At 40.4% G+C, this 70,984-nt stretch overlaps 5 protein-coding genes and 3 long non-coding RNA genes across 8 annotated transcripts; 2 read left to right on the top strand and 6 right to left on the bottom strand.

Moving 5' to 3' along the window:
- Window positions 1-9,415: 9,415 nt before the first annotated feature.
- LOC119889130 lies at window positions 9,416-10,115 on the bottom strand. Its single transcript, XR_005442012.1, has 2 exons — window positions 9,680-10,115; window positions 9,416-9,573 (listed from the first exon to the last, which is right to left on the bottom strand). It is a non-coding gene; the product is annotated as an uncharacterized LOC119889130 (long non-coding RNA).
- A 12,168-nt stretch (window positions 10,116-22,283) lies between these two features.
- LOC119888220 lies at window positions 22,284-24,577 on the top strand. Its single transcript, XR_005441870.1, has 2 exons — window positions 22,284-22,657; window positions 23,920-24,577. It is a non-coding gene; the product is annotated as an uncharacterized LOC119888220 (long non-coding RNA).
- Window positions 24,578-25,769: 1,192 nt separating this feature from the next.
- Window positions 25,770-27,844, bottom strand: foxi3b (forkhead box I3b). The gene is made up of 2 exons (XM_038699966.1): window positions 27,170-27,844; window positions 25,770-26,974 (listed from the first exon to the last, which is right to left on the bottom strand). Exons 1-2 carry the CDS (start codon window positions 27,768-27,770, stop codon window positions 26,412-26,414), a joined length of 1,164 nt encoding a protein of 387 aa, XP_038555894.1. The 5' UTR covers window positions 27,771-27,844; the 3' UTR covers window positions 25,770-26,411.
- A 796-nt stretch (window positions 27,845-28,640) lies between these two features.
- Window positions 28,641-32,457, top strand: LOC119889104. The gene is made up of 4 exons (XR_005442002.1): window positions 28,641-28,728; window positions 29,984-30,095; window positions 31,299-31,433; window positions 32,287-32,457. It is a non-coding gene; the product is annotated as an uncharacterized LOC119889104 (long non-coding RNA).
- Window positions 30,911-36,861, bottom strand: lcp2b (lymphocyte cytosolic protein 2b). The gene is made up of 14 exons (XM_038699965.1): window positions 36,624-36,861; window positions 36,256-36,318; window positions 34,493-34,539; window positions 34,149-34,211; window positions 34,025-34,053; window positions 33,898-33,938; window positions 33,528-33,720; window positions 33,279-33,377; window positions 33,076-33,156; window positions 32,891-32,966; window positions 32,734-32,812; window positions 32,313-32,396; window positions 32,038-32,184; window positions 30,911-31,845 (listed from the first exon to the last, which is right to left on the bottom strand). Exons 1-14 carry the CDS (start codon window positions 36,699-36,701, stop codon window positions 31,720-31,722), a joined length of 1,206 nt encoding a protein of 401 aa, XP_038555893.1. The 5' UTR covers window positions 36,702-36,861; the 3' UTR covers window positions 30,911-31,719.
- Window positions 36,862-39,511: 2,650 nt separating this feature from the next.
- Window positions 39,512-41,151, bottom strand: LOC119889167 (protein Wnt-8-like). The gene is made up of 6 exons (XM_038700055.1): window positions 41,090-41,151; window positions 40,960-40,993; window positions 40,725-40,854; window positions 40,486-40,611; window positions 40,156-40,298; window positions 39,512-40,069 (listed from the first exon to the last, which is right to left on the bottom strand). Exons 1-6 carry the CDS (start codon window positions 41,149-41,151, stop codon window positions 39,512-39,514), a joined length of 1,053 nt encoding a protein of 350 aa, XP_038555983.1.
- A 340-nt stretch (window positions 41,152-41,491) lies between these two features.
- On the bottom strand, window positions 41,492-43,707 carry LOC119889086 (protein Wnt-8a-like). Its single transcript, XM_038699947.1, has 6 exons — window positions 43,640-43,707; window positions 43,496-43,529; window positions 43,209-43,347; window positions 42,822-42,947; window positions 42,573-42,715; window positions 41,492-42,346 (listed from the first exon to the last, which is right to left on the bottom strand). Exons 1-6 carry the CDS (start codon window positions 43,705-43,707, stop codon window positions 41,780-41,782), a joined length of 1,077 nt encoding a protein of 358 aa, XP_038555875.1. The 3' UTR covers window positions 41,492-41,779.
- Window positions 43,708-47,695: 3,988 nt separating this feature from the next.
- Window positions 47,696-49,806, bottom strand: tmsb2 (thymosin beta 2). The gene is made up of 3 exons (XM_038698645.1): window positions 49,649-49,806; window positions 48,518-48,622; window positions 47,696-48,284 (listed from the first exon to the last, which is right to left on the bottom strand). The coding sequence occupies exons 2-3, from the start codon at window positions 48,615-48,617 to the stop codon at window positions 48,247-48,249; spliced, it is 138 nt and encodes a 45-aa protein (XP_038554573.1). The 5' UTR covers window positions 48,618-48,622; window positions 49,649-49,806; the 3' UTR covers window positions 47,696-48,246.
- Between the last annotated feature and the right edge of the window lie 21,178 nt (window positions 49,807-70,984).

Here is a 70,984-nt window from a genome sequence, read left to right as displayed (position 1 = left end):
GCATACCCTGAAGAGAGACCTCGTCTATTAAGATGACCAAAAAACAAAAAAACAATGTCCTGCTCGGGACAACTTTTTAAGCGGTCAGAGCCACCATACAATCACAGGATTAATTAAATGAGCAGCTGCTTCATCCCTTTCCCATGAGGACTTTGTGATGTGGAACTCAGCCCAGAGGGGGTGAAAAATAGAATAATCCAGTGAAAAATAAGCTGCTTACTCCCTCGATGTTAACATCTTATATTCTTGTCTTTGTGGCTAGCTGCCACTTGAAATGGTTGGGAGGTTATTTAAGCTTTAAACCCTTGTATCCCCCAAATTGGAAAACATCGTGGCTGGCATACTGTCTGCAACACAACAACTACAGTTTTTTTTTGTTGTTGTTAGTTTCTGCTGGTTTTATAGCCAATGATGTGAGATAATTATCTTCAGAAAAGGGTTATTGGCACTGTGAGTCTGGGATCCACCTGAGTAGTAAATGTCACTGACTGTTTGATCAGAAATATAGCTGGTAGGGCAGAAAATTTGCATGATTTTAAAGGTTGTTAATCTTAGTCCCCAGATAATAACACAGAATTACCCATCTGCTTCCAATCCTATCTTTATCAAACTAGCATTGATCCCTTTATCCTCAGGGATGAACTCGTACATTCTGTAATTCTGCAAATTTTGTGATGATAAAATAATGATATGGATTTCACACCGTATTACACAAATTCACACTGCATTTATTTGTGCATGCTCAGGGGAAGAAAAACAGTGCGAGCCAGAATCTCCTGGCTCATGCCTGCTCTGCCTTCAGGTCCACTCGAGCTACTATTAGAGCTGTCAGCATCAGAGAAGACTGAAAGCTCAACACTACAAATATTATACTTTGTACTCCAGTACATATTATTTGATAACTTTGTTATTAGTTACTTTCCAGATTCAAATTAAGAATACAAAAGAATTTAATAAATAAATAATCAACACATATCATCAAGACTTTAACGATCCCCAGGGGGAATTCACGAGCTATCCTGCAGTATATAAAATAATATATAATACATTATAATTAGATCCACATTTACCAGCAGCAATATTAAAGTGATGCACACTTCAAAGCATCAAAAATCTTAATGGAATAATAAATCTAAAATGAGCTATTCTGAAAAATGTGAACTTTTACTTTTGTACTTTTAGAAGCGGAATTTTGAATGCATAACTTTTACTTGTAACAGTACTTGTAACAATTTCTGCACTGTGGTTTTGCTACTTTTAACTTAGTAAAAGATCTTAATATCAAATCAGAAATTCAATGTTTACCTTCTCTTAGCATAGCTGTGGGACTTCAGTATTCCCCTAAACCATCAGCCAACCACTTCTGAGGCACTTCAGCGTAACAGAACCAAAACATCGAGGCAGGGTTTCAGCGTTTGCAGGCAAATGCTTTTAAATGCACGTGTAAACATTAAACTACATGGCACCAGTGAGACTAGTTAACTGCAGTTAGATGTAGCGTGGAGAATAAAGTAGAAGCTGAGGTAGTGTGAGGAGACATTCCAGAAGAATGGAGCGTCAAGGTGCTTCAGTAAGCCATATTGAATCTAGGTCATCGCCAACACCTCAGTTTCCTTTCATTGTCTCAACCCTGTCTCTATTTTTTCTTCCTGTTTCCACTCAACTTTCTCGTGGTCTGATAACAAGCTTCTTCTTCCTTATTTTTCCAGCATTGCTTTGTAATTGAATGGAACAAGTCTCAAGACTTGGGGTGGCTTGGGGTGGCTGTGGCTCAGGGGTGGGTAGAGCAGGTTGGCTGTTAATCAGAAGGTCGGCGGTTCAATCCCCGGCTTCCCAGGCTGCGAGTCACAGTATCCTTGGTCAAGATACTGAACCCTGAATTGCCTCTGGCGGCTGTTTCGCCTGTGTGTGAATGTTGGTTTCTGTTTGAGCACTTAGGCTCAGTGTGTGAATGCAGATGTAGTATAAAAGCACTTTGAAGGGTCAAAAAGACTAGAAAGGCACTATACAAATACGGAGCATTTACATACTGTAACTCTCCTTAAGTGTTAAAGGCATATTTTGACTATTGACTTTTTGGGAAATATCTTTGTGCGCTATTTTCTTTAAATGTTAGAAGAGTTAAATGAGACAATTGACACCACTTTTACTTCTGTACAATAAATTTGAAGCTCCCACTATTAGCCTTTTAGCTGTTTAATGGCATAGATTTTGTGTGTAAAAACAACACTTCAATTTAAGGGGTTGTATGTGCAATAAACAACTCCGTAAAACAACAATCCATTCATTCAGATAGAAGCCTGGTCTTGTTAGTCCAAAATAGCTGCCCGGAGGCGTTGCCAAGATGGCGGCCGAGTGGCATGACTTGCCTATAAAGACTTTGTTATGACCTACCCATCCACCCCAGCCAACTTTTCTGTTATTTAAACTAGGCTGACCTTTAGTGTTGAACAATGACGTTAAAGGGCTTTCCCCAGTGCATTGAACTATTATGTTAAAGGCTGCCATGTGTGTTGGTACCAGACCACCAGACCGCGAAAGACGTGACAAAGCGTAGGTATTTGACGCCCTGGGAACGATAACGGGCTGTATAGTGTGTTAATTTATAAGCTTTAGAGGTGCTGGTAGGCTGGTAGGATGCTGTCTTTGGACAGAGCCAGGCTAGCTATTTCTCCATTTCCAGTGCTAGATAACCTGTTGCTTGCAGTAGCTTTATTCTTTCTATGCAGACATTAGTGGAATCCATCTTCTGATCTCAATCTTGGCAAATCTTGTATTTCCCTAAATGTTGTGTGCTTTAAAGGCAAACAAACACAACATTAGAGCTGCAGCTCCATGCTTGCTCGAAAACCCTTTTTTAACATTCCTTTGATTTGATTTGATTTATTAGGATCCCCATTAGTTGATGAAGAAGCATCAGCTACTCTTCCTGGGGTCCACACAAAACACAAGAATAAAACCACGCTACACAGTCAATGCACAAAACAACAGATTACAAGGAAAACACAGTCAACAGACAGAACAAATACATACATTCTCACTCCATCACTCACTGTCTCTTGCTCATTTTCTCAGTCGTTGCAATCTTTCCATCGATAAGTCTTTTGACCTATCAAGTGCCCTGCTCTAAGTGCTCCACTCTGTTTTTATCGAGTAACTGAAGTGTGAATCCATCAACCAGCCCGGTGGATCCTGTGGAGTGGTCATCTAATCAGCCGTAACTGTGGCAACAACTGGGGAAAAGGACAGGTCAAGGGTGTAAGTACACGGTGGCGTTTATTTGTGATTGTATACCCTGTGTTTCTTTGGTCAAATAGGTTAATAACATTATGACTAATTTTCTCTCCATTCATTTCCCTTTCTTCTGACCTACATCTCTGTATTCATAGCATTAGTAGTAACCTCTTTAGTACTAATCTCTCACATATGTAATTTCTTGGCTGCATGCTGTTTATCATGGCACTTCTTACCTTTATCAAATCAGTCTACTGACCCATAGTCCCTCCTTGCAGAATTACCCGCTCTCCCTGGGGCAAGTCCTGTCCCTTTTGCCTTTCCACTTGAAATTCAGATGAGTGGAGTGTCAGGAGTGGTTATTGTCTAGATCTGGGTGGCATCTCATTTAATTCCACAGGAGGAAGAAGAAGAGGTGAACAGGGAATATGTTCCCCTGTTACCTTCATCCTGTCAGCTCTGATGGCCCGATGGTACTGAGGAGAAGGAAATAATGCCGATCAGGGAACTGGTATTCTGTGTTGTGTATGTGTGGAAAGTCTACTTTTGCAATTTCAATGTGTTTTCAAAATTCTTGTTTAAAATTGATTTTATTTCAACCATATGCTTGATGAATTGTAACAAATTGGTTTCATTTGTAATAATCACACTATGAAGAGTTGACCGTTTCTTTGTTTTATTGTGAATTTGGTGATAGAAAATTCAGATCAGTGAGCTTATTGCTTTCTTGCCAAGGGTTAATTGTCTCTGAATATTAATCTACCACCTGCAGCCATAATACATATATAATACAAGCATAATTTTGTGCTGCATAGATAGTATATTTCGATTAATAGGGACATTTTTTATTATTGGTTTAGAAAAATGTTATTTCGGTGGGCCAGTTGTTTAAGGAGAATCATTTGCTGTTTAATAATGAAAAACTCCTTCAACTTTATAAATTTCCAGTCATTTCCAGTAATAATTGCTCAACAATTTGCAATCGTCTTTAATGCTCTCCCTTCTAGATTTAATGTGCTTTTCAAAGGTACTTACATATCTAACTTGAGCCTGCAGAAAATTTCATAGAAAAAACTTGTTCTGGGCCTCCCTGAAAGCAATAAGAAATCCGCACTTTGTTTCAAAAGGACTTTCTAGCAGTACCAACTGCTTATGCATTTTGGGCTCTTTCATACATGTTGGTGAATAACGTCAGAGAAATTTCCTTTAAGGTTTTGAATCATTTCTACCCTGTAAAATTCTTTCTGGTGAAGTTGTAAAAAGATATTGACATTATGTGCTCATTCTCTGATCTTCATGAAGAAACTATAGCCCATTTATATATGTGTATGTCTATATTATGGCATTGTACTTACACCAAGAAACTGTGGAAAGATGTAGGTCTATGTAGATTTGTAATTGATAATATTTACTGTGATTTTGGACAGTATAAAAATGTTATCTTTGGTTTTACGAATGTTGAATGTAGTCCTAAAACCTTCTGCAAATTTTTTTTACACATTTGTTTTACTAATGCCAAACCACTATTCACTGTGCTAAAGAAAGAAAATAAATTATATATTGGAACTATAAACTCATCCCAAAACAAGAAAGCTCTAAAAAATGGTAAAACTATGTAATTACACAATACATTTGTACATTTACTTATATATACACATATTTTTTCTTTTAATTTTTTACAAATGTATTTCTTTTTGTGTATTATTTGTCTTTTCCTTGCTATGCCAAGTTCCACATTTTGTACCCATACAGTTTGTCTGTATGTATTGACGTAATAAAGTTTAAAAATGAATTTTAAAAAAGGTAACAAAATCCACAAACATGCCTGATGGTTCTCTTCTTTCAGTTTGTAAGGTAAAGCTCAGTTCTGAGACCTCTCTCTGTGATCACTTAATTTGAGTTTCAATATAGCCACTCACCCAGTACAGCTGTTGTCACTGATAATAGGTTGATGTCGCATCATAAACAGTACCTCAAACGACAGTTAATAATAATTTCTGGGTTGGTGCATTTGACACTCAATCAACATTTATATAACAGAGACAGAAAATGTCTTTCAGAACACCTGCGTGATGTTATTGGCTTTAAACACAATACAGGCGATGAAAGAGAGTTGGAAGCAACTCAAAGTTGGTTTCTCAGAACTGCTGGCAAGTACAAGTTCACCAGCAATGTTGGTGAAAGGTTGATTACATGTTTCAGTAGGTTTTTATTATTGAAAATTGAGTGTGGATGTTAGGCCAAAACTGAAAAAAAGTGTATTTAAGATTATCCACATGGTATTCATCTGCTTGGGTAATGTGTGTGTGCACTGCAAAAACTGAGCTCTCAAAAACAAGGAAAAAAAGCATTAAAATGGGAGAAATATTACTTAAAATAAGCAAAATTATCTTAACATTTCACTTGCTACTTAAGGCCACAAAAACTATAAAAATATCTTGTCAGACAAAAAATAAGAATATTTTGCCTTCAATTAAGATAATTAATCTTACTAAAATTGTAGTTTTTGCAGTGTGTGTGTGTGTGCGTATGTGTGTGTGTGTGTGAGAAGGGACAATGTCTTAAAAGATCTAGCATTAGCCTGCTACGCAGAACGGATGTGAGCTGTTAAAGGAAAGATTTTTTTCTGCAGCAATTGCAGGACCAACTCATCTGCATGGTCCAGTAGAGACTCCACCCACACACGCTTACACATTATTCCCACATGCATGCACACCATACTGGTCCTTCTTTTGCCACAGGGACAAAGACACAATTACTATGCCCCAGTTGATTTACTCAGGAAAAGCCCAAGGGTAAGATGAAGGTTTAGAAGGCCAAGGCTGTGCGTCTGGCCTGGACAAACATTAGAATTGCACAGCAAAAAAAATGATTAGGCAGTTGTTTCTTGGATGTGTAATGACTGTTGAGGGATTTTCAGCTAAATTTGCCAATTACTGAGTAATGGGCATTAAAACTCACATAGTTGTTGTCATGGCAATCTTCCTTTATGGGGCCACAATCACTATTTCATGGTGATGAATGGATGCAGATGTAAAGACATGAGCAAATAAATTTTCCCTTGCTGGTTCTATTGCATTAATGTGCTGAATATATGGATTCCATGTCATACTGGTGATGCATTATCCCAGCTATGTGAATTCTTTCATTACAGGAATTAACCTAGACAGCCTTATTTTCTCCTTGACAGCGATTCATATATGTTGTTTGGTTGAGTTTACAAAGACGTGTGTCTGTGCTCAACAAATTAAACCAGGGTCATATTTGTACAATCACTTTCGTTTATATTTTCAATTTCCAATTTATTTTCGTTGCAAGATGTTTCCATTAGTAAGTGTTTTATTTAAGTAGTTTCATACAACGTGTGTGTGTGTTAGACTTATGTCACACTGTACAAAGTTTTGGGAAAAAATTTATATAGAGTATAAATGTAGAAAATATAATAAGCAAGGCAATAGGGAGGGTTAGTACAGATTTTCTTAGATTTGACTAATCCCAAATAAATAAACAACATGGGTGAATATGTGCAGCCACTTTCTATAATGCATATATTTTGATTAATGTATTTGAGTAAGGCTTAGTAAATACCACTTTTGGATGTCAATGTGTTAGTATATTGGATTGCAGTCTACTTAGGTGTGCACTAGAGTCCTTAGTGGACTTATATCTTGGGAAAATATATTCTGATTTAATGATTGTTGAAGAAAGTGTAGAAAGTAAATTCATTTATTCCTGCTCTGTGAGCTTGTGCTCCCTGGTGTTTTCTGAGTGCGGTCACACTTCAGTGGCATTTTCCAATACAAATTATCTTCTTTGTCTTTCTGTTGCCCCCATTCCCTCTTTATTTTTCAGATGCGCCTACTCCGACACTTGAGAATAATTCGCTTTTCCACCTAACTTCCATAATTTTTTTCCTCCAAACCTCCAGAGCCTAAAACATCCCACCTACGTTCTTTGCATGTTTTCGTGTGGAAATGGATCAGTATGAAAGTCTGAGGGAGATGATACAATGACATATTGTTGTAAATATCAATATATCCTGGTTAGTCATATCACATGCATTACTGAATAATTACTATGTGTCATTAAACTTATTACCCTTACGTGTCTATACAAATAGAGGAGGAAGAAGCAGAGAGCTGTCACTCATCATCATTAACCTTAAAGGGGCCAATATGTAGTTTTCAGCGGCCACTAGCAGTGTGGTTTTAAGATTGCGGCGTGTGCTCGTACGCATGCTCACTTGAACTCATGTGTGAGCATAATCTGAAACACAACCGCTTTCATACAGAAATCTCACAGTCAACTCGGAAACACAGTGGCTTTTCTCCAGACATGTTCAAGCTCTGTTACTTCAACATTGCCAGCTCAGAGGCAGATCAACACCGGCTCAGTACCTTTCATACAGCGAGCTGGCATATTAGCACAGTAACGTTACTCCAGAAAAAAAAGGCAGTGTGAAAGCGGCTTTGACAGACACGGAGACAGCGTCACACAACATGCAGGAAACTCAGGTAAACTCCCATGGCAACGTTATGGTAATATTTTTATCAGCTTGAGGTTGAACTAATCCATGCTCGTTACATAATAACTTACACTGACCCATTTAGCCAACATGATACATCAGCATTAGCTCGCCTGTTTGTTCAGTAACTAACGTTACTATTTGTGTATCTTTTACTGGCGGCGCAGCAATGTCAAAACAGCTAAATGTATTGGATCATAATGATGGTTAGTGAGCAAGACTGAATATTATAAATTACATTGTTTCCACACTTTATAACAATTAGACCGAAGTAAGTAACTTGAGTGAATGGATCTTCCTCTGTGTTGTTTTGCCATTTTGTTGCATTATTGTGTTATGTGGGTCATGTTAGTTACAGCGACTGAAAGGTTTGTATAGACAAATCGTTCCACTAAATTTTCTTGCAGGCTAAATCAACACTTTGATATAATACCGGTGGTAACCAGGATAGTAATATGGGTCGCGTTAGCTGGTGAAGTAATGTGGAAAGTGATACGACTTTGGACTGGATAACGTTACCAACTGCTCGGCATTAGCCGGTGAGCTACTGTGACTTTCTCTGTGGCTCCAGCCTTTCTGATGTTGATGTTGTTTTCACCTGACATCATCTGAATCTCATTTGGTTTGATGGGCTTCAGCACATAAACCTTTATTGTTGTTTTGTATCCTCACGTGGAGTTTATGTTGGGGTCTGTGTTGTGAGCTGGTTGTTTTGTGGTGTTAGTGGAATGCATGTCGTTAACTGTGGTGTTGTGACTGTGGCTCAGGAGGTAGAGCGGGTTGGGAAGTCTCCTGGCAGTCTTGGCCTATTAGCAGCATGACTAAGGGATGGTTCAGGGATAGCCAGCCCTGACTATAAACTTCATTAAAGAGGAAAGTCTTAAGCCTATAATCTTAAATGTGGATATGGGAAAGAAACTCAATAGCTGAAGGCTGTAGTTCCCATTCTACTTTCGGAGACTCTGGGAACCACTATAAACCGTCCATTCTGGGAGTGCATTATTCTAAAGGGTTAAGGGACTTATTCTGGTAGCCTGTTAATAAGGAATTGTAATAATCCAGCCTAGAAGTAACAAACGTGTGGACTAGTTTTTCTGTATGATTTTTAGACAAGGATGTGCCTGATCTAGTTTGTTTTATTTGGGAGTTAAAGAACATCCTGATAGATAAGATAACCCCAGAGATTCTTTATGGTGGTGCTGGAAGCCAGGGCAATGCCATGTAGAGTAAGTATGTCTTGATGATCTAGAATCTAGATTATGTGTTTTGGAGGTGGTTGGGGCCAAATACAATGACATTTTGTCTGAGTTTAATATATTGTTCCAACAACAATGAAAGTTTATGTGTCCCAATAAGGTGAATAGAATTGGTCTAAGCACAGAACCTGGTGGAACTCCACGAGCAACTTTGGCACACATGGAGGATACAATGTTAACATGTACAAACCAAGACGAATCTGATAAATATAACTTAAACCAGCCTAGTGTGGCTCCTTTAATGCTAATTCAGTGTTTCAGTTTCTGTAGTAGGATGTGATGGTCGGTGGTGTCAAATGCAGCACTAAAATCTAACAAGACAAGTACAAAGACAAGCCCTTTGTCTGATGCTGTGTTAGGCTGGGCTGTCTAAGACTCAGGAGAAGACATGGAGGCAAAGTAAGAAACAGGTACAGGGGTTTTATTGAACAACAGGTAGGAATGGTGCTCTGAAATCCACTGTGAGGCTGGGGAAGAGTGCAGGCAGACATGCGAGAGGCTGGTCCAAAACAACTCGGCTAGGCAGGCAGGCTGGGCTTCCGGGACTGAAGCGGTTATCTGGAGCAGGAGCAAAAACACGCAAAGTCAGACAAAGATCAAAACAAGAGATCCAAGAGGCTGACTAGACAAAAAAACCTCTAAGGCTGGCTGTTGGAAGTGTTACCACTTGGATGAACAGATGATCTGCCAGAGACTAGTTGGAAAGCTGGGGCTTAAGACAGGAGAGGTGATTGCAGAATCTGCTTCAGGTGAGTAGGAAGCCACAGGTGTCCTGATGAGGAAAGAGAGAACCAGGAGCACCACGCCCACACAGCACACAGCTCAGACAGATGACAAAACAAAAACACAAGGGAGAAAGCAGTTTGTAAATCAGTTGAATTGTTGAATGTCAATCAGTTGTTAAAATGTTACTAATAGGCCTACTATAATGTATATCTAACTGTATCAGCAGGCAGACCTTAGTACATATATATAGTAATCTATAAATATATTAGTATTATGCTAACATTAAATGTTTTATTTATTGTTATAATATAGCACTTGTACACAAATTTGTACTAGTTACTCCTCCAGGTGGATAGATACTCTGCTGTGGACAGATTTAGCCAGAGCCATGATGCCATTCTTGAGGGCGCTCCCCTTGTTCCATTTTGCTAAAATTATTGTGTCATATAAGTTGTGTGTACCCCGCCTTGCGCCCAATGTCAGCTGGGACTGGCTGGATAAGCGGTTGACGATGGATGGATGGATGGATAAATTGTGTGTGTGTGTGTGTGTGTGTGTGTGTGTGTGTGTGTCTCGGTCGGGTTGGGGGTCGGGGACAAAGCTGGTACGTACATCTCAGTGTCAAATAAAGGTGTTAGAAATGTAGAAGACCAGCAGAAGAAGCAGTAGTAGAAGTAGCCTGCAGAAGCTACTGTGTTCCTGCACCACTGTCCTTAGTTCAAGCAGACACCAATCATAAATTAATCAGATGGGTGTTTCTGTCTTGCTCTCTCTCTCTCTAAAAACAAATAAAACAAAAATTATTTTGAGACATGCTGGTTAACTAGCTAGGCAGGACCTGCCTGCTAACTTCAGACAGGTAACACTGGGCTGTATAAATGACAGTTATTTTAAAACAGCAGTGATATTTTCATGCAACAGCAGACTACATAAAGCGTGTGCGTTTTCTTGCTGGCTTCTGTAGCCACTGTCTTGAAGGCCTGTTCATGCCACTGATACACAACATATTCAATTCAGTTTTTGTAATACATATGGTTGATGTAGCCAGAGTCTCCCTCTTGTGGTCATGAAAAATGCCCTCTTATTTACTGGAATGCATTTTTTCATTGAGAAGTATAGAAAATTAGATCAATAATTTGCATTTGAGCATGGTAATAGCTGTATTCAATTTCCCTAAGTTATTTAAATGCACTAGCAATAGCCATGCCATGACTATGGTTAATCCTGAAGAATAGCAAACAAAACGTGTCTTAGTAAGGTGCAGCTTCAGTGCTTCTTAGCAAAGATTCATCAAGTCTCTGAACTCTACTGAAGGAATCGCACACCATTCTTCCAAAAGATATTCCCTCATTTGATGTTTTGATGATGGTGGTGGAGAGTGCTGTCTCACACATACGTCCAAAATCTCAGTAAGGGCTCAAAAAGTGGCAGTGGCAGCTAGCAGTGGAACTTCTGGATAACAATAACCCATAAAATTACAATTTGGTTTATTTGCCGTGTGTCAACACTCCACATATTTTTGTTTTGTTTGTTTTTCTTGTCCAGTTACTCAACATTTACACAACATTTACATCAGTTTTATCTACATCAAACCACTCAGTGAGCCCTCATGCCCTATGTCAACACTCCACATATTTTCTTGTTTTTTTGTCCTTTGTCAATCACATTTCATCAACCCATATGTGAATATTTACCATTGCCATAGCAACAAGTGACAATTGACGTTAGTACATATTAGCTAGCTTAGGTTAATCGTCCGAACAACAATAAACCATAAAATTACAATTCGGCATATTTGCCCAGTGTCAACACTGCATATTTTCTTGTTTTATTTGGCCGGTGACTCAAGGCCATTGCATAATGATTTACATCAGTTTTGTCCTCATCAAACCATTCAGTGACCCTCGTGCCCTGTGTCAACACTACAGATGTTTTCTTGTTTTTTTTGTCCTTTGCCATTCACATGTATGAAAACTTTTGTACGTACCTTCTTCCCTTCAGATTTAATATCATGAGATTTGGTGGGACTGTCTGTTTCTCAAGAAATGTATGTCAAAGTCCTGTCCTGACAAAGAAACAAAAAACAAATGTGTCACAGTGTTAAGTCATTAAGACTTAATGATATGTAATTCCGTCTCCGCAATCCTTTTTACATCCTATATCTTGATGCTGCTCCCAACAACAAAGATACAACTGCATTCTCCTCCTACTTGGATGGTGTCCACAAACATAGATGTGCCCCAAGGTTGTAATTACATCAAAGTCTTGCGAACAAGTCATTATTCTTTGTTCTATATCGTATATCGTGCAATGCCCTCTTAGTCGGCCTCATAATTGGCTAATCCTCTGGGCCGCACCCCAGCATCATGCATGTTGACTGTTTGAGTACACTCTGCTCGCAAAACTATGTAAATTCTAGGGTTAATAGTCGACTAAACTGTTAGTCAATGAGAAGAGTCGACCAAGTTTTCATTGGTCAGTTATTCGCAGAAACCGCAAATTCGCAAAAACCCCAACAACCTTAAACTCCATTCAGGAGCTTTACCTTGTCGTTAGGGCCCGGACGAAAGAATCATGGGATTGTTGCAACACGGACCTTTTTCTCTTGTAACACCGAAGTCACTTACTGGCACGCACAGATGTATTATCTACGATAATTATACATGTCGCTGCTGCAAACTGTGGGATTTGCAATTAGCTAGTAAGCTGTCCTATTGGCTGACTCTGAATTATTACTGTTAACGATGTAGCACAGTGTTAACAGAGTTACTTATAACATTCTTTCTCAATCCATTTTCTGATGCCCCCAAAATATGTAACTAATAACATAATTGTGCAACGACTAATAGCTTGAACTAACGATTACTAGTAGAGTAGGAAAACCTTAAGTTGGGGGCAGCCCAAGTAAATTTGAATATTAAGATACTACACTGCATAAATAGAAGTGTGAGACTATGGAGCTGGCATTCGTCTTTAAAATGTCATCCCCAACCTCCAACAAAAGGCAACAAATTTCAATCACTTAATGGTGTGGAACACTCACCTCATTTATATTTAGAAACTTCCAAAGCTTTGTTGGCTTCAATTTGAGCCAGTTGACAGTTGCAGTAACTCAGTATTTGAATTTACAGCTTTTGTTTCCACTCCGCTGAAAGCAAACAGGCCCCAAGTTTGGGCTGCTCATTATGAACTTGTGATAACCCAAGGTTTAGGTTGACAGGAAACAAAAGGTATCAGAAACCATCCTGGGGGCTAGTCGTGGCCTAAGTAACTTAACCTTTCTGTCTTTCAGCCAATGGAGAATCTTTTCCAGGATCACTGCACTGATGCTGACCTAGAAGATGGAGTAGTGGTGTCAGTGATCCCGTGCCCCCTGTCAGAACAGAACCTTGCTGTCCTTCAGCGAGAAGGGAGTTCGTTTCTATTTATTTTGTATTTAACTGCTAGCTAACAATCAACCAGGTGCAGCTTGGCCAGGTTTCAGACTTGGTCATAAACAGAAAGTGCAATAATAAAACATGACAAACACTTGCAGTTCATTTGTATTTTGATTTATTTTTTGTGTTTCATACAGTGTAAGGCAAATACAAAGGAATATTTGAGACATCTGAGTGCAACCATTACCAGATACTTTTAGCCCATTTTTCAACATCAAGTTATAATTCACAGGTTCCTGAATGGTGAATGTGTTCATATAGTAGATTAAAGTTAAAAGTCAAAACAAAGGGGTGTTTGGTTGCAGTACGTGCCTATGACATTACAAATGAAACTGTAATTACACTCTTTTTCAAAGTGTGTGACAATGGAAAGGCCCCTTTGTGCTTTGACTTTACTCGTAAATTGTTAAGCTAATAACTAGAAATTGTGTGGTTTAGTATCCGTTCCACACACTTGTGGTCAAAGTGGACAGTCATCTTAAAAGTTTCTCTCACTGAAAGAAGTACCTGTCTGTGTGACTGTCTAGTCAACCATTGCATCCTCGTCCTCAGCAGTTTAATGTGAGGAAATTCAAAATGAGACAATGTCTAAATAGCTGAATACAACTGGACAAAACCAGACAAAGACGTGACATTACTTTGAAGCACCTATTTTGGGTCTGCAAAATCACAAGATCCTGCTCACAATTAGTATTAAAAACTGGAAAAGTTCATTTGTAATTTGTAAAAGCTATTTGCATGCATCCTTCAGTATTAAGAGATTGAATTACTTGTTGGTTTTAGTGTTTCATTATTAGAAACTTGGTCAATTTAAGTGGTTGAAAGAGTAGTAACAGTAGTGCTGTAGTAACAGTAATAGTAGTAATAGCAGCAGCAGAAGAACTAATACTGTAATGGCAGCAGTAGTAGTTGTAACATTAACAGGCTACCCGAAGTAGTAGGAATTGATAGGTTAAACCGTTCAAAAGCATATGAGTGCAAAATGTAGGTGGAAGAACACAGAATAAGAGTGAACCAAGCACAGTAATAAACAACAAAGTAAGCGATAGTGAGTGCTTTGGTAAAGCACACTTACACCCCCTGCCCAACTGCAATTTGTGCTTATGGAGTAAACAACACTTGCCCTCAAGTTATCTAGGGTTTGTGCCTCTGTTGCATGCTTCTGTATACCGCTTTCGCTCATCACTGGGGCCAAGTGTGACACATTGAGTTCACCTAAAATAAACACACCAAGCAAAAGAGAAAAAAACATTTGTCCAAAATACTATGAGCAGGAAGAAGATTTTTATGTTATTTAAAATGATTTCAGTGGTATTAAGACCTCAAGACTTTTATATTTGGAGCCATATAGCAGCTAACATGTCTCTGGTTCAGGAGATCATGTGGGCTTACCTTATCATCATCACCTGCCACAAAGAGGCTACGGCAAAGCACCCTGTTCCTTTCCACGAAACCTATTAGGGTGTAAAGTTGTAGTCCCTCATGAAGTTGTCTTAGCATGACAGTTTGTCTTGCAGCCAAGTGCAGCAGAATTGCTCTTCATATGGATACAACAGAAAAACAGATGTCATGTCCCACATTTATTTGTCAAGTAAATTCTAAAACTTTTATGCAATCATTTTTTAATTATTATTGTCAATTACTGTTATTTTTAGGGAGTAGAAGGAGGGTAAAGGATGCAGGACATAGATGAGACATAAATGATTCAAGAGAAGAAATTAAATTCCTACTTGGCATTACAGTCATTTTTCTAATCCATTTATATAACATAATGTTTGATGTCGATGAAGTACAAAATATTTTTTTAATACCAAAACTTTCAGGTCTGGAAAGCCTTTTCAAATGTCATTGACTTTCAAGTTGGTTCATGACTGTAGAATGGCTTGGGGTCCAAATCAAGTCAAGTCAAATGTTTGGCCTGAAGGTAGGAAACAATCATGAGGTCACAACAATTACAACAAATTTTCCTTTGGCAAATGTGAATGTGTTCATCAAATATACCAATCAAACACACTCCTTGATATCATGTGCACAAAGCTGACATTTTGGTCTGATAGTGGCAATACAAGAGATGTCATGAGATCAAGGTCCACAAGGTTCAGAATGAGAATCAATGTGTTCATCAAATGTCATGGCAATAGATTTATTATGTTTCTCTGGATCTAAGTATTGGACAGACAGACTGAAGGATTGACACAGTTGACCCAGCCTGGCCACTGGGGAAAAATAAATGTGAGCTGACACTTTCTCTATAAGTTATTTTAAACAGTATATAAAAATCATATTTTAAATCTTGTTATTTTGTCATTGTTGTCCTCATTAATAGGCCCTGTGTAGGAAATTAAGAAGAAAATTAAAGACTAAGTTCCACCACAATAAAATGACATCTTAAATGGAATATAAAACCACATAGGCTGTCAATGAATTACAGCAGCCTTGAGCCTTTTTCCTCTACTATTTTCCCACTTTTTATTTCTGTTTTAGTTATTGTTTCGATATTTTATTATTATTATTGTTTCATTGTGGAATTTCACATTAATGTGACGTGTCTGAGTCCCTAGAAAAGTATAATACAAATAAAATGGTATTATTACAGGAGGGTAAATCCCTAGAGTGAAACAAGAGTTTGGCTTCTTGGTGGTGTTAGAGTGAAGGTCATGAGTTCACCAGGCAATGAGATGCTTCCTCTCTGTATCATTAATGTGCACAGTAACTTTGAAAAGATTCAAATAAATGGTACTCAAGTGATCACTTTGACAGCCAGGATCTGCAGTGCTGAATGCAGAGAATCCACAATCAAAGAACATAATTTCGAGGATATAATAATTTGCTGTGCAAGATACCATCCTGAACAATGGTGAAAACTCCAGGTCATGATTCCAGTCACAGACAACTTTGGCGCTAGGCCACCTTGCGCAAGGCTTACAGTAAACATTTCCCCAGCAACTGTGGAAGGATAGCGAATAAATGAATGAGCAAAAACAGACCATAAATCTTTATTAGTTACAGTTTAACTACAGTACAAGTGTGTATGCAGAGTCGTGCAACTGAAAATACATGTATATGTCAGAAAAGCACCATAACAGGCCATTATTAAGGTTAATTTTAGTATTTCGGCATTTTCCTTTTGCCACCCCCTCCCTCAAAGAGCCAAGTGTCTATGTCAAGCAATCATCTATTAGGTAAATTATGGAATACATTTTTTAGGCAACCTTCCCGCACCATCTTCAAAGAAAATATACACTTTAACCACTCAAAGTTCAAGATTCAAGATGATTTATTTATCATTATACCACAAGGATGTACAATAAAATGAAAGATTGTAATCCCTTCATGCTACACACATAGAACATAACACTGCATGCATGTCTTAGCTAAACTGAACATCCCCTATCCAAGTTACTCTCTTAGTCCCCAGTATTAGTTCCACTGTTGGATATTCCTTCTGGCATACAGGGCACTTTCCCTTTGTTGACTAAAACAAAAAGACACAAAATTCATTACAAAATATTGAACAGTCTGAATGAGCACATGTCAGCTGATTTTACCCCAGATGTGAGAAATTCTTACATTCAGCTTTTGGCATGAGTGAAACGTCCTGGGCATCGCAGGGAAGAGGTGCTAGATCAAATTCTTTGTTTTACACTAGCTGCTCCAGTGATTGTTTTCATCCTTGGATATGCACTTATAAACAAGCTGGATACCTAAAATGTAAGTCAGTATTATGAATTTTCTTTAATTTTGAGTCAGAGAAAGAAAGATAGATCACCTCTTTGAATGAGTCATGTCTTCAAGCATGTACAGAATTATTTTCCCCAGACCTGACTGCATGTGTTGTAGGTCCTGAACCCCTAACCCTAACTCATTATCACTACAGGAGGCAGAGAAACAGCTAAACATCTGGCACAAAACTGAATAGAGTGTAAACAACTGCAGGATTTAGTGAGAGTCGCTAAAATATGGAGAAAGCTATGAGTGCTTGAGCAGAACTAGTGTAAGTTCAAATGTATCATAAAAAAATTGCCAATGTAATGACGGATCTAAAAAGAAAATTTACCTGGATTGATCAAAAATATGGTACCGGCAACACACAACAAAGATGCTCTATAACTCTGCACACAAACAATGGCAATCGGAAATCCAGGAATTGCACCATAGCAAGGAAGAAATAATGGACTAAAATGAAAAAATCTATCTCTCAGTACAAATGTATGTGGATGTAATATGGATCGTATATCTTCATTGCCCATAGTAAAACATTAATATACTCACTACAATAGCCTATATACCATGCTTGCATTTGTTTGATATTCCAGCTTCTGATGTGTTTATAGACCCACTAAGTGGCACCACATTAAGAGTCCAGTATTCCAGTGAATCGATTATCTGTCCAGCCACGTGTGAAACCCTCATTTCACCAGGCCATGGCAGGCAATTAATTTTCCATTAATTCTTACTTTGACCCCATAGATCTGCAAAGTAATGAAAAAGCAGATAGACTTGTGAAAAAGATTGGTGGCTTTTGGATCTTTATAACTGTGACAGGAGTACCGCACAGTAGCCAATTCTTTTGATACAGTTCAATATTGAGTTAATAATGCGTTCAACATACATAACACCCAGATGCACCACTTTATATGTAAGCTACACCGATCTGCTGCGACAACTTTAAATGCAATGTATGTAACCTCGAACAGTTCTTTCAATGACCACTAAACGGACTCCTTGATTTTAAGATACCTGTTTCAACATGTCGCACCAAGTGAGGTTGCTACACGCTCGTAGGTCGTCGAACTAGTATGAATTTGTGTCACTCAAATTACAGTTCTTAGCTGAAGGGTAGTAGTAGCCTACCTACGTGCAAAGGCTCTGTAGCTAAAGGACACTACAAACACTGACATTCACTTGCCAAAATGTACTATAGGCTACATTCTTAGAAACATTTTGTTGGTAAAGATGCTCCTCAAGAACTCTCTGTTAGTCAAACAGACATATCAAGATGTCTTAAAGAAATCCCTCTCTGGAAATATTTTTTCCTAAGAGATCCTTTGGAGGATGAAAGATACTGGAAATAAAACCAGCAAAAAAAAAACTTTAGTTTCCTGCAACCATAAATGTTAAAGTTGGGCGTAATTCAATAATTTAAGAACTATGTTAGTTATTGAAGGGTTTGCTGAAGATTTATGGCTCTGTGAGTTTTTAACACTAATTATACAGCATGTTTACTTAACTTAAACTTTATTGCCCCCAAGGGGCAGCATAATGTAAAACCTGGAGTACATTCAGCCATTATCATCACCCACACTTAAAACAAGATCACTATCATAAACCTACTAATATTATATGGAACACTATTGCTCAGTTGACTGATCCTGAGCATTTAACAGTTTCATGGCACAAGAACTTCTTAGAAAATAATGTTGATCTGAAGTTATGGTATCAAACATGGTTAATGATAAAAAAAAGCTGTTATTTTGCCAAACTGCTTGCAGATGTTAAACATTTTAACTTCAGCAGGGGTAGTGGCAGCACACGTAGCCAAAAAACATTATGACTTATCTCTCATACTTATGTCAAACAAGATTCGGATCTGGCTCTTGTTTGTGCAGCCGCACATATTAAGCTAACTTACTGAGTTACTGAGTAAAGCATCAAAGACATGTTTGCTTAAATTATTTCCATACAAAAATCCCCAACAGTACCTATCTTACCAGTGGAGTCAGGAACCTTGTTTTTGTCATCGAAGTCAGAACACTGTGTCATAACACACAGTTTATGAGGGTTTGGAAAACGTGCTTGTCTGATGTTTTCAAGCATGCAGGACCAACAGATTTCGCCAGGACATTTCCTGTTATTCATACAGTAGGTGTGACATGTAATCCCTCAGAGGTAACCTTCAGGCACCCACACTAACAGTAAACGACTTTAGACTGAGGACTTAACGATTATAATTGATGCCGTCTGTGGTGAGATGCATCGTCTCTGATGCCTATTTACAAGCACATTTAAATTTGTCAGTAAACATGCAAAACTATAGCAACTGAAGTACCACTATATATGTGGTAGGAGTTTTGAGTCGACCAAAACTATGCTATTCACATTAACCCCAGGTAATGTGAAAAAAAGTAGAGCCTTATAACAACATTTATGTGACAAGAAGCCTCCAGGTGAGAAGACTCTGTAGAGAGTGAATGGATTTTGCTGCGGTAACTGATTCCCTGCTTGATTACAACATAATGTAAAGTCTGTAGTTTAAGAGAGAACTATACAGCCTACACAGTATGGTGAGGTGCTTCAATTTCTCAGTGTGGCAAATGCTGCAGCCCCAGTTTGTGCCAATAAATCTTCAAGCATGCGTGTGCACAGCAATTACTTGAACTTACAACTGCCAAATTTTATAAATCTGTTTAAGTTTTTGTAAATTGTTGGATAACCACATATTGACTGAAAAGGCATGGTTGTCGTAAATATCAATATGCCCTGGTTAGTCGTATAACATGCATTACTGAATAATTTGTATGGAGTCTGACTGCTTGGACAAATAGAGGAGGAGGAAGCAACGAGCTGTCACTCAGCCCTTTTAATAAGCACCACAATCATCATCGTTAACCTTAAAATTAAAACAAACAACTGACAAAAGACTATCGGTGGGTGAACCAGTGGGTGTTCTTCAATAATTCAAAAGTTATGTTAGTTATTGAAGGGTTTGCTTAAGATTCATGACTCTGTGAGTTTTTAACACTAATTATACAGCATGTTTACTTAACTTCAACTTTATTGTCCCCAAGGGGCAGCATAACATAAAACCTGGAGCCATTATCATCACCCACGCTTAAAATAAGATCACTATCATCACCCACTAAAATTATGGAACACTATTCCTCACCTGAGCATTTAGGAGTTTCATGGCAAAATCATTTCTTCATAATAATAATAATAATTATTATTATTATTATATGTCATAATAATGATCTGCAGCTACAGTATCAACTTTTAATGCAAAGTGTTTCAGCTTGTACTGTACTTTCAGCGGCTTCTAAGATACCCTGTCCCTACATGTTACATCCAGTGAGGCTGCTACACATTCGTAGGTAGTAGAACTAGTATGAATTTGTGTTGTCACTTAAGGTCAAATTATAGTTATTTGCTGAAGGGTTTTAGTACCTACATGCAAAGGCTCTGTAGCTGAAGGACCCTGCAAACACTGACATTGACTTCCTCAAAATGCACTATATATTCTTAGAAACCAGGAAGGCCATTCTAATGCTGTGTCTGCCTGAGGCAAAATTGTTCGAGGAGTCTGTCTGAAGGTTAATCGCCACATTTGCAGACTAGAAACTGAGCCATTCCTGTTCTTTTTTTATTGAGCAATTTATCTTCTAAATGGACAGAGTTTGGATCTCACCTCTGCTGTCTGGTCCAGTTCCAGAGCTTGCCAATGCATCTAAATATGAGCCTATTTTTGTCACACAGAGTGCATTATTGCACACTCCTCCATGTGAGGACTGTATTTACTAAACATATACAGTGATTTGAAATACACATAAAGTGTGTGTAATTCACCTAGCTTCTGAAAGACCTGACTATAATCCACTGGGCTTTATATTCAGAAAGTAATTTTATTCCTTGTTCTACCCAGAAGGAAAAAATAGATAAAGCTCCCTGAGAACAATAATAAGAAATGACACTTGTTATATTTCCTCTTTGCCTTTATCAGGGTAGCCACTTCTTTTTTTTCTGGGAAGCCACAATGAATTATCAGAAGCAATAAATTAAGTACCCAAATACACAATGAGAAGGAACACTTCTTTCACTTTAGTTCTTACTGTATTATTTTCCCAGCCTTCTTTCTTCATGATTATCCTCTACAGTATTGGGCCTGATGTGAGCTTACACTCCATATTTCTGATTGCTCGTGTTTGTAATGAAAAACCTAATTTGTCTTCTGTTTAAGTCACATTATTTGGCCCTAAGAAATGATGGTCCACCAGCACACGATTTACAGCCAAAGTTTTGTTCTTGTCACCTTTTCACTTTATAACAAGAATAAGAGTCTACAGCCAACGTCTCAGAGGCTGCACTAAGACACAGCGGTGCTTCTGAGCTAAATGCTAATACGCTCACAATGATACAAGCAGGTATTATGTTTAACATTTAACCATCTTAGTCAACCATGTTAGCAATTAGCACTAAACACAAAGTACTAAGTAATAGTGGTTATAGAGCGATTTTACTCAAAACCCCTAATGTCAGCCTCATTGTGAAACTGCCTGACATCATCTTCAACACAATAACCCCCTTCCCTTTTCCAGCAGTTGGTAAACAACACAAACACAGGAGATTCAGCTGCAGCCTATATTCGCTAACAAACTGTAGCCTACGCTTTACATTTACAAACTTCACTGCTCACCATTTCCTTTGCATTCTTTCTGCACCCCTCTCTTTCTCACTGCTACTTGGTGGGATAACTTTACAGGACTAGTAAACAAGAACTAAGCCTCTGCCCCTGTTTGGGAGTATTTTGGGTTTTAGTCCTGATGACGGCGAGCCAGTCAACACAGAAGAAGCTGTGTGCATATCATCTCATTCAGCCCACTGATGTTTATATCTATGGCAACACTTTTCATCATGTCCTTTAGTAAGAATCTATGGAAGGGCACTTTATATATACATCATTCAATGGGCCACGAGTATTTAAACTACCATCATTTACATTATAGCCTGGTAAAATGTAAGGACGGTATGAAGGTATGAAAAAATAGATACTACCCAAACATGGTTCTCAGTGTGCCATTAGTCAGTAAATGGGCACAAGTCTTCCAATTATTTTGGATCAGTTCAGCAGAAGTCCAGTAAGACATATACACTTCACACTTTATTCCCCCCTTCATCCTTCTACTCCCTCCCTCACTGCAAAGCCCTCTTCATATCTCCATGTTTACTGCATGTTGACATGGAAAATATTTTAGGGTGAAATAGCAATGATTCATATATACACACACTCTCGCTGCGCTCTGTGTTTGTCTTTAAACTTCACTTTTCCCCAAATCGTGTATATAAGCCATGTTTAGGAAAGAGAGATCACTCTTATTCTCTGGAGTCTGAGACACTGGGATGTTGTATTTTACAAAGAAGGAGCTGCTGCATTTTTATACTTTTTTCGTCACTGAGAACTTTGATGGGATTTGGGCAAACTGGAACTTTTTCTACGGTCTAACATTGTTCGACGTCGGTGGTGGAAACTTGGCGAGTGTCTGAGTATTTAGGCATTGTCAAGAGTTATATTGCTAAGCAATGTAAATCGGATTTCTGGCATTCAATCGCACAACTATCATGCCTGAAAATGTATGGAGTTTTCTTCTACCAACAGCACCTGGATACAAATCGTGGTATAACAAATTGTACGAAATCTAGCATTGACCTCTAAGGAGAACAAAAAACCGAAAAGGTTGTTCAATGACTTCCAGATAAAGGGCAAGGTATTTCATTCCTTTCATCACCTGTATGCGTGTGTCTGGAGTGCGCGTAGATGTTTACACATAACAGCAAGCTGGTAATGCAGAGTTGGAGCACTGGCCATGACGATATGTCTCCAGGCTTGACGTTCTCTGCTACCGTTTACTAAACAGCCATGATAGGACATGACTGTTTTAGTAAATACAGAAGGTGCGTGTGTGTCCTTGTGTGTGTTTTGGGTTGCTTTGGTACCAAGACAGTTAACTTTCCGTTCAGGTAGCAGTTATCCAAAGCAAAGTAGTACTCACTTAAGAAGGAATGAACTTGAACAGATTTCCTAGCTGTCAGACTTTGCAAACTCTTTATCTACTACACAGTGAGGTGTGACATGTTTTTTTACACCACTTTAATCAGAACAGTTATTACAAACACAAATCTCTCATCCGTAGCAGCATTGGTATAATCGTTCTCTGTCTGAGTTTATATTATAAACAACACACACTTGTATGCCCTGCACTGCATGAACACACACACATAAGCAATTTGTGTGTGTGTGTGCGTTCCGTTAGTTCGACAGGTGTGTGGAAGACTGCCACGAGCCAGGCAGCAGGTGGAGATCCCGTATCACTCTGTTGAGCAATAATTCTACTGCCTAAGGCAAAGAAGGTCCATGGCTACAATAACGTGTGATTGATGGATGCTGTGCCGGGTATCCCTGAATCATAAACTAGTGTGTTCCAAAATACATGTATAATAGCTTGTGCTCCAATATATCACAGCTGAATGCGCTATAAGGTAAAGGAAGCAGAAAATCAAACAAAGTTTTTATAGTGTCATTCTCTACTGGGAAAAAGATTTTAAAAAACATTTGAGAGGGAAAAAGTATAATTTCTTTGAATGAATGCAATGCCAAGTTAGACAAGTTTGTGGTCAGTGGGCATAGCTGTCTAAATAAAGAATATATTCAATACAAATGCAAGAAGCAGACAAGGGAAGTTCCAAAATATCAAACTCTGTGTTGTGTTTTGAGTTTCAATACAAGCTAATTGACTTCAGGGAGTCGGTAAAGGCAAATCCCTCAGTTTTTACCGTTTTGTATCTGGAAAGCTCTATCTCCATCCATCATCACCACATTCTCCCTCTGACCTTGTCATAACCATCCACGACGTGATTAACGGCTGCAAATTTGCATCAGTGGGAAACTGTCTGTATAAGACAGCAGAAGCTGACGTCTGCTGTTAATGCGGTCGCAGAGACAAATACCCTATAATGTTTCTGTTGGCAGATACACTACAAGAGCTCGAGCTGTATCGACAAGGCAAAAGGCCACCCCATTCCTGATGCCACATCTTTCACCTGCCAGCACAAAGTCTGAACAAGATACGGAGAAAAAAAACAACACTACACTAAACAAACTATTCAAATTGCCAAGACAATTTGGGATGGAGGTGTGACATGTTAGGACAGTGATTCTTCTAATATTTACTTTCCCCTCTTCTCAGCTTCTCCTGTTTCTTTCTCTCTGACTTTAAAAAAAGAATCCCCTGATCCACTCTGTAAGCGTTACATCTGCAGTAAAAGAGAATCTATTTGCATAATGATCTGGCACAGTCATGAATCCCCAAATGAGTTTATGGAACAGTACGAGACAGGACACTACACACAGTTAAATCACATATGCTCGCAAGTCTGGTAACTAATAAAGCAAGACTTTATGATCCATCCAAATGTAACCTCATCACTTGTTTTGAAATCCGTTATGCAAATGTTGACAGCTTGACCCCCTAACTTCCAACCATTAATACATGTTGTCAATTCTGCCAGGATGTTGAATTCCACTTGATCTGAGTTTGGAGTGTGTATTCTTTCTTTCTGTGTTTAGTGTAAATGACTGCCATGCTGCCTGTGTTTCAGGGTAAATAAAGGCCTATGGGTGACACCAATCGCAGAGTTTGTATTAATTTGAATAAAATGTGAAGGACAAATAAAGAACAGGATAAAACTAAGCAATAAATGATTGGCAAATTCTACTAATCACCAACTTTGTTTATTAAATTGACAAATGTAGAAAATGGGTGTGATTAATTGGACAGTTTAGGCAATCCTTAAGCCCAAATTTACACCATGGACTCATAATAAAGTGTAAAGTGTTTGAATATGAAATGTAATCTATATTATTTTATTATTATTATCAAGACTTATAACAGGCAGGAACATATTACCAATTTCAGATTCTTCAGATTCTTATTACCACAGTGCTTCTAACTTATTGTACAAATTTGCATTACTGTTCCACATCTGACTTCATAAATATACATTAAGGTTACACATACTTTACCATACAGTTTTGTAATCCTTATATACATGCTATCGTTTTTTATATATCTCTTTTTATATTACATTATATCTTTTTCATGTACGTACAGATTACTGCGTCTGTTTGTTCCTTTTAAGTACTTTTTTATGAATGGCAGTCCCAGCAGAAAGCAAACTAAATTGCTTTGTGCAGTGCAAACTTGTTTCTCTGTGTGTATGCCAATAAAGCTTTTAACTTAATACACACCTGTTGCTTGTACAGAAAGTCCTTGGTTAGCTTTCACAGACTAAACTGTCCATGATGTTGAATAACTTGATAATAGTGCTGAAATTCGTCCCAACATTCTGCTTGAAGGTAAACTATGAATCAGCATGTTGTGCACTGTGTTGCGCGACTGTTTACTTGGCAGTTAGTTCATGCTTCAGCATCTTTACAGGTTCTTACAGTTTGTCCCTCTCCCCTAATAAAGCTGCTTGCATCCAGTCAGCAGTAATCTGTGTATAGATGGTGTGATAGAGAGGGATTTCAGTGTTTGGTGTGGCGAAGAGGGGCAGCATGGGAATGTGGATTTTCACCGTTTAGGAGAATCAGTTAACTATCCATCACACAAAGATCAGGTTACACAGACATGCAGGTTCTACTCTACTGGTCATCGCTTTTCTGACAGGACTGTTTTCTGTCAGTGAGTGCTTATTGTCTTGCTTTCTTTTTTTTTTTTTTTTTTTGGGTGGGGGGGGTGGGGACAGGGGGTGGGAGCAATTAATCTATTGCTCCTGAGTACTATTCAATATTCTTCATAAAAATAACAGGAGAAAATGTAGAACTCTAAAACCTTTTATTCATATCAAAAACACAAAATAGAAAGCGTATACCATACATTAGGAATCCATTTTGAACAATAACAGCTGTACCAACAAACCAATAATATAAATGTATAACATTACACAACACATTGACATATTTACAAAGTACAATTACCACTTGTGTATCAGAATCAAAGATTGTACGTATATCAGATTGTGTAGTTTTAGTTCAACCAAAATACATGACACAAAGTCTAAATTTTACCTTTTGTTTGTTTAACTACTCCTCTAAATGTGCTGTCTGAGCGTTGTAAGTGTGATACCATCAATGAATCACAGATAGTGGTGTGGAATGGCCTGATGTCAGCAGATCAGATCTAGGATCGGTTAATAATGAGTCAGATCTGATAGGGGCTAGCTTTATTTAGAATAAAAGCTGACTGAGGATCTGATAGTGAGGCAGACTACGGTTTCGTCGTCCACTGTGGCTGACTCAGCTGTTCCTGTGGGAATCAAAGCATTTTTACTCTGCTGTCACATGCTTTAGTCATCTCAACTGTCTCAGTCAGCGCAAATATACTTGTGTGTGTTTGTGTGTGCACTGTCTTTCACATCAGAACCACTCTAACAACATAAGTGACCCAACAGGTAAACTTATTAAACCTCTGTGCCATCACGGTGATAGATGATTCCTGCTGAGCCCAGCGTAGGGTAGAAATGCCCACTGGACCCATTGTACTGGCTGAGGATGGGGCTAGAGTAGCCTAGGGAAGAGTGGGTGGGTGAAGAGGAGAGCACAGGGGGAGCTGGCACTTGCGGTACCCACTCTGAGTTGGGGGAGTAGCTACTATAGCTTCCAGGTTGCGTGGATCTATGAGGCCCATCTAAAGGAACGTTGATCTGCAGTGGCCTGCTTAACCCATCACCTCCCACCTCATTAGCTGCTCCAGTGGTCATACCAGACATCTCGGATAAGAAGCTGCTCAGACACTGTGCGGGACCTGATGATGAAGGTGAGGGGATCCTGTCCGCTGTGGGTGAGATGTTAAGGGCAGAGTTGTTTTTGGGGCTGTCCCTCTCGCTATCACCCGACTCTGGAGCCCCTGAACCGCCATCACCACCGGAGAGGGAATCAGACTTCCTTTTCCTTTTGCGGCGGAAGTTCCCGTTGTCAAACATCTTTTCGCAGTTTGGGTCAAGTGTCCAGTAGTTGCCCTTGCCTGTCATGCAAGAATACAGAGTTGGTGAAATTAGAAAATGGAAAACTAGCTTTAGTACATGCAAAACACCGCGAACATACCACAGAACATTCAAAAAGCGATACAAAATGGAAAATAAGTTAATTAATCGTATAAATCTCTCCCTGTTAGATATATTCAAAACAGAGCCAAAAACAAACAAAACATAAATTTTACCTGGATCATCCTCATCTCTTGGTACTTTTTTGAAGCAGTCATTGAGTGACAGGTTGTGTCTGATGGAATTCTGCCAGCCTGCTTTACTCTTGTTGTAGAACGGGAAATTGTCGGCGACGTACTGGTAAATCTGACTCAAGGTCAGTCTCCTGTCTGGTGCTCCGTGGATAGCCATGGCGATGAGAGCGGAGTAGGAGTAAGGTGGCCTGACCAGCTTCATCAGGTCTTCTTGTGAGGGGAGAGAGTACCAACTCAGCTCCCCTCCTGGACCCCCAGCTCCAGCAGGACCCAGGTAAGGCCTCTGCATGCCATAGTGCTGAGGGACAAAGGGAGGGCCGGGATTACCGGGCGGGCCAGTAGTAGCCAGGTACGACGGCGTGTTGATGCCGGAGCCGTTGAACCAGAGGTAAGGGTTTGGGGAGGAGGTTGAGAACTCGCTCAGATCGTAGGAAGTTGGCGTGGTGCGCTGAGGACTTGGCAAGGAAGGAGGGGGGTAGTAGCAGTCACTGTACATACTGAGCTCAGGGGGCTCCTGGCCGAGGCTGGGGAACTGCGGGCCACACCGAGGAGGAGACTGGCCCTGGGTCTCAAATGAAGACATTGTAAAATTTCTTCTCACCTCTCAAGAGTCTTTTCTTAACCCTTCGCCTTTGGTTGTCTGTCCTTTCTATGGCAAACTCTTTTTGCAGCAGTTTAGTCAGCCCACCAAAAGTCCTTTTCTCATTCAAACCAGGTGTTGCAGGTATTTGGACGTGAGCTGATCCAAATGATGGTCTCTACGCTTCCAAGTTGCAGGTTACTCCTCTCCCACTACTTTCTTGTCTGTTTGCCCTTGCTTTATGTCAAGATGTCACCTGTCATACCTGCTTTATCTGTTTGCCTGGAAACGCCCACTAGTTCTTTGATTGGTTGTTTTTTCAGGTAAGTAGTCTGTTCCTGCTTTCTCTGTTTTTTTTTCATGCTGTCAGCTAGTTCAATCCCTCCAGGGGTTTTTTTCACCCTCAATTACTTTTCAACTCAAGCTTTTAGTCCAACATTAACTGAGATCAATCATGTGCAATTATTTAAAATATTATTATGCACATTTTAACAGGCTGAAAAAAGACAATTTGTGAATTTTAATAATTATTTCTTCTGACATCATGGACAGCATCCTGACAGTAGCCTGTAGAGTTTAATCTGGAATATAGTAATGATATCATTTAGCCAATTCAAATGTAGTCTCTGTAACTGTAGGGAAATTAGCCAGTTTCCTTTAATATATGCAAGCTAATAGCCTTCCAGTATTTCACATTCAGAAGTTGTATTGATTCCTCAAATTATAATTTTTAATATGTTCAAAAGTCATGCCAACACAGTGTATACATTTATTTATTCCATAAATTATTCTTTCCGTTTCTGGAATAAATATATAGGGGTGTGTGAAAATTAATGTGCACTTCAAAGGAAGTTACATCATCCCATTTTAAATTGAAAATGCGCTACAGCTCTTTTTTTAGTGAGCGCGACATCTTTCGATTTCAAACTAAATTAATGTTACTGAAGGAAAGCTTTCTATCGTAAGTTTTGCACTTTTTTATATGAGATAATACCTCTTAACCCCACTGCTGATTAAAACTCCGGGTAGCATTTGTACAGACTGTTGTTCCTTTTGACAAATGGCAATGTCAAAAACCAACTTAACTACCGTTAACTTAAGTTACCTGCCATGCTAACTTTTCCAAGTTAACCTCGCTAACGTTTAGCGTCGTAAGCTAACTAGCGTTTACCTTTGCTGCCATGACAAGTCAATGTGAGGGACGGCTTGCTGGAGGTGACGTTAGTTTCTAGTGGAGAAGTCTCTGTGTGACTTGACCGACAGCTGATAAAAGCCATGTGCCGGTTTTTTAAATTCAGATGGCCGATTCATCCGAGCTTCCGCAGAGCAGCAGCGACGACGTGTTGGAGCTGAACAAGAATTTGGAGAGAATGATAGAAAACGTTGAAAATATTTCAGGTGAGTTCCGTCGTTATCTTATTGCATTGTGGCACGGTGTTGAACAGGCTTCGTTTAATGTATTTAATGGAACAGGTTTAACGTGGAGCTGTGATAACGTGTCTCATAAGTAGCTGCAATTTCATCCTCCTTTTTTCCTGGACACCTGTAGTGCAGCTGACTTGGATGGCTTATGATATGGTGGCACTGCGGACCAGTCCCGAGCTGGGGGCCTCAATGCATAAACTAGAAGAAGCCTTTCATAGATGCAGAGCTGCTGTCTATGGAGTCCGAGAACAGGAGCCAGAGCTGGGAGAATGATCCGGATCCCTCTGCCGCAACACTTAAGTCCGATTGTATTCTGTTCAAGTTAAAATTGCAGTTGCTACTGTACTATATTTTTAAAAGAGGAAGTGGGTATTTGGACTGATGCTTTTGCTTTCTTTGCATTAAAAAAACCACGATTCCTTCAGTTATGTAAAGACTGCAGGTCTTTGATTGTTTGTTGCTTTTAGCATGGCCTCCAAGTTGTGTTTGTTTTGAATGTACTAAAATGTTCTGATCTGTGTAACCTGTTAAATTGAACAATAAAATCTTTGATGGAAAGAAAAAAACATTTTTCTGCCATCACAAAATCAAGAAAAGAGAATCTGTTCTGTTTTTTTTTATAGACATAGATTTACATGTCTGGCACTTATTATTATTGCGTTAATGTTATGTTGATCATTTACTTGGAATGTAAAATCGACATTCAGAATTGCTTTTCAAATCTGTTAGATTTTAGTGTGGTGTATAATTAGAGCTGACAAACCTGTTTACTTATGTAATTATTTTTTCAGATGGAAAACACAGAGAAGAGCACAGAGCAAGCTGTCTCAACTGCCTGCACTGATCTGGAACAGATACTGAAAGGGCTGGACTCCTTGTCTAACTGCATGAATCAACTGGCATGTATGTATTCTCTATCCCCATCTACCGCTTTACACCTCCCAAAATGCCAGTAAGCATTAATTGTGCCATAAAGATGACCTTGGTGATCGATTTGCAAATATGCAAAGCACATGATGTAACTGTTGTACTAGATCTGAAAGGTGATAGCTAAAAGTGGATTATTACACACCAACTGCTGCGTAACTTAGCCTTGTTTGTAGATGTCAGGGGTGCAGAGTTACATGATACTACTTGATGTCTGTCAGATTGCACTCTGCTGATGGGCAGATACGAGCAACTGAAGGATTTCACACACATGCTTGTCCATCAAGCCATCTGATGCAAGGCATCATGTTGTTGCTTCTTTTTTTTGCCAGGGGGGACAGTCGTGGACAAAGAGGCAGTCAAAGCAATCTGCTAACTGTGTTGTCTTACTTGATTAGAACTGTCTGCTTGCTTTAATTGTTCAAAACCTGGAAACGAACATTAGAGGTGAAATATAAATAAAACACAGTCATTGGAAGGATTTGTGATACTGTGACACTTGATGATGTGTCCCCTGTTTTGGCATACAATGACAAGAAATGAGCCTACTTTACTATGTAGTACTAACAAGAAATGATTAAAGACATGCTCAAGCATTCTCAAATTTTAACACTACTAAAACCAAAAAGAAAATCATTTACCAAATATTTAATAGTCTGTCATTTAGTTATTCTTAGTGGTCTCGCCCCTGTCCTCAAATTGTTATTTGTCCAGCTGTGAATATTTCCTCTGTTTTCATTGTACTTTTTATTGTGGAACCATAGTGTCCAAATCCCTTTTTAGTATGCACGTTGACTTTTGTGAGAATTTTATTTTGACAATTTTTCAGACATTCAAAACCTAGTTAGAATGAAGGTGTAGAATAGCATTAGCAGATGACTTGACTCTCGGATATCTCCAAATAAAACACAGTTTCTCAGTGATCACCAACATCATTTATGGTGTTAGGGAAATGGACTTGTGTTTTAATAATGTATGTTTGGGTCAGTTACACAGTGAATACCAGTACTGCTTTACAGTAACAGGACAAAATAGCATATGTCATTCAGGCTGTTTCCTGTTAAATACTGTCATCCTTGTTGTGGGACCTTACATATTCTCAGATGTGACTTTCGGACATCTTAGAACCGTGTTGACCCGAGGATGTTGTGAAACCAGCTATGTGATTTCTGCTTGCAGTGCGAACCCAGCTGAGTCAATGTGAGCTGATCGTTTGTGTTGGCCACCCTGACAAGCTGGCGTTTCTGAAAGTCCAAGAGGCACTGGAGCAGCGGCCCCCAGCTTGTCCTGAAACTTGAGGCGTGACGAACAGAGGTAATGCTGTGTGACTGGAAAACATAGTTTAATTAAATATACAAGCCATCAGCCATGTAAAAATCATTCCTTTTCTCTCCCACTGTTCACAAAAAAAATACAAGAGAGATTACGGGAAAGAGGAATTACATAACGATGACCTTTTGTGGTTGTACAAGTTGCGACATTTGTTAGGATGTTCCTAAAAGGTTTCTTAAGAAGCCACATGTATTCATGTGCACAAATTAGCATACAGAATCACAGAGACAGACGCAAACACCCACATTAAGGTTGGTGCCGGCGCTGGTCAGAGTCCCACAGGGTGCAGCAGGCAACACTGGGACTGTGCTTCAGAGCTCTGGTCTGTGGCATCAATGAGCCGCAGTGGGGTGTGTGTGTGATGGGTAATCATCTCCTTCACCCCAGGGAAACTCTATAGCACAGCACGCGCACACAAAAAAAGATGACAGGGACCTAATGATGCAGCGCAGCAGAAGTCTGCATCAAACACTCCCTGAGGCGTGCCACAAGATGTGAACTTTTCAGATTACTTTTATGAGCACAGGCCAACTTTTTCCTTCTGGTTTTAACATTGTAGGTAGTGGTATAATCACTTTCAGTTTACCTTGTTGTTGAGGCTGGTGCCGAGGGAGTAGGAGTTGCCTTGGTTACGGATCTTAATGTTGTAAACCTTGCCTTGTTTCAGCAGCATCAGGGTGTAGGGCTGCTCAACTGAGCCATGGGAGCTGTCCCTCACCACAAACGCCCCATCCTTAAGACAAAAATGTGGACAAATCCACTAACATATTAGAAATAAAATCCTGTGAAATTTCAGGTGTGTGTGTGTGTGTGTGTGTGTGTGTGTGTGCTCCAGAAGGACTGTGAGAGGCAGCACCTGACCTTGTTCACCTCTCTGAGAGCAACTTCAGCTTGATGCCTGGTCACCTTTGCTCCATACCAGCTGGGATCCAAACCCTGGATGCGCTATTATAAAACAGTCATAGTAAGGAATAATAAATGAGTTTTTTCTCTTTTGCAATGACAATGTGCTTTACTGTTTAATATTGCTGTTGTACAACAAGTATAACACACTTATTTCCAATTACCCAAACTTAGTATTCTTTTGAGTTGTCATCACAGACATGGCGGTCCCTACCATTATGTTGTTTTTACAACACTGCCATCTGCTGTTTCCCCATATAAATTACTCAAAGTGTGTAATTGCAGAGAAAAGCTCACCCTTAATATCGCATGTGTTCTGCTGTCAGCACAGTATATGTGGAAATCATGGCTTGATTGTGAGTCTGCTTTTGATTCTTACCTTTCTTGGTTGTGGTATTGGAATGTGAACCTTGGAAGGTTGTGTTGGCGCCGGAGGAGCTGGGATGGGTTTACTTGGTCTGAGAGGGGAGAGATGAAATGGAACATCACTGGGGGAAAAAAACACAGTAAAAAGTGCATTGTTCAGGTTGGCCTACCTGTTGGACACATGTTGGGTCCTTGGTTGAGACATGATGCCAGTGGGTGAGCCAAGAGCCTCGACAGCACTGCCCTCTTGTGGCCATAACGGACAGTGTGAAATAGAAATGTGTAATATTGTGATCAGATTATGACATTTTGCTATTCATGCTGTTACAAACACTACATAATAAGCAGCACATACTTGATTTTGTAAGGTCTTTCTGGGATGGCCCAGATTGCCCAGGCTTTTTGCTCCTGTCAATGTGCAGATTGGGATGGCTGGCTGGTGTTAGAAACGAGAAAACACGTTTTACATAAGTAGATCATCATCATCATCATCATCATCATCATCATCATCATCATCAATCAAATTTGGTGGCTGTGGAATCGTTAAATGTGGAGCACCTGGTGCTTTGAAGGGTCTCTGAGCGGGACTGTTCATTCTTGGACAAGGAATTGGAGGTTTTAAGGTCCTTTCAGCAGGGGACGGATAATGAACAGGATCTACACACACACACACACACACACACACACACACACACACACACACACACACACACACACACACACACAGCCGATAACACTGACACTGTTTTCCACACATGATTGCATGTCTTTATGTGCAGCAGTGTCATATGGATTGCTCTCTGTTACCTCTGTGGTGACCGTCCTGAGGTTCGGACACTCCCAGGTGTCGAGGTGGCTTCGCCGCGTCTGCAGAAGAAGGCATCGTGTAGTCATCTTCACTGGTCCCGTCACTATCTTGTTGCTCAGTCAGTGCACAGATGTAGCCGTCTTCCTCTTCCTGCTGGTGTGGACCCTCATAGTCAAGATCACTTTCGTTGTCCTGACCACAGCCCGGACACGTGACGCAAGTAGTGAGCATGCGTGCAACTCAGATCACCGAATTACAGTATTGTGAACTATTCCCTCTGTTACATGCTAAGTGGCATCATCAATTAATAATAATTTATTTAGACTCAGATGTTTTTATCATCAAAAAAAGAAATAGACTTTTACTTACAAATTCACCCGAGTCCCAGATTTCTTCCTTCTGTACAGATTCTGCAGGAATATAAACCGTAAAAACGATCAGGCCTGATGAAAGATGGCTGTTATCAGTGTGGTAGCTGAACCCTAGTGTTCTTTACCTTGTTTTGGATACTTTTGTGCCTTTGATCTGCATAAAAACAAATAAATATAAAAATGATGCATTGTTGTTGAGTTACAGTTACACATTCAGTAGAAGTTGTAAAATATAACCTGTTTCCTTACTTATGACCAAAGGCCCTCTTCTGCTCCCCCTCGTTGATATCACTTTGGATCTTGGCAATTATTCTGTAAAGATACAAGACCAAAACATTAGCAACATATTACCGATATATTCAATATTGCATTTCTAGTCTGCATGGCTACTTTTGAACTACCACTAGCTGCTACAGCCAGATTATGTGATGTCAGAGAACAAGGAATAACTTCTTGTATTTTGTTAAAGGCGCATGGCCACAGTGAACCTTTAATGGTTTGACAGACAGTGGTTGATTGGATTGTTTATCAATATTTTTGGTTGGAAAAATGTTCGGTGTCAATGAAATAAATATATTTTCTGTCAGACTCACGTGACATAAAGGCTGGGGAACACTTGGAGGTCACACTCAGTCATTTTCTGGATGATGTAGGTTTGAATATTAATGAAAAATAGAAAATAAATGTATTATTTATTTCAGAATAAAGTGAGTGAGTGAGTGAGTAAACACAATCCTCTCCAAAAGTATTGGAACAGTAAGGCAAATTCCTTTGTTTTTATTGTTCACTGAAGACATTTGGGTTTAAGATCAAAAGATGAGTATGAGACAAGAGTTGGTATTCACATCTAGATGTGTTAAACAACTCAGGACATACCACCCTTTGTTTGAACCCACCCATTTTTCAAGTGAGCAAAACTATTGGAACATGTGACTGACAGATGTTTCTTGTAGCCCAGGTGTTGCCTTTTAGGTTGATTGTCCAAACATTAAATAGCTCCGCATGACTAGTCTAAGTTTTCATCCTTGGTTCAAACCTATAAAGACTGCATTTCCTGTTAAAGAGGAGAAACCAACATGAAGATTAGAGAGTCTATGTCTATGGGAGAAAAGCAAGCCATTGTCAAGCTGAGAAAAGATGGAAAATCGACCAGAGCCATTGGACAAACATTGGGCAAATCAAGCACAACAATTTGGAATGTCCTGAAAAAGAGAGAAACTACTGGTGTGCTGAGCAACAGACGTCCAACAGACCAAGGAAAAAAAACAGTAGTTGATGACAGAAATATCGTGAGAGCTGTGAAGAAAACCCCAAAACATCAGGAAGTGACATCACCAACGACCTCCACAGTGCAGGGGTGAAGGTATCACAATCCACTGTTCAAAGAAGACTCAACAGAAATATAGAGGCCACACCACAAGATGCAAACCACTCATCAGCAGGAAGAATCGGAAGGCCAGATTGAAATTTGCAAAGAAGTACAGAGATGAGCCGCAAAAGTTCTGCAACACAATCTTATGGACTGATGAGACCAAGATGAATCTTCACCAAAGTGATGGAAAGGCCAAAGTGTGGAGAAAGAAAGGAACTGCTTATGATCCGAAGCGTACAAGCTCATCTGTGAAGCCTGATGGAGGTAATGTCATGGCTTGGGCGTGCATGGCTGCTTCTGGAACAGGTTCATTATTATTTAGTGATGATCTAACTGATTATGGTAGCAGCAGAATGAGTTCAGAAGTGGACAGAAACATTTTGTCTGCCAGTTTACGGAGAAATGCATTGAAACTAATCGGGAGGAAGTTTATCATGCAGCAGGACAATGAGCCAAAGCACACTGCCAACAAAACAAAGGACTTCATCAGGGGGGAAAAGGTGGAAGGTTTTAGACTGGCCAAGTCAATCACCTGACCTGAACCCAGTAGAGAATGCATTTCATCTTCTTAAGAGGAGACTGAAGGGAAACCGAAACAAACAAGAAGTGAAAGAAGCTGCGGTAAAAGCCTGGAATAGTATCACAAATGAAGAATTCAACAGTTTGGTGATGTCGATGGGTCGCAGGCTTGAGGCAGTTACTGCAAGCAAATATTAAATGTTCTTTACTTTAAGATTATTTGTTCCATTACTTTTGTTCACCTGTGGTCTAATACAAACGGTGATATGTCCTTAGTTGTTTAACACATCTAGATGTGAATACCAGGAAATGAAAGCTGAAATTCTGAACTCTTGTCTCATACTCATCTTTTGATCTTAAACGCAAATGTCTTCAGTGAACAACAAAAACAAAGGAATTTGCCTTACCATCCCAACACTTATGGAGGTAAGTGTGAACACCTCCCAGAAATTTAGATATGCTTACCATGAACTGTTCTCCAGTTATGCTGCCCTTTGTCACTACTTTGTCACAGCCTAAAAACTTGAGCTGAGAGGATGACACACACTTTTAGAGCAGGCACTGAATCAAATTGGGGACCAAGTAAAATGTTAGACAACAAATATTGAAAATGCAAAAAATATACTCTAACTGGGTAAATATTGAGCTGTTGCTAATAGTGCTCACTCCATATGTATTATGTTGTAATTAGTTTCATATTGTACAGTCCCTTTTTAAGATATAACGTTTTAACATGCCACATGTCATTTAAATTAACTAATTAACAAAAAAAAGGATCTACAATACTTGACTGTTACATAAGATGTATGTACGTTTATTCTTTTGATACTCACCCTCCTCATGTACTCCGCTAGACTTTGGGGATTCCATCCCATCACCTCCACTTTAGAAGGAACACTGGTTAAACTCATGCTCGTAAGTCCACCGAAAAGCAGGACTTTTCCGTTTTCGCGGTGGATTCACAAAACTACAGCTCTCGATGTCCTCCACCTACCTTTTTAGAATGTAAGCTTGGACTTACCAAATAAGCATATTTGTGGTGTGTCATCTTCTCACCTACCTATGTGTGGAAGACTGAAGTAGAGTCTTTCAGAGGTCATAAAGGACAAATAATATTAGCTCATGCATGCGCACACTGCAGAGTATGTCTAAACATAGAGGGCTCTTCATTTCCTTTCAGACTCCTACGCTACCACAGGCCTGTCGCTATGCACAATAGTTGTCATTTTAGTTGGTTCTAACTTATGTGTCTGCTTTTTTTTAAATGAACAGCAGGATCTTAATGTGAAAGGCAGATTTCTTAAGCACTTTTTATATGGTTAGATCTAAATAGACTGTTGCTCAATCCTAATGAGAAGATACACTTAAACTACTACTACTGCTGCTGAGAAATGTTTATTTTGAGTCATATTGGGTTCGTGCTTTTTATTCTAATTCACAATGTGGAATTGTTTGGGGCCATGTCAAATCTTGTATCCCAGCCGCAGCCTGTCCTGTGTCCGGCCTCTCAGTATCTCACACCCAGGTGAGAGAGGAGGGCAGCAGAGAGAAGGGATACTCAGTCACACTCAGATCTCCCCTAGACCCCCAGGCATGTGTGGGTGAATACATGAGTCCTCCTGGGGGGTCCTTGTGGGAGCCCCCCCCCCCCTCCCCCCTCCATTTTGGACTGTGGAGGAGGCATTTAATACAGTATAATTATACAACAGGAGATGCAACAAATTTTAAATCAGCGTAAGATAATTGTTAAATCCAAAATATTTGATAAATGTTAATTTCTCAAAACTGCTGCAGGATAAATAACCGACCCTCTCCCACTTAGCGCAACCAAGACGCAAGCCAAGCAACAGCATCATATGGGACCAATATGGAACCTGCCCCTTAATGTACTCAGCGGAGAGCAGAGGTAAGGGGCAGATCAAGGAGGGCCTCCAGTGGGGTGAAACCTTCATTAACACACAGCAGGACAGCATGGGAAATACAGGACATCCCCAGGAGCAAACGGACAAATGGGAAGGATGGGAGGGAGCATTTTGCCCTCTGAAAGCAGTGTCACTCTTTGTGGTAGTTTCTCAGCTTTTCTGTCCTTTCTTGTAGGACATTTCCTACTGTTCGTGCATGTTGAGTGTTAAGTGTTTCTGATGCAGCTCTGGTATTTTTCACTGCCCGTGAGCTAATATGTCAGATTTTAAATAACAAGTAGTATTTGCTGAAATGGACTAAGTGAGCTCCTTTGACTATAATGTTGCCAGAGTTTTTAAAGCTGTAAAGTAGTAGTGTATTTGTACAGCACCATTAAAAACAGAGTTTAGAAAGTGCTTTGTCGGACATAAAAAGCAAAAGCAGGATACACAGAAGTCAATATACCAGAAAGCCAACAAAAGCTAGACAAAATTATGGTCAAATTAAACAAGGGGACAAAAGATGCTAATGATGATGAAAGTTGAGGACAAGAGATAAAAAACAATAAACATGTAAATAAATAAAAAGAATAAACATCACATTAAAGCATGTGTATATAAAAATAGGTTTTAAGTGATTTGAAAGAAGTCACTGATATTTCCAAAGCAGAGGGGCTGTGATAGCAAAAGCACAACCACATTTAGATTTAGGCCTATAAGACTTTGGAATGGACGTGAGGACCCCACCTGAGGGTCCAAGGCTGCATGAAAACTGGCTCATATGGGGTCACCATCTCCGCTATGTAGCTTAGTGGGGCCAGACCCAGGCGTGCTTTTGGACTTTTGGTTTATGCTTCAAAGCTTACTGTATACTGTAATGACATCCTAATCCATGCTGCTTCTACAGTAACTGGTCTGTAACAGCCTTTTAACCAGACCCCTTTCTGTTAGACTCCCTCCCCCTCTCCCCCAGGCATGGACCCCCTCATGAAGGTAATATCCATGCCATCACTCATTTGGCTGAGGCAATTGGCACTTCAAGCTGAGAGGAAGATTTTTGGAGATACAGGGGGTAGAGGGTGTGTGTGTGGGGGGGGCAAATGAATGGCTCTAAAGACACAGATAGGCCTGTGGGCGGAGACCGGGCTCCTCTTGGACCTAATTACTTGCAAATTATGAGATTACAAAGTAACTGGCATTCAGGGGGGAATGTAAGTCACGCTTATTTATAACTTTCTCCTTGCTGCGTTGTAATATCTGGGCCCCAATGTCTGTTGCAGTCTGTCGAGCGTTTCCCCTCATGCTCTTTGATGTATTGTGATACATTTGCATTGCCTGTGGGACGTGGCAAAGACTAATGTGTCCCGGATTATCAGGCCAAATACCTGATTTAGCGGTGGAAATGCCTCCCTAATTTGTCTTTCAAAGCCTCGCTGCTCTTTGACTGAAATCAATACACGTTGACATCAAAGTGATAGTGGATCAACGCTGGATCAACACCTTGGTTAGGTGGGAACTGCACCATGTTATCCATGTAATCCTCTGCCAAATGCATTGAGACCATTCTTATTCTAATAGACACTTGAGTGCCCTGTTGTAAAAAAAAAACAGTGACCCTCGGATTTATTAAGTAAAATAACCTAATCAAATGAAAGAAACGTGTCATTCTAAAGTCTTTATTTTAATAAAACACAATATTCATAAATAAGACAGTCAAGTATTTATACAAAAAGAAATGAAAAGTGCATATAGACATTTAAAATCTTCATATTGGTCCTTTAACAGTGAGACAGACAAACGGATCCATATAATTTATTTTGTTATTTGGGTCCGCGGTGTCTCCGTCTAAAACCGTTGTCATCAGCACCTTCCCTCCGGGCGCACACATGTTTGACTATAACCTGAGAGCAGTCTTCGCAGTTCACCGTGCAGCACCAGTGGAATTTGCAGTTGCAGCTGCTCACTACCTCCGTGCGCCTCTCCTCCACCCTCAGGCCACATTCATGGCACAGCCTGCGGCAGCTGCGCCTCTCCCACTGGGTTAATCCCTCTCCGTGCTGCACACACTCCCGGCCCTCGGTGCCATACAGCCCCAAACTGGCGTTTTTCCTGCAGTAGTCCGGGGAGTCCTCCAGGTAGATGAGCTCTGTCTGGGCGATGCTGCCGAACGCGTCCACTATGGCACCTCGGTTGTCCGCGCTGTTTCCAGCCCGCATGCGCTTTTTGTCAGTGTCCAGCTTCTGGGCTTGGCCGTGCTTGATCTTCAAGTAGTTGCCGATTTCTCTGAAATCTGACAGCTGTGTCCAGCAGGTCTTGACGCTGCAGCTCTCAGACATGCCATGACACCTACAGATGCGCTTCATTGTTGCCCTCACAGCCTGTTGGAAACCAGGGGGAGTTAATCACTGCCAACGACCTAAACCTGTAATGTCAAATGAATGCTTGTGGTGTGAAAGTAACTGACCAGCCGCCCTGCCGCGTTGTTGTGCAGGTTGACAGCAGCCCTGGAGTCCTGACCAGTCTCCTGTGCATCCACGTACTGTTTTGAAATATTCTCTCCGAAATCCAGGTTGTCACTACAGCCACCCCACAACCAGCCACGACCGCCTGCACACAAAATATAACTCAGATCGCCTGCTTTATCCATCTAAAGAAATAACATATAACTTTAAATTCTCAGAGATCAAACGCAGGCAAGTTTTATGTGTACAGCAGGCCACAAACATGTTAGATACTCTTGAGTAATATGTGGTGTTTTTTGTTGTTGTTGTTTTTTTTTTGCTGGGAGCCTCACCAATTTTTCCGTTCTTAGAGACATCACAGCCACAGTTGTCGAGGTCTCCCAGACTGCAGTTCCTGGTCAGAGTGTACATGACCCCAGCTGCACTGATGGCGTGGACGAAGGAAGTCTCTCTGGTGGCTGTCAATGAAAGGACGTGGGGAATCATGTTTTATATGGCATATAAGGCAAAAACATTTCAAACATTTTTTAATTATAACAGCTTTAAAAAAGTGTTTACAGTCCCAACCTACCACGTCTTAGTCCTCTGAGCTGGGTTGCGCTGTCGGGACAGTCCCATCTGTCCCACGCAAACTGGTGTTTGCACTCCTCTATCCCACTCTGTGCGCCCACCTGCACGCTTCTTGCATAGGTGAGATAGGCCTGCAGGAGAGGCAATGTCATGTTATTTGGGGGCCTGATTCACATTTTGAAATGTTATCCTTAACTTGTCAGGGATAACCCAGCAATGAAGTATTTAAAATTTACCTTGGGTCCCGTCATAAGAAAGTTACTTGCCACCCTGAGAAAAAGAAGGAGGATAAAGGATGACATCAGTTTATCTAAAAATCTACACACATTGGAACGACAGAGGCAAACAGTATAGAAAGTCTCTTACCAAGCATGTCCCGGACACATTTTGTATAAAAGAGGCAGGAGCCAAAATAATGAAGGCACCATTTCCATCTACACCCTCAGCCCTCCGCGTAGAGGTTATTTTGATCCTTACGCTGCAACTTTCTCTTTATTTGAATGAAGAACAAACGGAACTCTTGTTCTTTGTCGCCGGGGTCGAGAAAGCTGATTGGGGGACGGGTTCAGGAAACGCCTATATGCGCACTTCAAAGGATGGCATTAGGCCACAGTTTATTTTCTTCCCCAAGTCTGTGTGACACCAGCTAGGCACCAATATACAAATAACATGAAGAATTTTGCCACTTACAAATTAGAATGAGTCATGCATATTGTAGAAAAATATTTATTAGGTACCATTGGCAATGTAAAATATATACAGGCTACATTTTAGACCATTTTCAGGCTTCCCAGAAGACGTATCCGACCTAAACAACAGCATAAACGACTGAGCATGCGCGGAGAGTCATAATCCTCATAATTTTGATTCATATACAGAATCGAATCAAATCAATAAAATAAAGTGCATTAAAATGTTTTAGGTGATGGGTTATTTCAAAATGAAAATAATATTCTTTTAATACAGAATAATGCTTGGGCCATAATGTCCATAATGCTGAATATAATGAAATAAAAATGAGCGAACTGACTCAATAGTCTGTGCAACAAATGACAATCAGTGCCGGCGCGCACCGTGCTTGTGCTTCGTTTTGTTGTGTGGTTTTCTCCCGCCTTCTTTACGTGCACAGTAATATTTAGTAACAACTTGCGTGCATTTGTCACACTTGACGGTACAGCACCAGTGAAATTTGCAGTTGCAGCTGCTGACAACCTCTATGCGCTTCTCCACCACTCTGAGGCCGCATTCATAGCACAGCCTGCGGCAGCTCTTTTTCTCCCACTGGGACATGTTCTTGTCACCCTTCAGACACTCCCGCCCCTCTGTGCCCTGAAATCCCAGGCTGTGGTTCTTGACGCAGTAATCCGGGGAATCCTCCAGGTAAATCAGCTCTGTAGGGGCGATGCTCCGTAGAGCGTGCGCGATGGCTCCTCGGTTGTCTGCGCTGTTCCCAGCCCTCACAGGCTTCTTGTCCATCTCCAGTTTCTTTGCATGCTCGTGCTTCATCTTCAGGTAGTTGCCCACTTCTCTGAAGTCAGCCAGCTGCATCCAGCAGGTTTGGATGGTGCAGCTTCCAGACACCCCGTGACACTTACAGGCTCTCCTCATAGTAGCTTTGATTGCCTGCCAAGAGAGCGAGGGTGTTAGTTGGATAATTTAATTATCTAACCTGCACACATTTTTTTATTTGAAGACATAGGTCAATGCCACTGTCAAAAGACTAAATTATTCTGAACTCCAAAATACATAATTTCCTCCCCTGACCTGGGTTATTAATAAATGTCTGTATTTTGGGAACGTAGACCATAAAAAAACAAATTTGACTGAATCCATTAAAAGTATATCTTACCAGTCGGCCTGCCTCGTTGTTATGTAAGTTGACTGCTGCGCGCGAATCGTGCCCACCTTCAAGCGCGTCCACAAACTGTTTGGAGATCGTCTCTCCAAACGCCACATTATCACTGCAGCCACCCCAAATCCATCCTCTACCACCTGGAGATTCAAAATGCGTATTGTTATTCAATTGTAAGAATAAACGGCCCATCTCAAGTCAAGTAATCTAATAGTAAATAAATCACACACAAAAATACAAATGTACCTGTCTGTCCAATCCTGGAGTCATCGCAGCCGCAGTTGTCAAAGTCTCCCATACTACAGTTCCTGGTGAGCGTGTACATCACCCCGGCCGCGCTGATGGCATGGACAAAAGACGTCTCCTTTGTGGCTGCAATACGCGACAAAGAAAGCAAACCGCAATGTTACTCTTTGAAATCCAAGTTGGCAGCACAAATGCGCAGTGGCTGCGCTAAAACAGTGTGCGTAAAAGGCAGATAACCCGTGCATAAAGGTGTGAGAGCACAAACAGCTTCAGCACCGCCTCTGCCTTGAAGGATTAACTTACTTCAGCAAAGTTTGCTGGAAATGTACCACCCACCCCACTGCTGCATGTCATGAATATGATAACATGCGGATACAAATTTCTTACCACTTCGAAGGCCGTTGTGTGTGGATAATTGGAGCATGTTCTCTGGGCAGTTCCACCTGTCCCACTCGAACTGGTGTTTACACTCTTGTATTCCGCTTTGTGCGCCCACTTGCACACTGCTGGCATGGGTCAGAAAAGCCTTGGGAGAGAAAAAGGGCAACGTTAGTCGTTATTGCGTTTAACCAATAAGAAAATGTATTTATGCGTGCAAAATCAGTTTTCATTTGGTTGCACCAGAAGAGGTTTTACGCACAGTAGGTGCCCAGATAAAGGCATAATTTATTTACCTTTGGTCCAGTCATGAGGAAATTATTCACCGTCCTATAGAGAGAAAACAAGAGAATCACTTTAGTCCCATGTCTATACACCACTAGCAAACACACATCACAGTAGCATTTTTAAATTAATTTCTCTAAAATTATGCGACATACCAAGCGAATACAATCTGAACATGACAGCACATGCACAGAACCACGGCTAGAAGATTCAAAGGTCCCATAGCAGCTGTATTCAAAACGCAGGCCTTGTTTGTTCGTATCCCAGATGTGGGTACCAAGAGAGAAGGAGGCTACTGAAGCTGTAACCAGACTCCACGCTGATGATATTTATATGGTCATGCCCCTTTGATTGACAGATTTGTCCTGCAGGTAACGGTTCACTGTGAAAATGCGTCAACGACGACAGTGATTGCCGCGTCCTATAGACAAACAGGAGCCTTCGGTGCATAAGTGCACTTCAAAGAAGTGACACAGACAGGGAAACAGCCCCCTCATTCATTCACCTGTTTTTCCCAGGCTTTAACGCACTTATGCACTTTTCCCACGAACTGACGCATATCCAGCGAGTTAAATCAGTCTATATCATCCCATGTGAACATGCCAAATATAACAAATTAAACCCCATGTTAATCATATAATCATTTAATTTCAGGTTTATTAAGATATAGGCTAAGGAAAAGTTGAGAAAATGATGCTAGGTGAAAAATATGCGCACTAAAAAGCTTCTTAGTAGGCTACTTGACGCATACACGCTATAACATTTATTATAGGAATATTATAGTGATTATTGTCAGGGGGCTTGAAGAGGGATTGGCTGCTGCACAGAGGCCACAAACATAACACCAAATTACAGTCATACATTACGGAAATACAGCACTGAATGCCGTGGTGAGGCTTCATGTGTAGTTGGAAACATTTGGGAAATGGCACCAGTGTCTCAGGGGGAAAGACAGTGACCACAAAGCCATAAAGTCTTTCAGGAGCTGATGGTATATAGTCATGTAAATACTGCCTCACACATCGGCAACTTTGGCATCTTCCTGATAATAGGATAATAGATGTTTCCCTGGGAAACAACTTGGTGTGAAAACAGTCTGGAATTTACAAGAGTATAAACAAATACCAGCTTTAATGAGTTAGTTTATGGCATACTTTTGCTCTGTATGGTTTTGATTTGTAGACTTTTGACCAGTAGAAAAATAGATTAAATTCATATTGGCCATTCATTATAGAAATCTGGGATTATCCAGCAGTTTAGTCTCATCACATTCAATTCTGCTGATTATTGTCCTTGATTTAGCTCCAATAATCACCACGATCATCAGCAGTCATCACGCCAGTTTCTATCATTGCATACTCATACTGTGATTTGATGTGAGAGATGTTATCAAGTTAGTGATTAACATTAGAGTTTTTTTAAAATTAAATCGCTTACACATGTCAAATCCCCTTTAAGCCACTCAAAATCCCTTAAACCAACAATTCACTCAGCGCGGCGGACAATAGGCGGACGGCTGGGCGAGGTCCTCCACACAAAAGCGGAGAAGTAGGTGAGGATAATCCCTACTAATTAGATATCGCCCAACAATCATTCTGCAATATGACTGAAACCTGGAGCCTCTCAACACCTGGTTGGGGAATAATACATAGCGATTAAAAATCAATCTGGGAGGCTTCATAATTTACCCTTAATGGAAGGCTCGTTTAGCGAATTTAATGGGTTAATAACCTGCAAACAATAGTAAGCTATCCAGCTGGGCGTGTTTCAGCATGGGTGCTAGATGTCTCCTAAACATCGAAACTCTCATAGACAAATGGGCTGTTGAGTGTTAGCCCTATTAAAAGAAAATGCCTATATTTATTTATTATTAATAATCTCAAATGGAAAATAATAATCTTAAATGGAAAATACCTGACACACCTGCCAACTATAGGCTGATTATTTGATACATATTTATGTAAAGGAAAGGGTTCATTCAAGTGCTCCTTACTTCATTATGGATTTATTTTTTATGCAGGTTGGGATGATGTTTATTCCAGCACAACCATAATTTACAGGAGAGGAAACGGCAGGGCCGGGACCTTTGCATTACACTATGCTTAGAATAACATAAAGTCAAAATGCGCGTTAATTGAATTGTTCGAACAGACATTTCAGGCACATTAGGCCCTCCTGGGAGCGCTGACGGGAGATTTATGGCAGCGCGAGGTGAGAGAAATGGAGCAATAAAGGCTCAAGAGGTGACGGGCTTGACAGGCCAAGGAAGGGTGGCAGGACTGCTGACGCCAGCCAGCGACAGCAGTCAGGTCAAGAGCTTTGGACTGTAAAAGACTAGGCTGCTGTTTATAGGATTCACAATGAACAGTAGGCCTAATAAATAAATGATGGGGTGCATAAAGATAATATCTAATTGTGAATGCGGACAATAAATACTGAAATAATTCAAAATATTGTTGAATCTCAAATCATTGTTTTGAAAGGTTATTTTAGCATTCTTAAATTTTGTTAAAGATTTTTTTTTTATTCAAAATGCCCAGTTTCCAGACATTTAGGCTCTATCTTTATTTCTGGTATTTTTAGCTTATTAACCATTTAATTTCCTGCATTCTGAACACATTTTCTGCACCAATTTATGGAGGAAATGTCTTTATTTATATGAAGGGAAACAAAATTAAGGTGACAGGTGACAATTCATAATGGAATATAATGCAGTAATCAGCTTGCACATTTGTTTCTTCTATATTTCAGTTGCATTGCATGTTTTCCTATTGTGCATTGTTTCATTTGTTATTTGACATTTCTTGTAGCAAGCTGTTTTTCAGAACATTTTTAACAAAAGCTTTCAAAAAGTGATGGAGACATTCAGCGTCCCCAGTGTAAATGACACCTAGCCTATCTGTCAACACTTTTAAATGTCCAGCCCCATCCAGGCTGTGATTGGTCAGTTCACGACAAGTGACACTGATGAACTACATTCAGCACACGGCTGCTTGGAAGACACCAGAGCTTCTCTTCTCCCTCGTCTCTCTCCGCCGACAGAAATTAGCGGGCAGATGAGAACGGGAACAGGTGAGCGTCACGTAGCGCCCAGAGAACCTGATATGGAGAGGGCAGAGGAGAGTACCAGCAGCTTGGGAGAAGTCCCGGTACACGAAAGAGTAAAATGTCGAGGTGCCGGTACTGCGTACCGGGGCGTTCCGGCCCACTTCAAGCACTGGTTGTCAGCAGTCCCCGCCCCCTCGTCTTTCAGCCAACCACATTCCTCCAGCCTCTAGCAGGCTCATCAACTGCCAGCCAGCATGCTAGCTCCTGTTAGCTCCAGCAACAAAAGAGAAACTCACATCACTGTCTTGGCGTCCTACTATACTAAGTGGTGTTTCTTTCCCTTGGGGAGCCTTAAAGTCACTCCTGTGATGTTGCTATTCATATTCACTGAATAATGAAAATTAGGGCTGCAGCTAATGATCAACTTCATTATCCATCAATCTGCCAATTATACATATTATTCAAAAATTAATCGTTTGGTTGATAAAATGTCAGAAAATACTGAAACATACCCATCACAATTTCCCAGTGCTCAAAGTGAGGTCTTAAATTGTGAAATCCTAAAGGTTTAAACTTTTATTTTTGCTTAAAAATGACTTAAACAATTATCAGGGTTATTGCCAGTTCATTATCTGTGTAATAACCAACTAATCGTTTAAGCACTAATGCCAAATAAAAACCCACAAGCCAGGCTACCTTGAAAATGTAAGCAAGCTAGGATGATGAAACAACTTTGAGTTTAAATAATTCATTTATTTTACAGTTTTGTATAATTTATTAATCTGTTCGTTTAGTTCTCTATACAGACAGTACCAGTCAAAAGTTTGGACATACCTTCCCATTCACTTAAATGAGAGAGTGCATCAAGCTTTTGACTTGTACTGTATAAGACTGTGTGTTTAGCATTTGCCCATCAGAGTAAATTGTTATAATTATTGTTGAAGTATTAAACTGTTAGTTGTCCTTATTCCTAAATGATTCTTTGAGTAAAGTACAATAAATGATAACCCCCGTTTGTGCATTGTTGAACTTTGTTTACACCTTTTTAAAAACCTAGTGAAATTTTAAAGTGATGTATGTTTGTTCAAAAGTCATCAAGACTATGGCTTGTACATAATCATGTACTGTAATACTTATATACTGTACAGGTCAGTTGCAAGAAGTCCAGACAAATCATTTTTATTGTGTATTTATTGGCTGTGCATGATCAGTCCATGCCTCATGAGGATTTGTATTAGAGTCTGAAATTTGCATGTAGACATAAAGGAGACCGCAATATGCACAGGACTGACTGGTTCCACGTCTATGTATTTATTTCATAAAGAAAAGTAAAAAGTTTGTTAAGAAAACATCCCACATGATTAGATTCTGATTGCTCCCACGTTTGTGGACACCTACCCGCCCCACCACCCCCACCCGCTAGCCTGGATGCCTATCTCTCTGTGCTACATCACTACACCACTCCCCAGTTTGGCAATATTGGAGACATGTTAGCTATAGGCTAACAGTGCAAGACAGGTACCCAGGCTAATGTATTTCCACCCAAGTGGTAAGAGAGCCCCCATGTAAGGACGCCATATACCCTTATGGCACCCCAGGGAGCTCAAGAGCACCCTTTTCTGAAGACAAAGTAAGAGATTAAAATACTGTGATAATCAAAAGAAAGTGCTTTTTGCTGTGGCATCTCAGCTTCTTTTCTTCATGTGCTCAGAAGTCAAGGTGTGGCATCGCCTTTCCTCTCTTGCTCAATGGCTGGAAAAGAAGAAGATAGTTTAGGTTGGCAGGTGTGTGTTTAGTGAGTACATTAGAGGATGGTGCTTTCTGATTTGCTGTATATCAATGATGTGCTGATGTTGCAGCAATATGTTTTTTTGCAGCTCTGCTCGCTGAGCAGGTAGTCTTTTGACAGCATGGGAAGTGATGAGTATCTACTGACAGAGGGGATCGAGGCTGTTCAGAAACACATAGATGCAAGGGACACTCACTCTCTTTGGTGGGCAGAGGGTTTTTTTCTTTTGTCTCTGTCTTCTTCAGCTTTGTCTTGTCAAAACGAGCGATCTCAGTCATGTCAGGCTTGTCGGACATTTTGGCTGTGAAAGAAGAGAAAATCACCTGAGCACACGGGTTTGACCTTTCCTGTCAGCCATCACATTGACAATGCAGCACAACATAATAGATCTTAAAATATATTCTATAGTATAGGAGCAATGTCTGATATGTCATCACAAGAGCTGTCAAAAATCTTGATGGCTTTGCCTGACATTTCAAATCTTTGTGACAGACTGCACATAAAGGGAGTGGCTACGATGTGCGGCTCAGACACGTCTGTGTGCCTGGGAGTGGTGGCTGCCTCCCACACATGCTCTGTCTTGATATTCTCCTTTCCAAAATGCCTCTGTAGCTCAAATGTGCCTATTTTTACCTAGCTTTCTGTCCTTCCCTTTGTCTCTGCTTTTCCCTCTCCTAGGCTGAGGTCTTTGTTCTCTTCCTACGCATCCTCTCTTTCTCTCTCTCTCTTTCTCTCTCTGCATCAACCCCTGCAGCCTCGTGGATCTAGGCAATGCTCCACAGGCTCCACTGCAGTCATATACCTGATCTAGCCTGAGGTCTGACTAATCTGTCTGGCCCAGTCATGCCTGTTTGACCCACTGCTCTATCAGAGATTGCTGTGACAAGCCCAACAGTCTGCAGCCAGTCATTTTCAAACAAAGCTACTGTAATATTATTCTCACTTGTCTGAATTCAAATGGGGCCTTACAAAATCAGTTTAACATAGAAATATATATGCTGGGCACATGGCCAGAATTTTAGATATTTCGGTTTCCTTGACACAAGCCACACTAGCCCTGCCAGGTCTTTATATTAACAGCAGCAGTCACAATCTCACCCTTTTCAGTTTACCAGCAAACCTAATTATATCAAACATTTGTACCATCAACACCATGCTCAACATCCCTCTTTCACGTCATTTCACAGCTGCCATCAGTAGCAAGCTTCTGCTCATCCAGCCACACCCTAATCCTTTGTTTCACTCCAGTAAAACAGACCCACAAAGAGACACACGGACACAGAGAAACTGAGAACACACTGATGAAGGAGAGACGATTTGTTCTTACCGGTGTCCACACAGCAGTGGGCTAAAGTCCAGCAGCGAGAGAGAGAGTAGGGAGGGATAGAGGCACAGAGATGGAGGAGAAGGGAGAGCGATGCGGAAGCTGAGTGAATCTGCCGGTGTGTTGCGTGCCTGCCTGCATCCAGGGTGTGGGTATAAGAGGGAGGGAGGGGGAGAGAGAGAGACGGTAGAGAGAGCCTGACTGAGAGTGTGGTCAGCCTTCCTCTGGCGTCATCAATATTAATGTTCTCCAGGGAAAAGACTAGAGGAAACCAACCAAACAGCTGTGCTGCTGAGCTCATCTGAGATTGATGATGAGTAATTCTTTAGGTAATTTAGGTAATGCATCGTGTGTATTATAGGTTGAATTATACAGTGTTTTGCTGAGTAGGTCAGGAACACACTGCATGAGATGGTGGAAAGAGGTTTTGTCTGCTCGCAAAGCAAATCTGTTCTATATGGGAATAGATATGTGCTGTGGCCGTACTTTTTTACTTCTGTAATCAGTACTTGCTTATGTGTCAAAGTATTTATGAAATTGTACAAGTCATACAATATCTTGTTTATTTTTAGTATATGGCATGGACCAGTGCCACATTCCACAGCGTTTATAGCCTAAGCTAGTTTGCTATGCCCATCCCTAGATGGGCCTTGATTACAAATACATAAATAAAAGTACCATAGTTCTCAATGTGGCTAATCATAATACTCTATAGGAATTTATATGTACTTCTGTACCTCCTGTAATAGTCAGTGCATGCTGAAATTGTGTCAAGTTATGAGTATTTATAGAATTACAGTGAGTATGATAGTTATGTACCATGTATGCACTAAGCCAGAGCACTGAAAAAAACTATTTATATAAACCTTTTTATATATTTAATGTTTATTTTTGTAGGGACAAGTGTATGTGGCATGGAACAGTGCCCCATACCACAGCATTTATAGCCCAAGCTAGTTTGCAGTGTCCGTCCTTGGAAGAGCCTTTATACTACAAGGCCTTCACAAAACTCAACATGAAACATGAAAACAATGATGCACTAAAAGTACAATGAAAGTCGACCATCAAGCACAAGATCATTTATGACTACTTGACTGATCCCACACCATTAAGGCGGCAATAATCAGTCTATTAATTGTTTAGATGATCAACAGAATTAATCAGTAACCATTATGAAAATCATTTCATCGTTTAAGTCGTAATTAATCGTAACTTTTCAAATGTTAATACTGGTTTTCTTAAAGCCCTATGATATAAAAAATGTATATCTTTGAATTTTGCATTCTTGCTCAGACACAACAAGGAATTTGAAGACGGCACCCTGGGCTTAAGGAAACTGGGGCATATTCACTGTTTAATAGACTAACCAAGAAAATAATCAGCAGGTTAAATGATGATGAAAACAGTAGTTAGTTGTAGCCCAACACATAATCATACACTATATTTCATCTATATGCATTCATTAACCTTTTCTCAATACCAAATTACAATTTACTGTCCAAACTTTTTTAGCTGGTGTCAGGTTCAAACACCTAAAATATATCAGACAAGGAAGAAAGACAAGAGAGTAAGTGCCTTTTTCTCTTTACTCGCGAGGAGAACGGACAGAGATGCACTCCGTTACATACTCCAACCGCTCTGAGGTATCTCTTCCGTTTCCTCCCTTTTTATTATACTCAGGGCGTTCCCTAGTTACATGCATGTTGCTGCTCTAAAGGGATAGGGGGTGCAGCAGCAACATGAAACGTGATCAACGTCACATATATTATTGTACAGTACTGTTCCAGGAACTATGTACATTAAGCTCAGTCGCCTCTCAGGGCCAGGACTCGGTTCCTGTTATTTTGTTGTTGTTGTCCGCTCCGTGTGTCATTTCCTTCAGTCACACCATCCGTTGTAGACTTCCTGTCAGTACATTTCTACAGACTTACACACTTGCATTAGTACACGTCTTGATATATATATATATCCATATTGTTTCAGATTGCATTGGCGAGAGTAAATATGAGATAACTTATATACATACTGGTTCCAACAGCTGGTTATGGTATCAGAGCTGTGCGCATGGTTCTGACATGTCACATCCCTTATTTTGCGACGGATCAAGCAGCTCTTGATTACGTCAGGCTCTAATAAAGCCACGCTGTGTAGATCTCATGGCCCTTTGCTGACATCATGAAACCTGCTGGTCTTTCCTCTTTAATCTTCCCAGAAGTACTGTTACAGCTTGCTGATGTAGCCGCGGAGGACATTCAACTCAGAGAAGACAGCTCATCTCAGAATAGCATAGTGACGATGAGGCAACATGACCTCAACCGTCCAAATGATAACAATGAGCCAAGCGAGGCGGCTGCAGCACGGTAATGTGTGAGATCATATTGCTGGATGACTTTGGGTTTTACTGGATTACAATGAGCACGTGAATACTTCTTAGTGCTCTTTAAGGGGGCTGCAGTACCACCTGCTGGCTGAAGTCTTGAACTGTTTACTTTAACAAGTCCAATGCCTGTACACTTCACAGGTTTAAACAAAATGAATGATAACAGACAGCCTTACACTTTCACTAGATGCAAAGCTTGCTGAATGCTTTACACACAATCCCTAATATTCCAGACTAACCTACGTGGTGGCCCTATAGAGCTAATTACATTCCAGTCAAATCACTTACTGATTCAGCCTTTCAGACATATGTTTATATTGAGTTGTTTGTTTCTTTTTGAAACTGTGTGTGTGTGTGTGTGTGTGTGTGCGTGGGGGGGGGGTTGCCCTTGACCTTCTCTAAATTTGCCCAAGCCCTCCTATTAACCTTTCTGTTTGAAATGTTATCATATTTGAAGCTTGGAGACTTGATCCACACTGACAAAGGTCAGACGTTGCAGCTAAATAACCTGTCAGAACAGTCAGACAGACCGCTGCTTGTTGGTGGATGGTAATAGACCAGTAAACCTTTTCTGGGATCAGGTCTTTCTGTGTGCTATTTGTCAACGCATGTATGAATGACCCTGTCAGGTATCAAGACACTTTAAGGTTACGTATAGTTACAGAAGATGGCAGACCCATGCACTTAAGATGTTTCTGTTGATCAAAACATAGATAGATATATAGATAGATAGATATTCCAGTCTGCTTTATATAACAATTTTAAAAATATGTAGAAATGCACAGTACACAATCCTGCTCACATATGGTGTAAACACAGGATGGCAGCACAGGACTATTTAAATTGTTTCCGGCACTGAGCTGCACTGAGATAAGGGAACACCAGGATGCACTTGTTTCTCAGCACACCAACACAACTGCTTGTAGCAGCTTGAATCCTATGATGTCGCTAATGTGATTTAAAAAAAACTCTCCACAGGTCCTCGTGTGTTAGTTGCAAGTAGAGTTCCAAGCCTGTTAGCTCAGTGATTTAGCAAGACACAAAGAGATGAGATGATTTAGCTGGGAAAGGAGGTTCCAGAAATGATTGTCGGTTCAGCACTGAAGCTTCAAGTCAGCATTTTCTGTCATGAATATGGCAAATAATCATGCGGTGTGCATCATGTGCTGCAGTCCTGTGATTGATTTGTTGGGGGGGGGGATTACATTCCCCATTCTGTGTTAATTTTAAGTAACAGGTCACTGAGGATACAGAATTCATTCCTCAATTTAAAAAAGCGAGTAGGTGTTAACAACATGGTTATGCAATGAGAGACAGGAGCCTGTGTCATCTGTATTTTCAGAGACAGTTCACCATAGAGACTGCACTCTTTGTTTATTTTTTTTTTTACTGTTATCGTCTTTTTGATGTTATACTTTTCACACTTTTTTCCCTCCTGTTTTTAGCAGCATTACTCTATGGATGGCAATGTCGGTCAGTCCACCACTTTATCTAGACTGAAGAATCTGAACAACTACTTAATGGATCACCATAAAATGTTGTACCAATATTTCTGGAGCCCGGAGGATGAATCCTAATAATTTTGGCAATCCCCTGACTTTTCCTCCTTTTTTTTTTTGTTGGTGTTTTTTGTTAAATGTCCCAATACCTATTAGATAGATTACCAGGGAATCTATATAGGCACTTGGAGACATTTATGCCCCCCTTTTAGACAAATTATAATAATATTGGTGATTCCTTAACTTTCCCTCTTGCGCCATCATCAGGTCAAATTTTCAACTTGTCCAATACTTTGGTTTGTGACTAAATACTTGTTGCAAAGCTCACAATATTCCCATTAACGTCAGCTGTGTTAATAACAAATGTTAGCATGATACCACGCTAATCTATGATGCTGAACATGGTTAACATTATACCCGCATGTTAGCATTGTCAATGTGAGCATTTGTGCAGACCCACAAAGCTGCTAGCATGCCTGTAGAAGCATAGTCTTGTTTTATTGTGTTCTCTGTCATTCTCTAAAGTAGTGGCTGCACTCTAAAACACATTAAACGTGAATAGGAGTAGACACAGACACTTGTACACACACACATGCACACTTGCACCCAGTTATTTGTAAGTGATTTTTCACCATCCAAGTTGATGGAAGATGAGTTTAAGTGTTGGCAATGAATGAAGAGTGATCACCAAGCACATTAACACAAATTATATCCTGCCAGGCACTTTTAACAGCTTTAAACCTACAGAATGAAAGCACTCTAACTCAGTTGATATGCACAGGCCCTACAAAAATAAACTTTTTGCTCTGTCAGTCATTGTAGGAGTGCTGACTTATCTCTCAAACAAATCTGATTACTCCATGTTCAAAGAGGACTTAGGTGTTTAACCAAATGGAGCTTCAGTGTAGACACACCAGGGTGGATTGTGTTTCAGGAGAGTTGTGAGATGTGAAGGGTGGGTTAAGACGGTGCAGGATCAGTAAAGACCAGACAAACGCACTGCCTCAGCTACTGATCTCCACGACTAATGATGCAGCGTTTGATTGGTGCCCTGCGTTCCATCACCCGGCCACTAGGCTGAGAGTATCTCGGTGTGTAGGAGTTATCTCACCTAGCCAGCTGGAGGACAGTGACAGAGATGAAAAGAGAAGAAGGAAAAACAGCGAAGAGGTAGGAGAGGAGATGGAGGCAGAGATGAGGGATTAAGAGCCAAGAGAGAGGAAGAGATAGGTGGAAGATAAGAGCGCTGCTATAAACACAAAACACGTTTGGTAACGCAGCTTATCAGGTATCATGGAGTAATGGCAATCTCTGAATTTGATTCCCATCATAGTCAGTGTGTGTTCACGGTGTTGTTAGTGGTGTTTGTGTGTGTGTGTGTGTGTGTGTATAGAACGAGTCTTGCTGAAATATCTGCTTTTAGGGTGAGCTTACGCTTTGTTTGCAAACCTTAACACATCAGAGTAAATATCGTCCATGCATCTTTTCTCTTTCAACATCTCCTCTAGTGTTTCCTCTGCTTTCTCTCAGGGATAAATGCAATGCATTGAGCAAGCACACAACTTCAATGGATTAAGCAAATCATCGCTCCTTTAAATCCATGCATCAGTAATTCAATGAACAAATGAGTGACAACACAAACACATTTACTTAGAAAGAAATGATCTCTTGCCTTAAGGAATACAAATTTGAGTGTGTTGCAAAGATGTTCATCACTGCCAATTAAAATAACAATTAGTCACTAAATGTCGTGGAAGAAATGCTTTTATAACCCCTGTATGGATTTCTTAGCCATAGCTATATCAAAATCTTGAAAAGAGATGGAAAGGTTAAAAAGTATTTATCACTTCAAAGGGAACAATTTTAATGGAAACATGAGAAGTTTTCCTAAACTCACAGTCCAATGTGAATAATTAATGTGGTCCAAGTCGATTAATATTCAGTTCAGAAAGCTATGAAGACTTAACACAGTACAGATCGTCAATATTGATATTGCAATCACACATTGCATAACACTAAATTAAAGCAACAATAATAATGGGTACAGATACACATTGGTAAGGCTATTTGTCACTTTCAGAGGGTTGTGTTTAAATGTTTGTCCTTCAGTTTATGTTTTATTGCAGTGTAGCTAAATACTCTGCACGTCAAGTTTTAATTTGTTTATGAAAGTGGTTATCAACATGGACTAGCTGCAGCTAACCATTATTTTAATTATCAATTAATCTGCCAGTAATTTTCTCAGTGGAATCGTGTGGTCTATAAAATGCCACAGTTTCCTAAAGCCCAGTGTAAATTCTTTAAATGTCTTGTTTTGTCCGATCAGCAGTCTACTAGTTGTGACTATTTCCTTCTATAGTTTTCTTGGAGTGTTGTGTCTGTCTGTATATGGCCAGCCTGTGGGTATTTGTTCAAGATGTACAGTATCACTGCTTTTGATCTCATGCAGTGGAAACATATTCTGCCTGTTTCTCCTTAAAAGTCAGAACCAGATAACAGTTCTGTTTGTGTTATATCTGTTGTTGATTTGTCTAGTTTTCCAGATAAGCATCTTATTTGTTGAGTGATTTTGTTTATCCTGCTTTAGAAGCAGTACTAATAACCAGTTGACAGGAGAGTCTTTTAGATGGCTTATGCCGAGGATTTGTAGTAGGCACTGGGTTTGTAGATTTTCAGATCTTCATTGAATATTTTTGTCAGTAGATGTTGGCATGCCTATCTTGGAGACTGTTAACGTATTCCTACAGAATGCTCTTTATAGGCCCTCTGTAGGATGCTAGTTCCATTTGGTGTAGTCATGTTGGCAGAATGGATGGTGTACATACAGTTCTCTGGCACCTAGAGGTCTGACAAATGCATAACATATGCAAAATAATTGCAAAAGTACAAGGACATGCAAATGAACAGAAGAGGGAGCTGAAATTACACCAATTCTACACTAGCTAATAACAAAAAAACACAGGCAATAGAAAACTCTCTCACTTGCTATGGACATCTGATATCTATAGTAATAAACAAGTTAACTGAAAAGAGGAAAGGAGAACAGCAGGAAAGCAGCTCCGGCCACCGCTCCAGCTGCCAGCCAACTAGTGGTCCATGAGCCGACTACCTACTTTCTAAATAGTTGAAATTTAAAAAAAATATAGTATATGAACTGTAAATACATAAAAAAAAGGTTCATATTTTTTTTTCTAGCATGTGGCAACAAAAATGTGACTTTAAACCATTTTGTAAACTAGCCAGGAAAAAATACCAACAACATGCAACTATCCTTTAAAATAGTGTCTAAGAAGATCTACTTAATTCATCTGAGTGCATGTGCAGCCCTTTTATTTAGTTTAATTCATTTTTGGACTATCCTGTAAAGGTTGTGCCACAGTCGATGCTTATAAATGCTAAAGTCAGACAGTTGAAAAAGAATTTTCTCAATCCCCCCCCCCCCAAAAAAAAACAGATGCCCAGAATGCAACCAGTACTGACTGGTCCTCTCACGCAATCAGATTCCTTGTTATTTTTGAGACCGCTTTGATGACGCAGACAGTGGCTCAGCCTGTGCTTTGAAGTCAAGAAAGTAACAGGGAACCTATGCCCTTAAAAAGTGAGCTAAGAAAATACCCATTATAGGACAAAGTGTCGGTAGATGTTGGTTTGCCTATCTTGGAGACTGTTTTTCAATGTATTCCTACAGAATGGTATATAGCAAATATATTCCTAAACAATCAGGAATCAGAGAATCACACAATTATATTTTTTTAAGAATATCCTTTCATCATTTTGTCATAACACTCTTTATTATAAAGAGCTAAACGTGTTTCATTTTCACTTTCTCCAAAATCAAATGAAAGAAGATGTATTTAGTTCGCCTCTGCTGTACCAACGTGCTGTCCTCTGTCAACAGCAAATGGTGAAGTGGTCCTTTGTGACCTTGTACAGTAAGTACCAGTACTAGTGTTTACTGTAACATTCAAATAAAAGCTATGTGGGCTGAGTGAGTCATTGCTGCTTTCAAAGCTAGGATTATTTATTAAAGTAGCATCTTGTTATTTATAACTTACGTATAACGTCTAATGGTGACCAAGAACCTGTAACATGTCCACGTCACAGTCTCTGGTGGCCTTTGATGGACCGATATAGAACAAGGTAGCAGACTAAATGGAGACCCAACAGTAGCATCTAGAGGAAACATTTGAGCATGCAACAGTTATAAATACTGTACTGCTGCACTTACTGATAACACTGGCTTCTTTGACTAGCTGAAAATGCAAGAGCAGCGTGCAGATATTTTTTTTTACCATGAGACAGAAAATAAAAGTCTTATTTAAGCAACCCTCAACAAGTGCCCTAAATCATTCCTGCACAATCTGAAGTCTGTTTGATTTAGCCACGATGAATTGTAATGGCTCTGTCAGCTCTGCCAGCTTGTGTTTTTGAGCCCTTGAAATGAGAGATCAATACAGAGGTTGGCTTGCCACCGGATGTGAAGTGGCAAGGTCAGCATGTAGACATAGTGTTAGCAGAGGCCGCCAAGACATCGGCAGAGGAGACAACAAAAAACCCCTCATCTTTAATTAGGATCAAAAAAAAAAGGAACACTCGCACGGGGCTACACACAAAGACAAACACACATAGACTCAGTGCATCCGTTTTTATGATGAGAGGAACTGAGGTGACAGTCGGGCTCATGTTACCTTGACAATGAGGAGTCGAATAAAGGTGTGTGTGTTTGTGCCTCGGTTTTGAAATACATCCAAAAACACACACCGCATACACACAGTCCCACCATTCTTCTTCCCACCTTTTCATAAAAAGTGCCTTTCTTGTAAGGCACATCTGAACTACTCATATGACCTTAGGAGTCATCTAAATTGGTGAAATTGAGCCATGATAATAAAAACAGAAGTACACCTGGGAGAATAGGAGCAAGGGGGTGGGGAGCAGAAAGATGGAGTCTTTTATTATGCGCCTTTCTGCAGCAACAGCAACAAAGCAAAACTGGGTTTTGTTTTGTTGTTGTAGCTCCACACTGGGTGGATACGAGGTGACATCTGTTCAGGAATCCCTGCTCATACACCTGAAAGGCTTCGGTGCTCTTCTTCTGAAATAGAGAGATTAATAAAAATGTCCCTCTCGCTGCTTTAGGATAAAAAATAAAAAAATAAATAAAGAACAGATGTGTGTGTGCGTGCATGCACGGGTGCATCATCGTCGGCACAATATGCTGCACGTTATCTCCACACAGCCACCTGTTTATATGAAGGAAATCGACAAACATCATATGAATTCCAATAAGGCTCACCCTCAGAGTACACACACATCATCATCATGAAGCTAGCACTGTTCACTGTAATCTAAATCCCTTATTTGAAAGCTGTGTGGGTGTGCATACGTGTGCATGTGTAAGAGAGATGGGAGGACAGCGGCAGGAGGGGAGATTACACCTGACAGTTTTCAGTGTTCTTTAGTGTCACTGTGCAGAGTGGGGTTAAGATACTGGTTCTTTGGATACTGGTCTCATCATGAAACTGACTGGTGGACCAGAGATTTGAAGGTACATATGGGAAAAAAAGACACTTAAAGGATTCTCTGATTTGAGTCTAAACTTGTCTCCAGCACAACTCACAACTTTTTTGGGTTACTTAAATCAAAACGTGTCATTATGGCCATAACCGACCACCTTTTTCCAACTCAAACAAGGAGGAAAACGCTCCTGCTTCACTTGAAATAGTTGCATACTCACCTCACGCTGCTTCTCCCATTTTCAGTGAGGAAATAAGACTTTTTAGAACTGGAAATGTGTTGAGAATTAAAGCTGCTAATCCTGAGGATTAATACAATTGAGTTTGCTGGATTTTTGGTAATGCCCTGTTCCCTAAGCTTTGCCCATTAGGCACCTGCTGCTGTCACACTCGAATGACCTCACAGGAAATTGCTGGTTTTAGGAGGGAGCCAGGGCATTTGAACCGCAACACAGAAAACCACTTGCCCACTCACACACTACACAAAGACAGGAGGTGAGATTTTGCTGTTCTTGTCCTTTGGCTTCATGAGCCCAATTACCAGCTTCAGTTTGTGTTTGTCTATGTGTGTGTGTGTGTGTGTGTGTGTGTGCGCGCGCATGTGTGTGTGAACGCGTCAGTGCGTGTCTGCAGGCAGGTGCGTCAGCAGACCCTGACAGTCAGATTAAATGCGCCACAGGCTGTGCCACAAACAGACATACTCTTTCTAGGAGTAGAAGAGATGATTGGCCCACGGCTCCTCCACGAAGCTTTAACAAACAATGACAATTTGTAGGAGCCAATTGTGAGTGAGCCAGTGGCCACCAATTACCATACCTCCTTACCTCACCTCCTTGAAGCAAGTTGAAACAAAGAGATTGTACTGCTTGTCAGTTCTGATCTGATTAGCATGGTGAGACGGGACTGCCTCACCTAGTATTACTTACTGCTCAGATTTATTTTCACATGTTAACACACTATTTGGATTTAATATGTTTTTTTATACAACTGCAGTTATACATTTTTGATATGGTTGTTAGTACAGCTGTCACTTTTTTAAATACCCATGTAGCCTAATGATAAATTATGTTGTGAAATTGACTTTTGAACACCTCCCAATTGGAGTACAAGGAAAAGCTTACACATCGTGATTTTTGATTGTTTTAGCTTTAATTTTTTATTTTTTTCTTTGAACTGTAGTTCAAATATTGAAAAAAGGTTTCTATATGCTGTCTATGGCTGCAGCTGCTTTGGTTGTTAGGACTTACAACAGTTATAGATTAAGTTGTATCCGTGCCTTGCCTGTAAATCTCCTTAAACAAGAGCTGTGGGTGTGTGCATGTATGCTTGTTTGCCTGTGTATTAAAATGTGCTTATGCGTGTTAACTTGTACTGTAAAACGTGCGCAGCTCTTTATGTTGTATTAGTTTTAGATAACACAACAATGACAGGCTGTCACACAAATGAGTAGAGAAAAGAGGAGAAAGGAGGACTGTTATAGCAACAAGGACCCAGTTTCATTGATGCAGAGCAGTAAGGTCCAGCCAATATCATCAAAGCATGGGGATGAAATACCGGAGGTTTCAGACATGCAACAGCAGCAATTTGGAACTGCAAATGTATACATCAGTGATATGTGTGTTCATTTTTTAGAATGGAAAATCCACCTAAGGTTGTATATGTATATTTATCTTGTCAATATCACCACTGCACTGCTAAACAGATGTATTGTTGTGCATGATCCCGGAGAATTGTCCTTTAATTATATTTACCCCACAGGAACTGTGTTTACATTCTTTCATTCTGTTTGTGATAAGTGTGACCAAGGGAAGGTGGGTATGGTTACATTTATGAGTAGGAACCCCTGGCCATAGCCCCTTAATGCACAACTATAAAAATATGTGCTGCTTTTACTTTCCTTTCCTGCAGGTGTCATAGGTTGGCATGTGTAGAAATGGTCAATAGGTGCGTTCGAGATGACTGTGGCTGACTTTTGCCGACTTTATAGTCTAACGTGAGCTGCAGACGACTGCAGAGAGGGGCTGTAAAAACAATGATCAGGCAAAAGGTGGTTCCAACTTTGTGCAGACGGACTCAGTGCCTGCAGCCACTTCGCTCCCGCGAGGTTTAAATGTCATGTGACATGGTGACGTTTTGCAGCACCACCAAAAGTCGGACACAATTTCTAACCAGCATGCCTTATTTTAAGTCCAGCATGTATCACGTTAAGTCAGCGCTGCGCAGCGCCGCATGAAGTCAAACGCACCTAATGATGGACAAAGACTAAACAGCTCCCCCTTGTGGAAAATCTGCAGGCCGCTAAAAGTGAATGTGTGAGTGATTTACAGCTTAGTTCCGTTAGGTGTGAAAAGAAGCAAATGGGCTTGTTAACTTGCAGTGAGTAAGCCTGATGTCTGTGTGGCTTGAAGTTGTCTGTGTGCCCATGGCCCCTTTCAATCAACCTGGTGGAAATTCACCTTCTCTATAAACATGACGCTTTCATCAAGCCTCTCTGAACCCATTCACCCATTTGCCATCATGTAATGATCCTTCTATAAATCACACACCAGACACTTGGTATATTCAGCACCAGCGAGAGCAATGCATCACCTAACCACACATATAAATGTATCATTGCGGCGCCAAGGCCGATAAAAAACAAAACAACAACAGATGAAATACTCCATGCATAAGATAAACAAGTGGCCGAGGAGGTGGAGAGCAGCGTCCTGGAACACTCCACCGCCTTCCCTTTCCCAAACAGGCTGATACAGGATGCCATGTACTCATCCGCTTTCACACTTGCATTTCGCTCGTTCTTTCACACATAAACCCATACACTGCATATAAATAGGCCAGCACAAGTCGCTATCTCCCCTTTTGTTTCCTCCATGATTCCCTCCCATGTTGCCGAGGCACAAGAAATTACCAGTCACTTCATTATATCTACAGTGATGCCTCTTCTGACCCCATTCTCATTTCTCCAGCCCACCTCTCTCCACTTACCCAACACCATCTCCATGTACAGCGCCCTCAGGGAGGAAAAACGAGTAATTAGTATGCTGATACATGAGCCAGTGGTGTTGCCATAACTAGTTAAACAGCCATTTCCACCTCTTGCTATGTACTGAATCACTGAAGAAGCCCCTGGTGTGCGTGTGTGGGGGTGTGTGTGCGGGAGTGTGTCTCTCCATGAGGCTGAAGTAACACAGCGGTATATACTGTTGTCACGGTGAAAGGTATAACGTGGATGACAGATGCTCTCACTATGTGGTCTAGCACTGACTCACTCCCATATATCTATCTGTCTTTCTGTCCGTCTCTCTCTCTCTTTATGCGTGCGTGGGGTTGTGTAGTTATATAAGAATCCACACAGATTCCTGGGATATGCGCTTTGTTCATTTGTGCGAGCACAGGAGCTAGGGAGCGTTACCATGACGATGGCATTAGAAACCACATAAACTGTGTGTGTATGTTTGTGTCTTCCTATTGGGTTTTAAAAAAATATTTTTTGTGCGTGTGTGCTTTCTGAGATGGTTCCATCTGAGCCAAGATGGAGAGAGACGGCCCTCTTGGTGCACTGAAAGAGAACAAGAAACAGGGAGGAGGAAGATGAAGTGATGGAGCACAGTGGAGAGATATGTTGGCGGAAAGGACAGGATGGAAAGGAAAAATGAGGAGGCTGAGGGGACGTTAATTAGAGGGAGGGAGATACCGATTGTGGACCCAGATGTTTCCAAATGATCCGTTGATACCCCCTCCCCCAACTCTCCCTCTCTTTCACGCCTTTGAATATGTCATTTTGCCAATGCTGCGAGCAGCCTGTGCACCTTTGCCAAAGCTATGAGTAAGCTGTGTGTGGGTTTGTGTGTGTGCATGCATGTGATGGTTGGAGTGTACTTGCCTGTGAGTGTGCGCATATATTTGTCCTGACCTACTCTGATCAGATTAGTAGTGTTTTCTCTACAAAGTGCTACGGGGTGTGAGTCCACGTTTGACCCACAGCATGGGTCACCTCTCCTTCTCCTCGGGGTCCTGCATCCCCTTGTCTCCTCTGCCGCGCTGGCTCAATCACAGGATCTTATCATCATAGTCAAAATTGAGGATATTTTCTTTTTGTTGCCATTCCTTCAGTATGTTATAATAATTCTAACCTCATCCCATCTCACAGTTTGTCTCAAAAAGCTGTGAATGGATTTGCATCACATTTGACAGGTTGATCATGGGCCTGATAATGCACCTGCAATCCAGTCATCCAGCAACACAATGATGGCTAACAAAAATGCATGGTTGGCAGCAGGAATGGCGTTACAAGTCACTTCGTGACTGTTGAGAATACAGTGATATGGCATGCGGCAATGCAATAGGCCAAATTTATACTGACGCCAATACTGACTTTAAGTGGATCGGACATCGGCCTTGTGTAATGTTTCTTTGTCCGTGTCATTATAAAAGTCTGTGTTTCCAGTTACATTCATCAGTCACAGCTGGCTGCATTTCAGTAGTATCCACGCATTAAGATTGGTATTGGAGCCGTACCCTGAGTTGCGGTATCAGCATTGGTAGAGTAAAAGATCGGATCAACCCTTAAACTCATTGTTGTAATACTCAAACTGAACTTCCTGGATTGTATCATCTTCTTACCAGTAGATTTAGCAATACAGCACCAATGAATACATGTTATTATGTTGCACTTGCAGTTTCTGTAACAAAAACAATATTTTGTGCAGATTAGTTCCATTATGTGAGTAACATTTAGTGTGTTGCAGCAAGTGATAGAAAGGCATTCAGGATAGTGGAGCCAATTCCATCAGAATCAAGTGAGGATAATACTAGTGGCAGTGATGATGAATGGCTGCCAGAAATAGGAGAAACCCCAAATGCTAGCAGCAGTGATAGTGGAGCTGAGGATGCTGAGAAAGAGAGGCTGAGGAGTAAGAAGTGAGGTTTAGCGCTTTTGCATTGCATTAAGCAGTATTAGAATATGTTATGTATATGTGACCACATTAGTTTAACAGCATTAAAAAATATAGATTTCACATAATGTATAATTTTATTTATTGGTTTGTTAAATAAATATTTCTTCAGTTAAAACCTTATGCACACGCTGTCCACCTTAGTGGACATGTAAGAAACTCCTTGAGAAATGTGTATTTTAAATTCAAATTTTATTTTGCATGCCTAAAGAGCCATAAAAACACAAAGGAAAAAAATCCTGACAGAGGCTGTCATAATTCATGTGTGAAAGGGTTATATTTTTAACACCAGTTTTCAGTGTGAACACCCTCTAACTGGCCAAATGTGGCATGGTAATGAGTGTAGCTTTTCATTTTGCTACAGACCAATGAAGGATTGCTTACGTTTTCCCATTGACAAAGTGGTATGACAACTACTGGGACATCACACAATAAGACACATGAAGGTCTAATTACACAACCCTATCTCCAGACAAGAATATTGATATTGATATTGAGGTGCAGAATCGTCCAATATGAACGTAATTTCTAGGGATACTCTGCAAAATAATACGTGTCAATCAAGAACTGATTTCAGTTCCATTGACTGGTGGATGATCATTTAAACTAGGTGGGTGATTTGCACCTTGATAATACATGGGAGTCGTTGAAGTCACATGGGACTCATGTAACAGAGTCATCAGATTCACACAAATGGATGTGTGAATTGTTGTGAAACCACCAGGGTAAAGACGTCAGAAGATCATAGTTGTATTTCCCGTTGCTGGGATAATACCAGCAGCAATGCAGTAAGGCACGCTGTGCTCATCTATACATCCACTTAATCACAGCAGAGGTTTACTGTGATCATATGGTGGTCCTGTCACTTCTGTTTTATGTAAGAGTGGCTCTTGTTTGTTTTTTTTATTTTACTCCTACGTGGCTCTGTCCTAATCTCATCAACCAACTGCTGTTTGCTTCAGTTTTCTACATCTGGGAGCCAAATGTTTAATTTCTAACTCAGTCTGCTATTGGTGTTAAAACAAACATTTGTTGTTGACACCACCCAAGTGCATCATGGGGTATGATGCAACAAAATGCCTTGCTGGTATCATACCTTCTTTTCTTTCTCATCCAAACAAATAATTTCCACGCAGAACATAATGTACGGTGGATTTGATCACGACAGCATATGCCAAACACATAAACAAACCTTATTGATGGGGTAATTACCAGCATACATTAGTATGCAGCCTATGACCCATTTCATAAAGTGTTTACATTGTTTTTACAGCCCACGCAAGTAAAATAGCAGAAAGGATAGTTACATGTATTCGTGTGTAATGATCAATACTAGCACTCAACTACACACAAGGGCATGGTTTAAAATTCGGCCAGAGGCTCACATCCTTTTAACCCAATTTAAACTCTCCCCTGATAACACATACAACACCTGGCTATCTCTTCTCTGCTATTACCCCGCTATCACTCACAGTAGTCTATCAATTGTGCATTTTCTTAGCTCTGAGCACCACTTCCTCTCATTTCACTGTACCCGTGTACATGTGAGGGAATATACCAGCTGTTAGTTATGAAAATGACAAAAATCTACAGGCAAATGTTGTGACAGGATGGCATCTGTGCCTCTGCTGCATTAAAAGGCTCAGAAGTGACCCAGCTCTGCCCAGAGAGAGAGGAAAGGCAGGCTAAGATAAATAGATAAATGAGAGAAAGAGGAAAGCCAGGCAGTAAGGGAGTCTGTTTGCGTGTGGCCTCAAAGTGCTCAACCTGTCATTCAAGCTTCAGGGGTTTATCTTTGGGAGCAAGGGCACCCGGCTTAGTTGGCTTTGCTGTGGGGATGGCGGATATCTGTTGTGCACACTCACTGAAGATGGGGCAGAAGATATGATACCGTGTCATTATGTGCAATTCATAAAACATTTGCAGCAATAAGCTCTTCTTTTTATGCTCGCCTCCGGTTTTGTTCTCTTCGAACACGCAAACACAGCACGCACAGAGACATAAACACTGTAGGTGCAGTGGGCTTAAAAAGTGGATAGAATAGAACAGGGATATGTATGTTCGCCTCTGCCAGTTATCTTCTCCCAGTCAGTGCGCCACATGATGACTCCCCGAGAGGCTTGAAATTACAATCATGCTCATGTGAAGTGAAAATATTTTGGATGAGCGCTTTCACCAGCTCCGGCTTTTCCTTTTTTTTCTTTCCCTCTGTGCTGCTCTTTTGCACTGACATACATTCACAGGAACACAAGATTGTGCACTTAACTGCATACACACATGGAAAAACCATAGGAAAAACACACATGTTGCACACACAAGTTATATGTTTGCAGCTGGTTGGATTAATCATTTTGACAGCTGAGCACAAATTATGAGTCCTTGAGCTGTCTCCTCAAACAGAAAGGTGGCAGAATGTCCCATGATGGGTGACATTAGAAGTTGACAGGCCTAGAGTCAATAGCAAACACAAATTCTTATATTAAGAAACACTAAAGATAAACTTGACACATGTGTAACGCTAAATACATGAATCAAGATGAAGCACACCAAGAATTAACAAAGCACCTACCTGAATACCTGACTTGGTCGTATATGGTTAACTGCTGCATGGACCAGTACTCTATTAACAGCTGGTGTTAATTAATGCAGTGAATGAATGCATTGTAATTACACGGTGAAAGTCACTCATTGAAATCCCCCTGGGCATACAGTAGAAATACATAATGATCTCTTTATACAGGCTGACGTCATACCCGTACCACAGGTGTCACTCGTTCAGAATGTGGTCAGAGTCACACTGTGATCTCTGGTGTCCAGCCTCACTTATCACTCCACGTGCCGCCTCCAAACACCTCCAAAAAACTGAACGACTTCTAACCCACAACACTAAAGCAAACCCTGCAGATGTGTCACTGTGGATTCCAAACAGCATCGAATGAACATTATGCAAAGCTATGTTATAACAGCCAAGAGGTAATAGTCATACACCACACTAAGCAAAGAAACACTGGTATACTTATAAATCATGAGCAGTTGTTGATCAGTAATAAACATTCAGAAAGTGTAGGCAAAATATAGGCACCATAGTACTACATGATGAGCTAAAAACCTACATTCGACGTCTACAAGCAACAACATCAAAACATATTCAGTCATTTAAGTTTTTATTATTAGTAGCACACGTCAGTAGCATTATGATATACATAGTCTGATCTAGTAAGGTCTGCACAGCTTATTGTTGATGGAACAGCAACATAGCTATTATGGTTAAACAAATACTTATTACATTTTATCGATATTTATTGATAAAAGAAATTATTCAGTTATATACCTTTTTAACCATGTTTTTTGCAACATACTACTTCCTCCTGTACACCACATTCTCTCCCCCAATTTGACTCCCATACTTACCATGTTACTCAAACCATAGTAAGTGGTGTTGTTTTACGATGTGAACATCCAATGTTAAATCTTTAGTGCAACACATACAGAATAGTCACCCTAACTATGTTGTGCTGTTGACTTCTTATGTGTTTAGTGAACAGTGCTCGGATTTCTATGATAATTTACAGCAGGCTGTAAGAGTTAATTGACTACGACAAAGAAGTCCCCTGCCTGATTGTTGTTATTCTCACGATAATGAACATCTCATTAGAGGAATAGCCAAATTAACTTAAAGACTCCAATTTCTTAAATTTCGTTTTAGTTACAGGGATTTGTCTCCGAAATAAGTCACAGGGGAGATAGTGGCACTTGTTATCATCCCTATCCTGGACATATATCTGCAAGCGTTACAATGAAGAAATGCAGTCTCTTACTGCAAGGCTAACGCGGTGAAGCCCAAAGGCTGGCTGGAGAATGCCTTTGCTTTGATATCGATCCCTTTTCTCAAATCAGTGGGCTCAGTGGAGGATAAGTGAGGACACAGGGTAGCACATTAAAAGACGCAGTGTGTTTGTAGGTACAATTGTTTGTTCAAAAATCAAATACAACTTGGTCCAAATATCAAACAACAACAACAAATACAACATAATTTACTAGGCTGATAACAGCAGGGATAAATGACCTTTTTAGCCTGTTTTATTTAGCCCATAAGCTACCTGGTAATGCATACTCGAGAAGGAATTTATTCAAAAGGAACAAGAGAAAAACTGATTTGCTGACAATTAGCAAATCCTCCTGTCACAAATGGTAGCCATCAAGCATGTTGATAAGGGCAGGACTTGTTCCAGAGGAGGTTGCACAGCTTCTCAGAAACAGCGAGGTGCTGACCTTCTCACAGCAGGGTGACGACCAACAAGGCCCTGCCAACATGTGTACTCTGACAATCTGACTGCATGGAACCCATTTGGAACTCGATGGGAACCAGTTCTGTCTCAAGTGAGCAATCACCATGACATGACATTAAGAATAGTGAGGGATATTGCCTTTGTAAGTAAGCCCATCAACATTTCAGACAAAACTGAAAAAAGAAATATAAAGTTGCAATATTTCCCCAAACAATATAAATAAAAATTTCTTTACTGTAACCGTTGGGTGTTTTTGATGTCACAAATAATGAATGATGGCTGAATTCCATTAAGCTGCTTTGGTTCTAGTGTCCTGGTATTGTGCATGCTGGTTCACAGTCACACCGTCACGGCTTACTAGGACACTTGGACAGAACACAGCCATTGTTAATGTTATTAGTGACAACTGCTTTTCCTACTGTAAGAAGTCAAACTGTCTGCTGTGAAAAAGGACTATCGTGCCTGCGCAGAGACCTTTGCTAAAACCTGTGTTCACCCACCTATGTGACAACCCACGCTGTAGCTGGAGATGCAGCACAGAAGTACTGGACAGATGGATAAAATGTTCTTTGTCAAGAAATAGCTACAGCACTGAAGTCCACCTAAAACCAAATAGCCATTTTTACTTTTCTGTTTGGTGCAAATTAAACATAACAGATACAACACGATAATTAATGAGCATTAGAGGTGTTGGTAGGCGTGTTTGTCCAACTTGGACAGAGCCAGGCTAGCCGTTTCCCTTTGTTTCCAGTGTTTGTGCTAAGCTAAGCTAACCATGTCCTGGATCCAGCTCCCTACTTCACACAGAGACATGAAAGTGTTTGAGATGAGAATTTAGAAAATGCTGAATTATTCCCTTTGCAGGATTTTCTCCAAATAATAAATATACTGCGTATCCCACACATCATCTGGTAGGCCTACATACTTTTTTTCTTTTTTCATAAGGGTTTCATAATGTTAGCAGGGCGACTCACAGAGGCTGGATGCGTTTCCCACAACAACCTTTTTGTGATAAGTAAATGGTATTGAAAATAATCTAGTACCTGCAGCAATCTAAGCAGTGGATGATGTATTGTACAACAAGAGGTAATGTAAGTGTTGTATGTGAAACAAGCAGCACAGCCACTTTTCTTCATCCTCATAACAAAGCACATGCAGCACTTTTATCACACACACAAGGTATGTGTGGGTGCAGCATAACTTTCCCCGTCTTTCTATTAAGAGTATTTGAATCTCCCATCTGCTCTTGTGTCTTCTTCCCCCTCACTTCCCAGACCTCTTCAGCAAAACCCCCTTCCTCTTGGCCCATTACATTTCATCATCTCGGCTATCCCTTCTGTCATAAGTGGCCATCGGCTTTTAACAAGACGCGGGAGGCCAGTGAAGCAAGCATGGTTAAACGCTCTCTGCCCCTCCATTTCCCTCACTTGAGCGCAGTGGTGATGGAGTCTCATGTCTGGAAGCTTATTTCCCCTGTGGGCACTCTAGCATATTGTGGGTCATCTGTAGCACTTAGATGGCTGAGCTAGTGAACAGATCTCAGCCTAAGCTCCTCCACAGAGTGCCTCAGTCTGTAAGCCCACAGCCAACAAAGCGAGGGAGGTATCGCAATGGATGATCGGTTTTCTGCCACTGTGAAGGAGCTGTGGGGTGACTGGCTCTGGTGGCTGTACTCGCCAAGAGGATATAGCATACATACACTGTCATGAAATATTCTGTGTATCATGTGAACCATACAGTACATATCTGCCTTTTGGCAGTGCTTGTGGCAGTAAAGCATTTAATCCAAAGATTTGGAGGCCCCAGACAAGGACCAATGTGAGGCCGTTTTGCTTAACGCAATCATAGCTAGTGAACAAAAACTATTTGGAGGCAGCTTTTTTCAGTTAACAAAGCCACAGAACTAAAGGGCAGTCTGAAATGAGAATTTTAACTGAAGAACTTAAAATAACCTTTTTGAGAAGAAGACTTTATGGCAAGAACTTTGAAAACAAAACTGTATGCTTTTTGATAAAGTATTTGAACATCCACTTTCTCTTGGTTACAAGTCCGAAGTCTGTGTGTGTGTGTGTGTGTGTGTGTGTGTGTGTGTGTGTGTGTGCGCGCGCTAGCTCCCTCCCTCCTGCCATATTTAAAAGATGACGCAGAGGACCGCACAGGACAACCACTTTAGGGGACGTGGCTATATAGCGGCAGTTGAGGAGTGACTTTGTATTTTTCATTAGTTTTTATTTTTATTTCGTTTTAACATTTTTTTCAATTTCAATTTAGTTTTAATTAGTTTTTAATGTGGGTTTCCTCGTTTAGGTTAGTTTTTATTTTTGGAAAATGCTTAGTTTTAGTTTAGTATTTATTAATTTCAGCCAACTGCTATGCTGCAGCCAGACGCCGCCCTGACCCTGCGTTCTCTTGACAGATAAAGCAATTGTGGCAGGACAGCCACATGACACGCAGCGTGCCAGCTTTTCACGCGGAGGACAAAAGCATAACACACCTGCGGCTCACCAACAGGTGCCTATCGGGTAATCACCGCGCACTCTGCTGAATTGGCGATCCAGCCAGACCAACAGCCCCACAGTGTCAGTTCCCCCGGCTTCATATCCACTCGAAATGTAGGCTTAGTCCTATGAAATAAATAAAGAAATGAAACCTAAGGACATTTACTCTTTCATTTTAGTTAGTTTTGGTTAGTTTTGCAAA

Source organism: Micropterus salmoides, unplaced genomic scaffold (assembly GCF_014851395.1).
Source record: "Micropterus salmoides isolate LMB-PRFRI ecotype aquatic unplaced genomic scaffold, ASM1485139v1 Ms_hic_scaffold_5, whole genome shotgun sequence".
Lineage (NCBI taxonomy): Eukaryota > Metazoa > Chordata > Actinopteri > Centrarchiformes > Centrarchidae > Micropterus > Micropterus salmoides.
The sequence above is the reverse complement of the archived record's forward strand: the minus strand, read 5'-3'. Positions and strand labels throughout refer to the sequence as shown.

Excerpts from the sequence above, each read along its gene's own strand:
- foxi3b (XM_038699966.1), bottom strand. The coding sequence starts at position 27,770 with ATGTCTTCATTTGAGACCCAGGGCCAGTCTCCTCCTCGGTGTGGCCCG. Across the intron at positions 26,975-27,169 it reads AAGAGATGAGGATGATCCAG|GCAAGGGCAACTACTGGACA; the intron begins GTAAAATTTATG and ends CTTGCATGACAG.
- lcp2b (XM_038699965.1), bottom strand. The coding sequence starts at position 36,701 with ATGAGTTTAACCAGTGTTCCTTCTAAAGTGGAGGTGATGGGATGGAAT. Across the intron at positions 34,054-34,148 it reads AAGAGGGCCTTTGGTCATAA|ATCAAAGGCACAAAAGTATC; the intron begins GTAAGGAAACAG and ends GTTTTTATGCAG. Across the intron at positions 32,813-32,890 it reads ACCCAACATGTGTCCAACAG|ACCAAGTAAACCCATCCCAG; the intron begins GTAGGCCAACCT and ends CTCCCCTCTCAG.
- LOC119889167 (XM_038700055.1), bottom strand. The coding sequence starts at position 41,151 with ATGGTGCCTTCATTATTTTGGCTCCTGCCTCTTTTATACAAAATGTGT. Across the intron at positions 40,994-41,089 it reads ATGTGTCCGGGACATGCTTG|GGTGGCAAGTAACTTTCTTA; the intron begins GTAAGAGACTTT and ends TCTTTTTCTCAG. Across the intron at positions 40,070-40,155 it reads ACAACGCGGCAGGGCGGCTG|GCTGTGAGGGCAACAATGAA; the intron begins GTCAGTTACTTT and ends GGTTTCCAACAG.
- LOC119889086 (XM_038699947.1), bottom strand. The coding sequence starts at position 43,707 with ATGGGACCTTTGAATCTTCTAGCCGTGGTTCTGTGCATGTGCTGTCAT. Across the intron at positions 42,948-43,208 it reads ACACAACGGCCTTCGAAGTG|CCACAAAGGAGACGTCTTTT; the intron begins GTAAGAAATTTG and ends CGCGTATTGCAG. Across the intron at positions 42,347-42,572 it reads ACAACGAGGCAGGCCGACTG|GCAATCAAAGCTACTATGAG; the intron begins GTAAGATATACT and ends CTCTCTTGGCAG.
- tmsb2 (XM_038698645.1), bottom strand. The coding sequence starts at position 48,617 with ATGTCCGACAAGCCTGACATGACTGAGATCGCTCGTTTTGACAAGACA. Across the intron at positions 48,285-48,517 it reads CCCTCTGCCCACCAAAGAGA|CCATTGAGCAAGAGAGGAAA; the intron begins GTGAGTGTCCCT and ends CTTCTTTTCCAG.